The 66340-nt window shown below is 55.0% G+C and overlaps 5 protein-coding genes across 14 annotated transcripts in view; 1 reads left to right on the top strand and 4 right to left on the bottom strand.

The window, feature by feature from the left end:
• The window catches only part of LOC118881631 (collagen alpha-2(IV) chain-like), a 16003-nt gene extending 11649 nt beyond the window's left edge, over nt 1-4354 (bottom strand). Inside the window, exons 1-11 of the mRNA XM_036826757.1 lie at nt 4268-4354; nt 3801-3853; nt 3213-3338; nt 2743-2775; nt 2493-2629; nt 2003-2032; nt 1857-1886; nt 1201-1236; nt 862-894; nt 716-787; nt 234-287 (exon numbers count right to left, since the gene is read on the bottom strand). Coding sequence (XP_036682652.1) covers nt 234-287; nt 716-787; nt 862-894; nt 1201-1236; nt 1857-1886; nt 2003-2032; nt 2493-2629; nt 2743-2775; nt 3213-3338; nt 3801-3853; nt 4268-4354 — 691 coding nt within the window. The remainder of the gene's footprint in view (nt 1-233; nt 288-715; nt 788-861; nt 895-1200; nt 1237-1856; nt 1887-2002; nt 2033-2492; nt 2630-2742; nt 2776-3212; nt 3339-3800; nt 3854-4267) is intronic.
• A 5718-nt stretch (nt 4355-10072) lies between these two features.
• PKMYT1 (protein kinase, membrane associated tyrosine/threonine 1) lies at nt 10073-19843 on the top strand. Of its 2 annotated transcripts, none has more exons than XM_036826557.1 (8): nt 10073-10339; nt 15376-15870; nt 16740-17233; nt 17951-18057; nt 18198-18370; nt 18456-18613; nt 19515-19613; nt 19700-19843. In XM_036826557.1, the coding sequence occupies exons 2-8, from the start codon at nt 15520-15522 to the stop codon at nt 19809-19811; spliced, it is 1494 nt and encodes a 497-aa protein (XP_036682452.1). In that variant the 5' UTR covers nt 10073-10339; nt 15376-15519; the 3' UTR covers nt 19812-19843. The 2 variants fall into 2 exon arrangements, with proteins under 2 accessions (XP_036682452.1, XP_036682453.1); XM_036826558.1 differs by having other exon boundaries at nt 10075-10200.
• An 867-nt stretch (nt 19844-20710) lies between these two features.
• Nucleotides 20711-24126, bottom strand: PAQR4 (progestin and adipoQ receptor family member 4). Of its 2 annotated transcripts, XM_036826559.1 has the most exons (3): nt 22967-24126; nt 21357-21578; nt 20711-21172 (listed from the first exon to the last, which is right to left on the bottom strand). In XM_036826559.1, the coding sequence occupies exons 1-3, from the start codon at nt 23130-23132 to the stop codon at nt 20739-20741; spliced, it is 822 nt and encodes a 273-aa protein (XP_036682454.1). In that variant the 5' UTR covers nt 23133-24126; the 3' UTR covers nt 20711-20738. The 2 variants fall into 2 exon arrangements, with proteins under 2 accessions (XP_036682454.1, XP_036682455.1); XM_036826560.1 differs by lacking the exon at nt 21357-21578 and having other exon boundaries at nt 22967-24124.
• Nucleotides 24127-24264: 138 nt separating this feature from the next.
• On the bottom strand, nt 24265-28579 carry KREMEN2 (kringle containing transmembrane protein 2). Its single transcript, XM_036826346.1, has 9 exons — nt 28165-28579; nt 27751-27925; nt 26921-27012; nt 26698-26822; nt 26343-26496; nt 25571-25903; nt 25381-25503; nt 25219-25297; nt 24265-24973 (listed from the first exon to the last, which is right to left on the bottom strand). Exons 1-9 carry the CDS (start codon nt 28256-28258, stop codon nt 24763-24765), a joined length of 1386 nt encoding a protein of 461 aa, XP_036682241.1. The 5' UTR covers nt 28259-28579; the 3' UTR covers nt 24265-24762.
• A 6408-nt stretch (nt 28580-34987) lies between these two features.
• On the bottom strand, nt 34988-64515 carry FLYWCH1 (FLYWCH-type zinc finger 1). Of its 8 annotated transcripts, none has more exons than XM_036826287.1 (9): nt 64280-64514; nt 62046-62160; nt 51416-51850; nt 50691-51149; nt 49216-49659; nt 48779-49042; nt 44892-45155; nt 43675-43947; nt 34988-36127 (listed from the first exon to the last, which is right to left on the bottom strand). In XM_036826287.1, exons 3-9 carry the CDS (start codon nt 51747-51749, stop codon nt 35988-35990), a joined length of 2178 nt encoding a protein of 725 aa, XP_036682182.1. In that variant the 5' UTR covers nt 51750-51850; nt 62046-62160; nt 64280-64514; the 3' UTR covers nt 34988-35987. The 8 variants fall into 8 exon arrangements, with proteins under 8 accessions (XP_036682182.1, XP_036682178.1, XP_036682183.1 ...); XM_036826283.1 differs by having other exon boundaries at nt 50691-51152; nt 64280-64513; XM_036826288.1 differs by lacking the exon at nt 64280-64514 and adding an exon at nt 42814-42886 and having other exon boundaries at nt 50691-51152.
• Nucleotides 64516-66340: the final 1825 nt, after the last annotated feature.

The raw sequence follows: 66340 nt of genomic DNA, 5'->3' as shown, positions 1-66340 counted from the left end.
TGGCTGTGGGCTGGCAGATTGGGGCAGGCAGAAGGGGCCAGGATAGAAATGGGTGGGGAGAGTGCCAAGATGGGCAGGGCAGGGCTCACCTGGCTTCGGAGGTTTCATGCCCCCTCCCAGGCTGAGCCCCTGCCCTCCCCCCGGAACGCAACTCTCTCCCGGTTCCCTGATTCCAGCTCTGTTCACTCCTTCCCCCTCCCTGGACCACATGGTGGTGCCCCAGGTGCCCTCACCTGCCTGGGTTCCCGGCCCTGGGAAGGCACCAGCTCCCAGCCCATTTCCATATCCTGGGGAGACAGAGCCAGAGGGAAGGATGGGGGGGAGGGGCTGGGGCTTCAAAGGGCAGGTAGAGGGAGAGGTGGGCAGAGGGGCGGTCATGGAGCAGGTCTCACCTGGCTTCTGGGGTTTCACCCCCCTTCCAAAGGCTGGGGAGAGAGATGCAGTAGATGAGGGCACCCCAGGGATCCAGCCTCTTCCTGGGGCTCCATGAGCTGAGGGCTAAGGTGGGGGGCATTTGTGGTCCCAGCTGAGGTAGGGGTGGAGCAGGGGTGCCCTTGTTCTCCATTCCCCAAACCAGGCAACTGGAACCATTTTGGTCCTTCCCTTTGCCTCCAGTGAGTCACCAGTTGTGCCCTGAGGGAGCCTGGGGGAAGACCCAGCGGTACCCTCCCCACCCCTCATATCCAAACCCACCTTTTTCCCAGAACCTCCTCACCTGGCTGGGTGGCAGTACCTGGGAAGGCCCCGACTCCCAGCCCATTCCTGTTCCTAAACCCTGGGGAGACACCTGGGGAGACAGGGCAGGAGGGGGTAAGGGGGAGGGGCAGAGAGATGGGGAGAGACAGGTAGGGCGAGGCTCACCCAACTTCTGTGGTTTCACGACCCCTCCAATGCCTGAGAGGGGGATGGGGGTCAACTGAGGGTCTCAGGAGACCCCATGTCAGGGGTGCCCCTAGAATCCTGGCCCCACCTCCACCTGTTCCCTAGCCATTGGGAGCTGGAGGGCCTGTGGGGAGAGGAAGCCATGATCTGGTTGGGTTTGGGGTGAGGGTGCAGGACCCTTGGACCCCACCAGAAACAGCAAACCTGAAGGCTCTCTGTCTGTCCCTTCACCCCCTGGAATCATTCACCAATCCTGCCCTCTGCTCCGAGGCCTGGGAGGGAGCAGGGGGAGGGGCGATGCCCAGCCCCACCACTCACCTGGCTGGGCTCCCAGCCCACACCCAGTATCAAATCCTGGGAGAAGACATAGAGGTGAGGGGTGTGAGAGAAGGGTGGGGAGACAGAGAGAGAGCCGGGGCCAGGCAGGGCCCACACGGCTTCTGAGGTTTAACACCCTCTCAGAAGCCTGGGGGAGACCCAGTGAGCCTGTGAGAGACCCAGGACGCCCTCCACCCCATAGCCATTCTGAGCCAGGGCCTGTGGGAACTCAGCTCCAGTCCGTTCTTCCCAAGAAGGGTGGGGGGCGCAAGAGGGGCCCTGGCTTCTGGGAGCCCACTCCCCTTCCTTCCGTCTTTTGGCTCTGAGCTGGCCCAGGGCCTCACAGTGAGCTGGGCTTGCCCGCCCTGGAGCTGGGTTCTGTGGGCAACCGGGGAACAAGCAGGGACAGGAAAGTGTTGTACCCCCGGGGCGTGTACATGGTGAGACGACAACCAACCGCCTTGATGGATTCCTGGGGCAGGGGAGCGGAGTGTAGGAGGCGTGTAGGAGGGAAAGGACAAGGCCTTCAGGAAGGGTGGTGGGCAGGCTTCTCCAGCCGGGGCTGGAGTGGGGGGGAAAGTGCAGCAGTGTGGTCCCCAAGTGTTTCTGAGATGGCTGCCTCCCCCAGACCCAAATCCCATTTGCCCATGCCTTACCTGCTCCTAGACCACTGCGGGGGCCGTAGCCTGTGGGGGAAACGGGAAGTTGAGCCTGGGGGGCAGGAGGGGCCAGGAGCTGGGAGCTCTGCTCTCATTCCGAGGACACAGAGCTGCCCCGCCCGCCACCCCTCAGCCAGCTTTACCTGATGGATAGCCATTCAAGCCTCCTAAGCCTGTGGGGTCAGGAAGAGAGGGTGACTTAGGAGGCAGAAAAGAGCTGAATCTGGATGCTCCCTGCAAAGCGAGAGAGCACACCCCCCTCTCTGGGCCTCAGGTACCTTGGGGTCACCGCAGGGTGAGCAGACTGGTGGCAGGGGCAGGAGAAGCAGAAGAGTCCCTGGCATGGAGGGACGCGTCTGGGCCATACCCCTGGGAGCAGATCCCCCTGCACCCTCTTCCACGGGCAGCTGCACCTCTGGCCTCCATTCTTACTTGAACCCCTCCCTTCCTGGAAATCCCATCCTCGTCCCCCAGCCCCGCAGTCTCTCTCCTGCAGCTTAGGTGTGTCAGGTCTCAGTAGGAAGCCCCTCTCCCACCTGTAGGGCCCCACAGGTCCCTGGAGGGAAGACCCTTCCAGACACCCCGCCCCTGGCCCCGCCCCAACTTGCCTTGTCTCTTCCCTTCCTGTCCCACCTCCACGCCTTTGCCTCATGTCACTGCCATCGATGTCCTTCCCCTTTCCTGTCGCAATCTGCCCCCCCACCTCCCGCAAAACCAACTCCAGGTCTTCCTCCAGCCCTGATGACCCTGTGTTCTCCTGGGCCCCAGATCTGGATCCCAGAGCAGGGAACATCTGGGGTGCTCCCCCAGAGAGCTCCCAGACCCCTGCGAGGGGAAGACCAGGCCCTCTTCCTTGACCCCAGAGCCTGGAGGATCCACTTACCTTTCCCCAGGCCAGGAGACAATGGAGGTAGCCCTAGGGGAGGAAGGGGGGTTCCTGACTCAGGGCAGGGACCCCAGGCATCTATCCCCCAGTCTCCCAAAGCCCTGCCCAGCCCCAGATTCACAGACCCTCCCCTCCTTCTCTCTGGAGCCCCAGCATCTGGCCCAATGCTCTACCTACACCCCAAGCCCCAACTTCAGCTGCCCAGACCCGCCAGCAGCCCTACTGCCTGCTCTCACCGCCTTGCACGCTTTCAGAAGTCAAGCAGAGCAAGAAAAGGGTGGAGGGGAAGGCCCAGGTGCTCATGATGCGGGCAGAGTGGGAGGGCACCCACCCTTTGGGCCTTTAATCACCCCTGCTATGTGGGGGCCCACACCCAATTCCCCCCACTGTGAATAGCAGAGGCTCCGCTGGGCTGGCAGACCCCAGGGGGCAGCCACCCCGCCCCCAACAACCTCTTCCCTGCTCACCCCTCATCCATCATGGGTGGTGACAGCCGGGACAGGCCCCCACCTAGCCCCCCAGGCTCCTCCACCCCTGTCAGGGACTGGGGCCCTGGCGCCAGGCCTGGAGGGCTCAGCTGCTCCCCCCAGCAGCTGGCGAGGGCAGGCAGGCACCCCAGGCCCAGCCTAAACACAGCTGGGGGTGGGGGTGGTGGGGAGCCAGGCCCAGAAATGTGGGCGTGGCTGGCAGGGGAGGCTCTGAATGAGTTACTATGTTACAGGAAGGAGACAGAGTATTACAGAGGCAAGTGGCCAGGGAACAGTGTAGCAGACTGTATCAGGATTGTATCACTGTATCACACAGGCAGGTGTGTCCAGGAGAGGAGCCGGGCTATTAACCCATCTAACCCTGGAGACCGCAGTGACCACACCAGGAGACGGCCCTTTGCCCCCAGCTGAGTCTGGGCTTGCAAAAGTGGGCCTGAGCCTCCCTTCCATGAAGGATGGTGACACACAGGGATGGGTCACCCCATGCTCAGCCTGTCCAAGAGTCCCTGCTGTTTCTCCAAGGCTCAACCAAGGCCCACCTGCTGCACAAGTCCCTCCCAGCTTCACCTCCATCTCCTGCTCTGCTCCATCTGCACTGACTCTAACTTTAGGGACAGAATCTGGGGGAGGGGGAGCTGCTCAGGGTGCGGTGGGGGCAGGAGTGCAAAAAGGGTACCTGGGGGTTAGTAAGCACTCTCCATTCCTCAGGTGGGCGGATGAGCCTGGAGCTGGGGCCTGGGCGCATGGGGCTTGGTGGGGAGCCGAGTACGGGAGACCCAGAGAGGTAGGCCTGGGAAATGCCAGGAGTTGGGGCCTGGACCCCAGCCCAGGTAGAGGGCTGAGGGGGTGGCTTGAGGGGCCCTTAGCACAGCTGCATGTTCAGAAGATGTCTGACCCGCGGGCGCCTGGCCTCCTCTTCAACTGGCCTCCCCCAAATTCCCAACCTGGCAGGTGGTGCTGTTGTGAGCAGCTGGCAGGGAGCCTACTGACACGGGCTGTGCCATTTTAGGCGATGCACTCCTTGGGCCTCCAACCTGCACTTCCGACACCCCAGCTGTCACCTTGCGCTGGGCTCCCAGCTCTGGCCCCTCAAAGTTGCTCCTCTTCGGAGGCTGAGCCATGTCCCCTCACACCGAGGGGCAAAAGGTAGCCCAGGGCCTAGCTCCATCAGGGGCTCTCTCAACCCCTCTAAGTGGTCCATGTGCTCTCAGGCTGTCCTGCCAGGGTGGGACTGGGGGGTGAGCTGAGGGGACTGGCCTTGCTGGGGGCTGGGGTGGTGGCATTGCAGGGGCCGGGGGTGCCCAACTGGGCCAGGCCCTGGTCCTGAGCAGAGTCAGCTGGCTCAAAGCCCCAGACTGGTTGGCATTTTCCACAGGCCCATGCCAGCACCCAGGCAGCCTGGCAGTGGTGGTGGGCACTGGCTTTCCCTCTGGCAGTGACCAAGCAGGCGCCCAGCCTGTACCTCCTGCGAGGCCTCTAATGGTCTCCCCGCCTGCCTCCTCCTGGGCCAAGCTTCTCTGTCGCCCTGCAGGGTGGGCGATATGTCTGTGTGTCTGGGTCTGTGCAGGGGGCCCTCAGCTATCCCAGGTCTGAAGCAGACACCTTGGGCCTAGACTGGCACGAGGTGGGCAGACAGCAAAGTGGCATCTGAGGTAACAGGGGCTGCTGCTGCCCAGAAGTGTGTGGATGAGCAGAGGGCGGAGGCCTGTGGACTGCCCGGCCTCAAACCCCAGCCCCGCTGCTTAGCTGTAAAATCTGGGCCAAGTCCCTTCTCTCTGCCTCTGTTTCCCCATCTGTAAAATGGGGTAAGAAGTAGCTCCCCCATTTTAGAGGAGAGTGAACAGACTCAGGAAAGTGGGATTTCCGCTCAAGCTCCCCAGCCAGATGGAGCTGGTATGTGAACCTGATCTGCATCTGAACCCAGCGCCCAGTCTGCTAATCATAGGCCACTTGGTCACTGTCCATGAGTGGGCCAGGGAGCCGGTTCCTGTGGCCATGGGGCAGAGCAGGTGGCCTGGCAGGAAAGCCCTCCCCACGGAGCCTGAGTGGACCATCCCAGCTGCCCCTGGCTCTCAGGAGTGGTTGAGGCCAGGGGCCACCCCTGAGCCCTTCCCAGCAGCCAGTAAAGGTCCAGCCTCCAGGACTCCAGGTCTTGGCTACCTGCCGGGTGAGGCAGGAGGTGGGCCTGTGGGGTGCTGTGCCGGGGCGCCTGGCTGAGGGGACCCAGCTCAAACAGAGGGTTCTTGTTCACAGGTGGGTCTGTGAGGGGGAGGTGGGTGCCCCAGGCATAGTCACATCACATGTGCTCTCATGTGAGTATGCTCCCGGGGTGCAGGCCCTCCTGTGGGGAGCGAGCAGCAATGGTGCAGCCCAGGGTGTGTGTGTGGGGGGGGGGCAGAGGGGGAGGTGCTGGTGGCTTCAGCCCAGATCCCTGCATCGGCCACCTCTGGGACACCTCTGTCACCCCCAAGCACGTGCACTGTGCAAAGCTGACTTCTATTAACTCCCTCTCCTACCTGTCAGATTATTTTTTTAAAAAACCTTATGCCAGGGACTTCCCTGGTGGTCCAGTTGTTAAAACTCAGCGCTTTCACTGCCTGTGGGCCCGGGTTCAATCCCTGGTTGGGGAACTAAGATCCTACAAGCCGTGCAGCGTGGCCAAAACCAACAAACAAAACTTATGCCATTGCAAAGTGTGCACAAAACAGAAACGTACAATATAATAAATACCTATAAAGCACCTATGCAGCCAGCACAGAGGTGAAGAAATAGAACACAGCCAACTCCCCAGAAGCGTCCATCACAATCGCCTTTTTCCTGTTAGGGTAGCCATGTTTGCACGTGTGGCGGTCTTTTCCTTGTCTTTCTTTTTTGTTAATAAATTTACTTATTTATTTATTTATTTTTGGCTGCATTGGGTCTTCGTTGTTGCTTGTGGGCTTTCTCTAGTTGTGGAGAGCAGGGGCTACTCTTTGTTGCGGTCCGCGGGCTTCTCATTGCGGTGGCTTCTCTTGTTGCGGAGCACGGGCTTTAGGAGCGTGGGCTTCAGTAGTTGTGGCACGTGGGCTCAGTAGTTGTGGCTCGCATGTTCTAGAGCGCAGGCTCAGTAGTTGTGGTGCACGGGCTTAGTTGCTCCACAGCACGTGGGATCTTCCTGGACCAGGGCTCGAACCTATATCCCCAGCATTGGCAGGAGGATTCTTAACCACTGCGCCACCAGGGAAGTCCCTTGCCTTTCTAAAGTCACATTATTCCAATTTTGTGGCCCCATCCCTGGTGAGTGGTGAATGCGGTCTCGGCGGGCCCGCGGTGCTATTTCCGTGACAGGTCACACGGGGGCGCGCGGTTCAAGCTGGCTATCACCTGGACGTGTGGCCAGGACCCGGGGAGTCCAGAGCCTGGGCAGGGGTTGGGGGGCTTCCTCCTGGACCGAGCCTCTGCCAAGCGCTCTGGTCTCAAACCTTGTGACCCCCTAGGTGGGTGCAGAGGTCCTGGGTCCGAGTCTCCTCCAGGGGCCTCCTTTAGGTCCAGGCAGGTGCTTTAAAAACTGCAAAACACTATATGCACGAGGGAGTGTTACTATTATTATTAAACAGTGAGTAAGTTCCTACTGTGTGCTTGACTCTGTCTTTTTTTCACATGCACTTTCTCATTTAGTGCTCATACACCCCAAGGAGGTAGGAACTATTATTATCCTCATTTTACAAATGTGGAAACAGGCCCAGAGACATAAAGCAACTTGCCCATGATTGCACAGCTTCTGTGTGGCAGAGCTGGGTTGGAGCCTTAAATTCCCTGACTCCATGGCCCATGTTCTTACCTGCTATCTGTACTTAACTTTATATTAAGGCAGGTTTGTGAATTAAAAAATTATTATTATTATTTTTTTAAATTTATTTATTTTATTTATTATTTGTTTTTGGCTGTGTTGGGTCTTTGTTGCTGCACACAGGCTTTCTCTAGTTGCAGTGAGCGGGGGCTACTCTTCGTTGCGGTGCACGGGCTTCTCTTGTTGCAGAGCACGGGCTCTAGGCCCGCGGGCTTCAGTAGTTGTGGCACACAGGCTCAGTAGTTGTGGCGCACAGGCTTAGCTGCTCCGCGGCATGTGGGATCTTCCCAGACCAGGGCTCGAACCCGTGTCCCCTGCATTGGCAGGCAGATTCTCAACCACTGCGCCACCAGGGAAGCCCAAAAAATAATTTTTTAGGGACTTCCCTGGTGGCGCAGTGGTTGAGAATCTGCCTGCCAATGCAGGGGACACGGGTTCGAGCCCTGGTCTGGGAAGATCCCACATGCCGCGGAGCAGCTAAGCCTGTGCGCCACAACTACTGAGCCTGCGCGTCTGGAGCCTGTGCGCCGCAACAAGAGAGGCCGCGACAGTGAGAGGCCCGCGCACCGCGATGAAGAGTGGCCCCCGCTTGCCGCAACTAGAGAAAGCCCTCGCACAGAAACAGAAACGAAGACCCAACACAGCCAAAAATTAAAATAAATAAATAAATAAATAAATAATTTTTTTAAAAATATATTTTTTAAGTCATTGTGAATTAGACGTTCGGACCTGAGCCCAGGACTCCCAGAGATGGGGCTGGCAGAGGGGCTGGCAGCTGGAGAGGGGCCTGCGTGCTCCCGGGGTCTCCTGGGGACAAGCCTGGGGTCTTTAACAGGATTCAGCCTGAGTGACAGGGGCTGGCCCGTGGCTGCCAGATATGCTAATGCAAAGAAGGGCACGTGGAGGGGGTGCTGCAGCCCCCAGAGAAGCTCTGGGTCTTGGGCCTAACCCAGGATTCCAGGCCCTCCAGCGCTGGTCCATGCAGTGGAGAGTGTTCCCTGAAGGTATAAGCACCACAGTGAACTGGGAGCCCTGCAGTCCATGACCTTTCAGAGACTTGGGGAGACAGGTGATCAAGAAATAAACTGATAGAGGATAGAATTTCAGATAGAGATAAATGCTATATGAAAATAAGGTGGGGGACTGTCCTGGTGACGCAGCGGTTAAGAATCCGCCTGCCAATGTAGGGAACACGGGTTCCAGCCCTGGTCCGGGAAGATCCCCCATGCTGTGGAGCAACTAAGCCCATGCGCCACAACTACTGAGCCTGCGTGCCACAACTACTGAAGCCCACGCACCTAGAGCCTGTGCTGCTCCGCAACAAGAGAAGCCATGGCAGTGAGAAGCCCGAGCAAGGAAGAGTAGCCCCCGCTCGCTGCAACTAGAGAAAGCTCACGCGCAGCAACAAAGGCCCAGTGCAGCCAAAAATACATAAATAAATAAATTTATTTTAAAAAAAGAAGAAGAAAAGAAGGTGGGAAAGGAGATCTGAGGAGATGGGGAGCTTTCTAGGGAGGGTGGCCTGGAAGAGTGACTCCCCTTGATCCTGTTAAACAGATAAAAAGTCCCCTCCGATGGAGGAAGAAGCAACACCCCTGCTAAGAACTTTAAGGGGATCATCCTATTTGAATCTCCAGCTCGGTGAAGGAAGCGTAATCAGCTCCATTTTTACAGGAGAGGAGACTAGTCGGAAGCTCAGAAAGGCCCAGGGCCTTCCCAAGGTCGTTCAGCCAGGAAGGGGCTGAGGGAGGTTTGAGCTGTGCTTAAGTCTCAAATCCAAAGAATGGGAATGGCTGCCTCGAAGGTGGCCGAGGCCTGGAGGCAGGGAGGCTTCCTGGAAGAGGCAGAATTTTCTGGTTCACGAAGCCGCGCGTTCCGCAGGTGGAGGGTGTGTGTATGGGTGTGTGTGTGTGTGTGTGTGTGTGTGTGTGATCCCCACCGCATCGGTGCAGGCATGAGGAGGGAGCACTGAGCCCAGGGCACTCCACCTCGCCGGGACCCCGGAGGCGGCAGCGACTTCCTGTGCAGCCCCAAGTGACCGCCTCTTGGGGCTACACCTCCGGGGCGAAACGCAGTGACCATTCCCTTTATAGATGAGAAAACTAAGGCAGCCCAGCGAGGGCCGTGGGTGCCGGCACCGGGGTCTGGAGGTTGGTCGGCGTCCGGAGGTCGGTCGGGGTCCTGGGAACCAGGCGGGAGTACCCAAGAGCAGGCTCAGACCCCGCCTGGCGCCTCAGCCTCCAGGTGGCACCACGTAGCCACCCCCGCCCGGGGCCAGCACAGAGAAGGTTTCGCGCCTGCGCAGTGAGAGCGCTGGGCCGCGGAGCCGGCGGGGCGGGGTCGGAGACGCGCACGCAGGGGCGTTGGGGCGGAGCCACAGCAGGCTGTGAGCCTCTGATACGCTGCATCGGGGGTAAGAGGCGTTCCTGGGCGGGGCCTCGAGGCCGGTTTGGAATTTTTGGCGCGAGCCGTGTCCGCGCGCGTTCACGGGCCGTTCCCTCTCCGGAGAGTCCTCCCGCCCTGGCTTGGGGAGCGGTGGGCCGAAGACCCCGGACCGCTCCGAGGGCTCCTGTGCCCTCCGCCGACCCGGAATCTGGGACCTTGCTGAGCTGCGCCCCGCCCACCCGCCCCAGGTGAGCCCATACCCGGCCCTGAGGGTTCTCGGGCGGGATCGCCCTCTCCTCCCTTCTACCTCCCTCGCTAGCAACTCCTTGCCCCCTGACAGTCCTTCCCCGGATCTGCCTCACCCCCAACCCCCTCCCGCCTCCTTCCTCACCTCTCCGACAGCCCCACCCCTCCCTGGGCCAGCCCTGCCGCGGGCGGCTCCGCCCACTTCCCCTCTAGCGGCTCCTGCCCCTAGACGGTCCTTGCCCTCCTCCTTCCCCGGCCTCCCAATTCTTCTTCTTCTGGGAGGCCCCTTCCACAGCGACTGCTCCCCCTTTACTCGTCCCTCCCCAGGAAAAGCCCCACCGACCTTCCATCTACAGCCCCTCCCCCGTGACAGCTGGTCTGCTCAACTCTATTCGCCAGGGTTTCCCCACGCCCACGGAGGTGAATCAGCTGTGGCCCTGACCAGGAGGAACTCACAGTCTAGTGCGATAGACCGTGGTCAGCAGATGTGTCCTGCCCAGTGAGAGGGTGAGGCCCCTGAAAGCTGCAGAGCTCATCCCGGCCTGGCTTCTGCTCAGGGCCACCCTGGATTCACCGGGAGCCCCTGCTTCTCCTCCCTCCCCATCCCACCCCCAAAGCTGTTTGGCCATGCCAGTGGTGCTAGAACGTAAGTGACATTGGGATGATCTGAGAATTGGTTTAAGATGCAGGTGCCCAATGTCCCTGAATGTGATATGGCTGGGCCCAGAGGCTGTACTTCTAACCAGCACCCTAGGGGTTCCTGACACCCTGGTCCCTCACTTTGAGAAACTCTGGGATGGGATTCCTGAGATGCATAGAGGCAGAGGGAGGGTACCCACAGGCTGTAGGGTAAGTCTCCCATGCAGGCCCCTGTGGGGTCCCTCCCCTCATGCCTCACTCTCCTAGGCACTGGAGAGTACCCTTCAGATGACTGCTCCCTCCAGTTTCAGTCACTGACTCACCCCCTGCTGAGTATGGAATCTTTTGATACACTGTGGCTCCTCTCAAAATTGGACTTCTCTCCTTTTTTCCTTTTGTTATTCTTTCAATTATAACATTATAGCAACACAGTAGCCCTCTTTGCTCCAATACAAAAGTCACTTACACCCGTGGGACCACTGTATTTTGTGTGTTCTTTCAATTACTACTCAGAGCATTATTTATTATATATTATTTATTATATAACAGTGACTGAGGGATCTGCATGCCAGACACTAGACTAAGGCTTCCATGAAGTTAGCATTATAGGTCCACAAACCCCTGAGGCCAGATGTGTTTCAGAATTCAAAATGTCTCCCATTTTAGAAAGCTAACAGGGTGCGTGTAACATGTAACACCATTCATTCATGGGTCTGGGACATCATTTCATAATCAAACACATTAATATTTCTGTCAAGAAATATATGATTATTTTACACTTAGAGGGAAGAATAGGCCAGGTCAGATTTTTCTGCTAAATGAGGTTTGCTTGTGGATATCCAGTTGTCCCAGCACCATTTGTTGAGAAGACTGTTTTATTTCTGCTGAATTGTTTTGGCACCCTTGTCAAAATCAATTGACTATAAGTGTGAGGGTTTATTTCTGAACTCTCAATTCTATTCCATTGATCTTCATGTCTATCCTTATGTGAGTACCACACTGTTTTGATTACTGTAGCTTTGTAGTAAGTTTTTAAAAATTAATTAATTTATTTTTATTCATTTATTTTTGGCTGCATTGGGTCTTCATTGCTGTGTGCGGGCTTTCTCTAGTTGAGACATGGGGGCTACTCTTCATTGTGCACAGGCTTCTCACTGCAGTGGATTCTCTTGTTGCGGAGCATGGGCTCTAGGCACATGGGCGTCAGTAGTTGTGGCATGCGGGCTCCAGAGCACAGGATCAGTAGTTGTGGTGCACGGGCTTAGTTGCTTCACAGCATGTGGGATCTTCCCGGACCAGGGCTTGAACCCGTGTCCCCTGCATTGGTAGGCAGATTCTTAACCACTGTGCCACCAGGGGAGTCCCGCTTTGTAGTAAGTTTTAAAATGGGAAAGTGTGAGTCCTCCAACTTTGTTTTGATTGTTTTGACTCTTTTGGGTCCTGTGAATTTCCATATGATTTTTAGGATCAGTTTGCCAATTTCTGTAAAGAAGCTACCTGGGATTCTGATAGTGATTGTGCTGAGTCTGTAGATCAATTTGGAGAGTATTACCATTTTACTTATATTAAGTCTTTGGATCTATGAACATATAATGCCTTTCCATTTATTTAGGTCATCTTTAATTTCTTAAAGAAGTTGGGGGAAGAAAGAAAAGCAAGTGTATGTGTATCATTTTTTTACATTGACCTTCTTTTTTACCATTTCTGGTTCTCTTCATTTGTTCCTGTGGGTTTGAGTTACCATCTGGTGTCATTTTCTAGTCCAATATAATTTTGTTCCCACACACTTAAATCTTTGTGCTGTTATTTGCAAGTATATTACATTTCTATATATTATATGCCCACCAATACAGTTACATACATAGTTTTATACAGTTGCTTTTTAAATCAGTTAAAAGAAGAAAGGAGAAAAATATGCATTTATACTGTCTTTTATATTACATAATTACCTTTACTGGTGCTCTTTCTTTTTTTCATGTACGTTTGAATTACTGTTTGGGATCACATGCTTTCAGCTTGAAGAACTTCCTTTAGTTTTCCTTGTAAAGCAGGTCTGCTAGCAATGCATTCTTTCTGTTTTTGTTTATCTGGGAATACCTCTTTTTTGCCTTTATTTTTGAAAGATAGTTTCATTGGATATAGGATTCTTGGTTGACAAATTTTCCCCCTAGTGCTTGAATATGTCATCCCACTTCCTTCTGGCCTCCACTGTTTCTTTTGAGAAGTTAACAGTTATTCTTATGGGGGGGGCAGTTGTCAGTGATGAGTCATTTTCTCTCGCTCCCCTCAAGATTTTCCCCTTGTTTTTGGTTTTCAGCAGTTTTAATATGGTGTGTCTGTGTGTGGATCTCTGTATTTATCCTACTTGAAGTTCATTGAGCTTCTTGGCTATGTTAATATTTTTAAAATCACATTTGGGAAGTTTTAATCCATACTTTTCCAGCTCCTTCTCTTCTCTCCTCTGGTGTACCCATCATGCATATGTTGATTCACTTAATGCTGTCCTAACATTTCTCTGAGGTTTGGTTCCCTTTTCTTTGTCTGTTTTTCAGATTGCATAATTTCTATCAAACTATCTTCAAGTTCACTGATTATTTCTTCTGCCAGTTCAAATCTATTGTTGAACCCCTCCAGTGAATTTTTTCATTTCAGTGACGTACTTTTCAACTACGCATTTGGTTCTTTTATAATTTCTATCTCATTATTGATATTCTCTGTTTAATGAGATGTTGTCATTGTGTTTCCTTTACTTCTTCAAGTGTGGTTTCCTTTAGTTCTTTGTACATATTTGTAGTGGCTACTGTGAAGTCTGTCTGTTAAATCTGACATCTGGTCTCTCTTACAGGGAGTTTTTGCTGTATGTTTTTTTTCCTGTGTATGGGTCACACTCTCCTGTGTCTTTGCATATTTTGTAATTTTTCTTTGACATTTTAGATAATATGTTGTAGCAACTGTGAATATTGGTTCCTCACCCTGCCCCTGGGGGCTTGGGATTGCTTTTGCTTGTTTAGTGACTGGCTGGACCACTGTAGTGATGTCTCTTTCCTAAGCAATGTGAAGCCTTTGACTTTGCTCCTCAGAGGGCCCAGCCTTGGGCATGTGCACAGTCCCTCTGGGACACTAGTTGTTTTAGGGGGGCTCTGTTTGTCTTTTCCCTGATCATACCCAGCTGTCAGGCCCCACCAATTGCTGTATGATTACTCTGTTGTTTTTGACAATGCCCTGGAACTGCTCCATAGACTGATCCAGTCAAATTTGGGCTTTAAAGGGGTAGCTTTTTTTTTTTTTTTTTTTTTGTTGGGTCTTCATTGCTGCGTGTGGGCTTTCTCTAGCTGCGGTGAGCGGGGGCTACACTTCGTTGCGGTGCTTGGGCTTCTAATTGCCGTGGCTTCTCTCGTTGTGGAGCACAGGCTCTAGGTGCATGGGCTTCAGTAGTTGTGGTGCATGTGGGATCTTCCCGGACTAGGGCTCGAACCCATGTCCCCTGTATTGGCAGGCAGATTCTTAACCACTGTGTTACCAGGGAAGTCCCTAAAGGGGTAGCTTTGGAGTTCAGTGTTTAAGGTTTGTTCTGACCCCAGGAAGCCTCTTCTTAGCTGTCTCTTTCCCCAGTTCTCTCTGGTAAACTAGTTGTCCTGTGGTTCACTTGTAGTGCTAATGGAGGTACCGGCCTCCTCCTAATTTCTTAGTACCAAAACCTTCACTGATTTTGAGAGGGCCTTTAGGCTTGAACTTCTCACACTCTGCTTCTAATCAAGTCAGTTTTTTGCAGGGAGAGCTTTGGAGCTCTCTGTTTCATGACCTGCCTCTCCCTGGGCAGAATCTCCTGAGCCACAGCTCTGGAGCTGGGGACAGGGACAGTGGTGCCTGTTTCTCTGAGTAGGGGCTGGTGAAAGGAGGAAGCCCCCAGACTCTCTGCTACACTCAGCGGAAATTTAGCCTCTGCTACTTGGAGCTGGAAGTGAAACCCCACTAACTGAGTTTTAGCACCTCAACTACGAAAAAGGAAGCAAGAAAGAAATTTGAAATTCAGACTTTTTTTTTTTAATATATAAATTTATTTATGGCTGCGTTGGGTCTTCGTTGCTGCACGTGGGCTTACTTTAGTTGTGTCGATCGGGGGCTACTCTTCATTGCAGTGCACGGGCTTCTCATTGAGGTGGCTTCTCTTGTGGAGCATGAGCTCTAGGTGCGCGGGCTTCAGTAGTTGTGGCATGGGGGCTCAGTAGTTGTGGCACATGGGCTTAGTTGCTCCGCAGCATGTGGGATCTTCCCGGACCAGGGATCGAACCCATGTCCCTTGCATTAGCAGGTGGATTTTTAACCACTGTGCCACCAGGGAAGCCCTAGACTTTCTTTTTTCCTTTGGAATTGGAGATAAGGGATAGCAGACCTGTGTTAATATTTCTACCTTACAGTCTTGGAAGAGGTTGGATTTTTTTTTTTTTTTTTTTTTTTTTCTGGTTGCACCAGGTCTTAGTTGCGGCCAGCAGGCTCCTTAGTTGTGGCATGCAAACTCTTAGTTGCGGCATGCATGTGGGATCTAGTTCCCTGACCAGGGATCGAACCCGGGCCCCCTGCATTGGGAGTGCGGAATCTTAACCACTGTGCCACCAGGGAAGTCCCTGGATTTTTTATTTTTAAGTTTTAATTTTTATTTATTTAGTTTTTTGGCCATGTTTTATTTATTTATTTATTTATTTATTTATTTATTTATTTATTTATTTATTGGCCATGCCACCCTGCTTGTGGGATGTTAGTTCCCCAACCAGGGATTGAATCCTGGGTCATGGCAGTGAAAGCGCCAAGTCCTAACCACAGGACCGCCAGGGAATTCCCCGAGGTGGGATATTTTAGGGCCAAACAAGGCAGGGATGTGCACACAGGTGGTCTGGCTCCAGAACATGCCTTGGTTTAACCTCTGCTGGACTGTGGGAACCTCCAGGACATGACCCCGTGGTTTTCAGTCTATGTGTCTCTAACCCCCAAGGTGCAGGTGACCACCTGCAGGCGTGCATACATTTGTATACCTTTTCCCACCAGGTGCGTGTTGTGCCTAAGGCAGAGTGTGTGTGTGTGGCATAGACTCGGCTCTCTTCTGCAGCCTCTTTGGGGCCATAGGACCAGGTGCTGTTTTGAGTGACACACTGTTCTGAACTCTGCCCCAAGGGGGCTCCTCTGCTGGACATGCCTGTGCCCGAAGAGGGCACCCCGCCACCGCTGAGTGGCACCCCCGTCCCGGTTCCAGCCTACTTCCGCCATGCAGAACCTGGCTTCTCCCTCAAGAGGCCTCGGGGGCTCAGTCGGAGCCTCCCGCCCCAGCCCCCTGCCAAGGGCAGCATCCCCATCAGCCGCCTCTTCCCTCCTCGGACCCCAGGCTGGCACCAGCCCCAGCCCCAGCGGGTGTCGTTCCGAGGCCGAGCCTCCGAGCCCCTGCAGAGCCCCGGGTATGACCCGAGCCGGCCGGAGTCCTTCTTCCAGCAGAGTTTCCACAGGCTCGGCCGCCTGGGCCACGGCTCTTATGGAGAGGTCTTCAAGGTGAGTCAGTGACAGCTCCCCAGGCCTGTCTGGGGTAACCCCCCTGCCGCCTCGCCACCCCGGCTGGGATGGGACAGTGTCCTGGGAAGCCTGTTCCCCTCCTTTCCCCTGACGGCCCACCTCCTGGGACTGACAGGCTCCCCTCAGTGCTGGACTTGGCCACTTTCTCATAACCCCCCACGCAGGCCCCTCTGAGGCCCCCTCAGAGCCTGGCACACCTCGCGATGGCTCCCGCCTGCCACCTCCTCTTGCCTGGTGCCAGCCATGTGGGGGTCTTGGCAAGCTCCACAAGGCCCCGGAGCCAGGCCACCCCCCCGTCCCCAGTGCAGTGCCCACCCCACCTCCCTCCGGCTGCAAGCGCTCAGGCGACACCTCCATGCCACCTTTTGTTTCTTAAAATATATTTTCCAATCATGTATATCTCCTCTAAAATGGTAGTTTTCCTTACACAAGTACTACATGAAGACAATTTTGTTAAAAAGTACAGAGGCCCCTAGGTCAGGGGAAACCACGGTGATTCTCAGGTGGGCGTTCTTCCTTCCAGACTTCTCTGTACTTCTCTGGAGTTGACCAGATAGAAACAAACCCATCTCATATGCCGCACGGCAGACCACACTGCCCGTGCTGTTCTGTAGGCAGCTTTTTTACTTAACGCATCCTCCTGGGCCTGTACTTAGAGGTCTGCCCTGTCTCTTCTGTCGCTGGGTCTCCAGCAAACCAGCACCTGGGGTGGAGGTTTGTCCAGCTTTGCTCTTGCACACGTGGGGGTCACTCTAAGGTAGCTGCCGTGCCATACCTTCTGCACATGTGAAATCTTAACAGAATCTTCTGGGTTGTCCTCCTGAGTGGTTGTGCCCCCTCGCTTCCAGGTGCGCTCCAAAGAAGACGGCCGGCTCTATGCCGTGAAGCGCTGCATGTCGCCTTTCCGGGGCCCCAAGGACCGGGCCCGCAAGCTGGCCGAGGTCGGCGGCCATGAGAAGGTGGGGCATCACCCGTGCTGTGTGCGGCTGGAGCAAGCCTGGGAGGAGGGCGGCATCCTATACCTGCAGACAGAGCTGTGTGGGCCCAGCCTACAGCAGCACTGTGAGGCCTGGGGCACCAGCCTGCCCGAGGCCCAGGTCTGGGGCTACCTGCGGGACACCCTGCTGGCCCTGGCCCACCTGCACAGCCAAGGCCTGGTCCACCTTGACGTCAAGCCCGCCAATATCTTCCTGGGGCCCCGGGACCGCTGCAAGCTGGGTGACTTTGGGCTGCTGGTGGAGCTGGGTGCATCCGGAGCTAGCGAGGCCCAGGAGGGAGACCCTCGCTACATGGCCCCCGAGCTGCTTCAAGGCTTTTATGGGACAGCGGCAGATGTGTTCAGGTAGGGCTCGACATGGGAGGCTCTTCTGGTGGGCGGGGGAGTGGTCAGCAGAGGGTCACCATCCTAGCCCAAAGTCAGGAAGACTTGCTGGGAGACGCTGCCCCAAGGGGATGGGGGTCCCGCCCTCTAGTTGAGAGGGGTCTGGAGAGTTAAGCTGTCTAATCAGAGAACCCTCTGGAGCCACTTTACCTGATTCACTTGTCTCTTCACTCATCTCCTCACGACACCTCCAAGGGAGGGACTATTATTACTCCATTTACAGGGGAATCGGGCACAGCAGGTTAAGGGACTTTTCCCCAAGTCCACAGTGAGCAGGTGGTGAGGCTGGGCCTGGACCAGGCGCTGGGTTCCAAGGTCCATGCTGGTCACCACTGCTCTGCTTCTGACAGTAGCATCCAGTCACATCAACAGGATGATGAGAACATCACTGTTAACAACAGCGACCAGAGTGCCAGTCCTGTGGGGGCGGGGGGCGGGGGGCGGGGGGTAGGTGGTGTGTGGCCTACGCTGGGCCCGGGGTCTGTGCTCCATGATGTCGTCCCCATCATCAGCCCTGCCGAGACCTTCTCAGGGCCCCCAGCCCCTCCTTCCCCGCCTCCCTGGCTCATGGTGGAAGATAGCATCCCTTTCCTACCCCTCTTCTTGGGGGTAGCCTGGGGCTCTGGGTTCTGTGTCTCGAGGTCAACCCTGCCCCTCTTCTGTCCCTGTCCCTCCCAGTCTGGGTCTCACCATCCTGGAGGTGGCGTGCAACATGGAGCTGCCCCATGGTGGGGAGGGCTGGCAGCAGCTGCGCCAGGGCTACCTGCCCGCTGAGTTCACTGCTGGTGAGTGGGGAGAGAGGATTGGAGGGGATGGACTGCCACAGGGAGAGCAGGCTCTCACGGTGGCGGGGGGGTGGCTGGTGGCAAGGGACTGCCAAGCTCAAGGCCCCATCACCCCTGATGTGGCCCTGCCCCGGGGACAGGCCTGTCTTCTGAGCTGCGTTCTGTCCTCACCATGATGCTGGAACCTGACCCCAAGCTGCGGGCCACAGCTGAGGCCCTGCTGGCCCTGCCCATGCTCAGGCAGCCGCGGCCCTGGACCGTCCTGTGGTACATGGCTGCCGAGGCCCTCAGTCGAGGGTGGGCCCTGTGGCAGGTAAGCCAGGGAAGGTGATGGGTGGCCCTGCTCTGTTCCCTGGCCCAGGGTCTACCTAGCCTCCCTCGGCCCCCTGTCCCCACAGGCCCTGCTTTCCCTGCTGTGCTGGCTCTGGCACGGGTTGGCACACCCTGCCAGCTGGCTGCAGCCCCTGGGTCCGCCGGCCACCCCGCCTGGCTCGCCGCCCTGCAGCCTCCTCCTGGACAGCAGCCTCGCCAGCAACTGGGATGACGACAGCATAGGGTGGGTGAGGGCTCCGGGCAGGCGGCTGGGGGTGCGGGGAGACGGGCCATCAGCGTGGCCAAACCCCACGCCCGAGGCCCAGGCCCCAGCCCCATGGGAATTAGTAGTGAACCGGCATCTCTCCCACAAACCTGGCCCCCATCAAACCCCGGGAAGGAAACCAAGGCTGGTGGGGGTGCGGCCTGGCCTAGTTTGAATGCAGTTGTTTCTTCTAATCTCAGTGTGTGGACCAGGGGCCGTACGGAGCAGGGCGAACTGGCAACCTCACAGTGAGGGTGCTGCCATGCTGGGGAGGAGCACAGGGGCCACAGCACCTGCTGGGAAAGGCAGGCGGTGCAGCCCCCACCCCCCAGAGGCTGCCAGTACCCAAGGGCAAGGCGTTATCCTTCCTCTCAGGGCGCAAAACCCCCAGAGCCTGGTGAGCTCCTGCCCTGGGAGGAATTCCTTAGTCCCACGTGCCTGGTGGCCAAGTGAGAGGCTGTAATTAAGAAACTACTGCAAAGGAAACCACAAGCTCAGGGCAGACAGTTCTCAGAAGGAATCACGCCATTAACCCCTTCCTTACGAGAATGTCACCCCATTGCCATGGGGGCGCTTTATAGCAGACAAAGTGCCAGATGAGCTTCAGTTACCACAAGGTCATTTCAAAGTCAGCTCAGTCAGAGCCCATGTGTTCTGAAAAGGGACAGAGGTGGCCTTTGAGTGTGGTCAGGTAGGCTTTAGAAGTTGTCAGAGTGCTCTTTCAACGTCCACCAGTGCCCGTTGTCCGAGAATGGCCCCTGCCTGTGCCAGGCAGCAGCCCGGAGCCCGCACAGGGTCAGGATCGGTGTTGCTGCTCCCACCCAGCCGTGGCCTCCTCCCCGCCCCTCGACACCCTGCTTGTCTTGCCCACCCCCCGCAGGCCCTCGCTCTCTCCAGAGGCCATCCTGGCCAGGGCTGCCGGGAGCACCTCCACCCCCTGCAGTGGCTCCCCTGCCCCCCGGGGCAGGTACACGCTGAGGTGAGCAGGCCCAGGGTCCCAGGGGGTGGGAGGGGGCAGCTTTCGGACCCTGAGAGTCATTTCTCTCTTTCCTTCTCTCCCCCTAGGGATTCTCTGGACCTAAGTGACATTGACTCAGAGCCCCCACAGGGCACCTTCCCCTCCTTTGAGCCCCGGAACCTCCTCAGCCTGTTTGAGGACTCACTGGGCCCAACCTGAGCCCACGGGCCCGGGCTCGGCACTTTTAACCTCTTAGCCCCTTCCCTCCCTCCTCCTGGAGGCTGGGGTCCCTCTGGAAACTCCAGGGGTCCCTTCTGCCTGGCCGTGTCTAATAAAAGGTATTTGAATCTTGGGAGTACCCATGCTTGCTTGCGCAGCAACACGGCACTTATTGACGTTGCCCAGGGTCTGAGGCCCCTGGGATGGGCCAAGGCTGAGCTCTGCTGCAAGGCCCCAAGCCCCAGGCTGGCAGACTGGAGCTGGGAGCCACCCACTGTGTGGAGCAAAGATTTCCTGAGCAGGCACGTCCCTGCTGGGCAGGTCGAGCTGTCAGAGCACTCAAGGTGGAGGGTGCCCTCAGCCCAGTGGGGCCTGGGTCCAGGGCCATTCAGCTCTTTACATCTCTGTGCCAGTTGCCTGGAAAAAGCAGCAGCCACCACCCTCCTGCCCCTAGGTCCTGGGATAAGAGGCTAGTCCTGTTGTTCAGACCCCTCATTCCACAGTCTCTGGACAGCAGGGAGAACAGGCTGCTGGGAGGGCCGGCATGCAGGGTGGACAGACAGAGGGCAGGAGGCTGGGCTAGGCAGCTGTGAGGTGCCTTATGTGAGGGTCAGGGTGGGTGATGGCTCTGGGCTGGCAGGATCCCAACTGTCCCTTTGGCCCAAACCTCACAGGTCCCAGAGGGTAAAAACAGGCCCAGAGAAGGGAAGGTTTCCTTTCAGCCTATAAGTCCCGTGGAAGAAGGCAGGAAGGGGAAGTGGAGCTCCAACGTGTGAGTAAAAGAGGGTAGTCCACAGGGAAGAATGGATGAACAGACGAGGGCTCCCCGCTAGGAGGTCCCATTTGCTGGAAGTATCCAGGGAGCCAGCATGGTGCTGTTGGCCCTAGAAGACTGTGAGCAGGCTGGCATGGCGGGCGGGAGGTGGCTCAGTCCGGGGGACAGATGTGCCGGGCAGCCCAGAGCAGGTCAGGCACGACGCCAGCGTGCAGCTGGAGGATGGAGCCCACGCTGAGCAGGTGCATGATCTGGTGTGAGTTACCCCAGTAGTCGAAGCGGCCCGGTCCCCAGCGCTCCGGCAGGCGGGCCACGTTCACCAGCCCCCCAAGCAGTGCCAGTGCATCCATGCGCAGGTAGCAGCGCAGGGAGCCTGGAGCCCCAGAGCCCAGCCCCACTCCCCGGGCCCCAAATATGAGGAGGCGGGCGCCAGCCTGCCAGCCAAAAGCGCGGAGCCGGGTACTGGTGGAGGGGGCAGTGAGGGCCCGCCAGCCTGCCACACCCGACAACACGGTGTAGGCCACCAGGGCAGCTGGGCGCAGCCAGGGCCTGCAGGCCAGGGTGCAGTGGATGATGGGCAGGGCCCCTGCACAGAGGAGAGAGGCAGGAGAGGGCACATCAGTCTGGGGGTCCACCTGCCCTTGTCCCTTTTTTTTTTCCTTCCAGTTTCCCTGATACCTGCCCTTTCTATCTCAGGCTCATGTGAGTGTACCCGACCCCCAGCTCCCATCCTTCAAGCCCTCCGCCCCCCACCCTATCCCTTGGCTCACCGAGGGTGTTGACGAGGCAGACCCCACACATATCCAGGGCAAGGAGCCGAGTGTACACAGGGCTGCCCCCTTTGTGGCACATGAAGAGGTGATAGAGCACAGAGCCTGCAGGGGGTGCCAGGCAGGCTACACAGTGTGTGCCCCACAGCCAGCCATCCTTGCCCAGCTGACCCCAGGGCAAGGTCATGGGCAGCAGCACCAGGAAGCCCAGCAGGGCCAGCCCTGGGGGAGGGAGACAGTTTTCCATCAGACAGCTTCAGCATTGAGGACAAGTCATGTCCTCAATGAGGCCACAGGCTAGAGGGATGGAGCAAGACAGGTCCTGACAAGGCTGTTGGCCAACTCTTGGCCGGCCCTGGACAGAGGCAGGCTCTGGGCTTTCAGTAACTTTATTTAGCAGAGCTCACAATAGTTCTGGGAAGGGGAGACCATTATCCCCACTTTATAGGTGAGGAAACCGAGTAACCTGCCCCAGGGGACCCCAGCAAGTAAGCAATGAAGCAGCACAGAGCCCCGGGCAGTCTGACTCCCAAGCTGGTCTCACCCTTGCAGCCACCACACCACTTCCCAGGAAAGCAGGGGGCCCCCACTCCCCAGTCTGGCCTAGGTATATCAGCAAAAGCCAGAGGGGGCATGATCTCAAGGTGAGTTCTGAATCCGACATGTAGGCAATGACAACAGATCCCAGGGCCACTTAGCTTGCTCCTCCCAATCCCTATGTCCTCTCTCTCCAGAAGGGACCAGACAGATGGAGGCTGTGGGCCTTTTTGTCCACCAGAGCAGGTGAGGCCAGGCAGGGCAGGGGGCTGAAAGAACCCTGTTCCACCTTCTACCCAGGCACCTTTTCAGGGAGTTCCAGTCCTCCCAGTCCAGGCCTTCAGGACCATTCCTACCACTTCCTGCAGGCACTTTGGCATTGCCCTCACACGGGTCAAAGGTCGGCACTGGCAGGCTGTGGCCGCTGACTGCCCACTCTTGGCAGGGTCTAGCCAGGCCACAGTCCCCCAGGGGGCAGGTACTAAGGCTGGGCCCAGCGCACTCAGGGCCCCTCTCTCCACCTGGGTAGGCCAAGGACGGGCAGGGCTGTGTCAGCACAGCTCCGCGGGGCCGCGGAGGAGGGGCCCGGCTCCTGCGGCGGGGAGGGGGGGACGGGGGCGGGGGCGGGGGAGGAGACGCCACCAGGCGGAGCCCGGCGGCTGGGCTGCTCCGGGCGGGCGGGGACGGCAGGGCGGCCGGGGCCTAGCTTCTCCTCCTGGGCCCCTCCTCGCCAAAGTCAACACCCATCTCCGGGACGGGTGCTGGCGGTAGAGGGTGCCAGGGCGCAGGGATTACGAAACGGCCGGACACCAAGTTACTTATTCCCAGGGCTCAGAGGGATTAAGCGGACTCGGTCTCCGACTCTGCTTCCCTCGCCTGCCCCGGGGGCCCCGCCGGGGGAGCAGAAGCGGGCAGCGACGATCGGCACAATGGCAGCTTTGTCACCGCGGCTCCTGGCCGTGCCAGGGCCGGGGCAGCCCAGGACCTGGGCGCTGGGGCTCTCCTCGGCCTTCGGGCCCCCGGCCGGGCGCGGGCAGGGCTGCCGCGGATGGGGGATGCGGGGCGCGGCTCACCGTGCGTGTAGATGTTGCCCAGCTCGTTGTGCATGTAGAAGAGGCTACGCAGGCAGCCCGAGCCGCTGCTGGCCGGCCGGTAGCCGGTGAGCACGAACTTGTTGAACTGCAGGTGCGGCGGCGAGCTGGCCCAGTCCAGCAGGCGCGGCCCGGCCAGGAACGCCATGGCCCGGCCGGGCGAAGTCGGTCCGCGCTCCTCTTGCCCCCAGGTCTCCTCAGCGGGCCAACAGCACCCGGAGCCTCATCCCTGCGCCCGCCCACCTCCCAGTGCTCGGTCCGCGCACGCGCTGGCCCGGGGGGTCCCAGCCCGTGCCCCCTCCCGCGCTGCGCACGCGCGGGCCCCGCGACCCCACGCCTGGGCGGAGGCCGGGGACGCACAGGAATCCGGAGCGCAGTGCGGCTGGCAGGCGCTGTGCAGGGACAGCTCGCGGCGGCTCCTGTGGCGGCGGCTGCTGTGGCGGCGGCAGCGGCCAGTAGTCTCTCGGCTGCCGGGAGGACGGGCGCGGCCGGACGCGGGAGGGGACGCCAGGCTCCGCCCCAGCTGCTCGCCCCCGCCATCCCGCCAGGGTTTCGCGCTCTGGGCTCCTGACGTCGCGGCTGCGAGGGCCAATGGGCGCGGCCGGCTGGGAGGTTCCTCCCGGCAGCCGCCCAGGCCTCAGCGTCTTAGCATAATATATGCGGTCCCAGTCTCATTTGCATGGGGTGCCTGTTGGATTGGGACCCGACGTTCTGGGTCCCGGTGGCTCGCGTTCCCTTGCAGTTCGCGCGACCCCCAGGTCGACTCACCCTTGGGCATTCACCCTCCCGGGCACAGCCCCTCCACCCTGCAGCACCCCACAACCCGGGCTCTGTCCAAGGTGCTGCCGACCCGGGATTTTCGGACGGGTCAGGTCTAGAGCCGGCGCGCCCCTACTCCACCGGTGATATCTCCACTCTCCCGACTTCCCCGGAGTGCAGCAAGGCGTGCCGAGATGCCCAGGCCTCTAGGGGTGTGCCTGACGTGCCCGGAGCCCTCCAGTGAGGCCCTGCCCTTCGGGCCAGGCTTCTTCGAGCTTGGGCTGGGCCAAAGTCGCTCACTGTTCAAGCCAAAGGCGCATCTTCGGCCCCGCCCAGGACGGGCAGGAAACGGAGAGGGAGAGAGGGCAGGAGGCCAGGGAAGAAAGTTCAGTCCCCACCAGGGTTCATCCTAAATCAGGTCCACGAAGGCATCCCTTCTTCTGCTTAACCCTGCTGACAACCGGCCTCCACCTCCTCCCCTTCTCCAGGACCCCGCCCACTCATCCTTCCGCCTCCGCGGTTCCTCTGCATTCCAGGCTGCTACACGAAACTCTTTGCGATGAACGCCTTTAACTTGCATGCACACAACCAGTCTTGGCACTGTACCCTCATAGCTCTTCCCACACGTAAGAAATTCCGGAGCCCTGTACCAAAATAGGTCCTTTATTCAAAGTCTATGATTGGTCTTTTGACCACTTTTGTTGACCTCTCACATTTCACTTTGGGCAGCAGTCCAGAACCACCCCAGGAGGGGCTCAAAGACCCAGGTATCGAGGTCTATGAGAGAAGTCGGATTCCTCTTGCCCTTTGGCCTTGACCATCTGGACCCCAAGGGTCAGGTGAAGTTCCCAATAATAGCACCAGATGCTTCCTGTCCGACGTCTGGCCTCCTTGAGATGACTAGAGGCCGAGCTGCCAAGCTTCAAAAGGGCAGAAGGCCAAGGTAGACAGTGTGTGGCAAAGGGTCTCAGGAGTCTATCCCGCTGCAGGAGGGTCCAGTGGACCCTGGGGGTCCCGAGTCAGAGAGCAGAGATGAGTGAGCGCAGGGAACTCTGGCTGGAGGCGCTCAATGGCCGGTAACTTGCGGTTAGACTCTCAACCTGGGGGTCCCCGGGAGGACAGGGCAGGGCGACCCCTCGAGGCCGGCGGTACCAAACGGCCCAGCTTCTTGCGGGGTCCCGGGAAGGCCCCAACGCTGGGGGCCCTTTACCCGGAGCCAGCAGGCAGCTCCTAGAGAGGGAGCAGACGTCAGCCGAACCCCCAACCAACCTCACCTCCAGCACCTTGCTTCGCTTGTGATCCCACGCGTCCCTCGAACGCGTGATCCTCGTCCCTCGAACCCAGGAGTTCCTTCCAGCCCTGTTCCCGTCGTGGGCCCTAGCTTCCCACCAGGGCCCCCCACGCCCCGGGGCACCGGGGCGGGGCGTCAGGCTCCCGGCAAGGTCCGCCCTCAGGTCCTGCCCCAGAGCGCGCACCGTCCGCGCAGCAGGCGCAGCAGCGACAGCAGCAGCAGCAGCAGCACTGAGACGGTCGTCACCGTCAAGAAGACCTGGGCTGCGGGCACACGAGTGTGGTAAGGACAGGGCTTGGAAGGGGCTGTTCCCCAAACTCTCTCCCGCCTCCCACGCCCGTCTCACCCCCCATCGCGGCCTCTGGAGCCCCAGGCCGGGGGCTGCAGCTCACGTTGGCCCCGTCGGGGGGCTCTGCAGGGGTCTGGGCCGAGCCCTTGGGGGGCGCAGGGTCGTCGGCGTCCTGCAGCCCTGCGGAGAGGGGTGTGAGGCAGGCTGGCGGGGGAGCGGGCTGAGGGGGGACGCGGCGGGGCCTCACCGCGATAGGTGAGCGCGAAGCCCTGCGCATGGCCGCGAGCGTCGCTGCGGAAGGTGAGCAGCAGTGCGGCGGAGCGCAGGCGCAACGGCCCCGGCGGCGGCGGGCGGGCGCCGTCGAAGGCGCGGAGCAGGCTGCCCGAGGCGGCGTCGCGCAGCTCCAGCTGGTCGCGCGGGTCCGCCAGCTCGAAGAGGCGGAAGGTGAGCTCCAGCGCGGCGCCCGGAGGGCCCAGCGCCCAGCTACAGTTCCGGTCCGGCCCGTACTCGTCCGGGAAGTCCGGGGAGTAGATGACACCTTGAGGTGCGGTCCAGTTCCCCTGGCAGGAGCCCACGGACACTGTGGGCGGGGCCGGCGGTCAGAACCCGGAGACCGGCGGGCTCCTCCTTCTACATAGAACCCCGCCCCTTCCTAGCTAGGCCCCGCCCCAGACAGACTAACATCTTCGGACCCCGTCTCCACCCCAGGTTCAGCCCAACTCCCTCCTCCGACCCCGTCCAACCCCTTCCATAGGCCCCGCTGTCAAACTATTAATCCCCTCCTCAAGTCTCGCCCTGAAACAATTCCTTTCTCAGGTCCCGTCCTCAGACCCAGATCCCTGGCCCCAGGGTCAGCCCAGCCCCCTCTTCGGGCCCAGTCCTCAACCCAATCCCTTTATTAGGCCCCGCCCCCAACCTACCGCCTTCCCTTCCCAGATCCCGCCCCCTGTCACGGCATCGCTGAGTCTCACTCAGACTCTTCCCCTCATCCGAGCCCCTCATCCCTGCCCACTCCTCGCCTTCGTAGATGCCCAGGCGCCCATCGCCGCCGCACAGCTGGCCCGGGTGGCCAAAGCAGATCTGGTCACAGTCGGTGGCCGGAGCCGGGCGTCCCCGGGCCAGGTCGCTTTCAGAGCCACAGAAACAGGCGTAGCCAGCCTCCACGCCGGCCAACTGGGAGCACAGACTGGGTGACCCCCGAGACAGGGGCTGGGGTGGGGGTGGGGTGGTGGGAGCCAGGGGTCGGGGTCGGAAGTGGGGATCGGGCTGGGGGTTCAGAAATCAGTGTCAAGGTTTGGCCTCAGAGTTGGAAGTTGATTTGGGTCCTGAGGTCAAGGTCAGGGGTCACCACTGGTCTGGGCAGGTGGGCAATACCTGGTAGCCCTTCATGCGGCAGAAGCGAAGGCACACCTGGACCGTGAGCTTTGTTGAGGTGCCGCTGGGGCCGCTGAGGGCCGGGGGTGCCCCAGAGTCCACGAAGCAGCCCAGGTACCCAGGCACTGAGGGGGCAGCAGAGTCAGGCTCAGTGAGGTGCCTCCAAAAGCGAACTCTGCCCAGGCAGCCCGGCCTCCACCATTGTCCAGCCCGGCCCACTCACTATGACACGTGGGGATATCGCAGTAGCGCCAGTAGATGCCCTCCTCCGTCTCGGCCACGTAGCACCATGGCTGCACATCACCATCTGGGTTACTGTAGGTACAGGAGAAATAGTTGGGATCCTACCGTCCCAAGAACGGCAAATTCCAGCCCTGACCCACGGCTTATTCTCAAAATGGCCACCGTGTGTGTTAGAGCAAATTCTGGTTTGCCCACCAGAATGGATGTCGATTTCCGAGTGGACGGTGTGAAATCATTAAAGGGCCCTGGGGGCTGATTTTAGGTCTTCAGCTGTTGCTAGGCTATGAGGACTTTGAGGCCATTGGTAGTATTCGCCCTCCACCCAGCCATGGGCCTCAGCCAAGTCCCTTATCTTGGAATCCTGCTTTAAAGCAGAAGTGATGAGCCCTAAGCTTTGCGGTTCAGCAGGGAAGTGTCCTCTCGCTCAGCTCGGTCCCTGCCGCTTCAGACCGAAACTGTGGCTCTGAACCCCCAATCCCTCCGTCACCACCAGTAGATGTGTCTCAAAAGAAGCTGTGAGCCAAGGGCCCGGCCCCTCACTCCAGGGCTTGCCCTCTGACTACGCCACGCCCTTATGGGCGCCTTGAATGCCCAGGCCTGACCTGAGGCTCTGCAGAAGTTATGCGCCTAAGGCCCGACCCAGGTCAGAAAAGGTTCTACCTCACGCTTAAGCCCCGCCCCTAGGCCCTCGAGACGGCCCCTGTGCCCGCCCAGCAGAGACCTCCGCTCCGCCCATACCGAGGTCCAGCCCCAGGCCAACGCCTGTAATAGTGCACCCAGCCCCGCCCCAGCGAAGGCCCCGCCCCTCACCGGCAGAAGTTGTGCGCGCCCAGCCCCCAGCGGCCGTGGGGGTCGCTGGCGCTGCTGTAGCTGTGCTGCTGCGTCTGGTCCCAGTAGAGGCACGGGCGGCCAGCCCCGCGCGGGCCCGTGCGGTTCTGGTGGCCGCGGTAGTCTGCGCCATTCACCTGGAAGCACTCGGACAGGCCTGCACGGCGACGGCGGGGCCTGGGGAGGTCCTGACCCTTGCCGGGCATCCTCACCCCACACTCCGACGCCAACTCCCGCCCGGCTCCCCAGCCAGCGCCCCCGGCGCCCACGGGGCCCTCGGGCTGCTCAGCTGCTGCCACCACCTGCTCTGCCCCCTCGCCAGTGGGACTCGGGTTCTAGGCGCGGAGGCCGAGGAGGGAAGGGTGACCTCGGCCCAGTCGCCGGGCCGCGACTCACCTGGGCTATGCAGGCTCCCAGCTGAGGCCCCGCGTGGCAGCAGCAGCCGGAGCAAGAGAAGGAGGAGGAGGCCCTGCGGGGCCCGTGTCCCCATCTCCCCCAACCAAGAAGAGGTCGCCCTGGCCCGCACAAGGCCCTTGTCGCCCCTGGGGTCGCTCCGGGGTCTCCCAGGCGGCCTGGGGGGCGTTGTCCTCTGACAGTCTGTCCTCGTCCCCGCTCTGCGAGGCGCTCTCTGTCTGGGGCGGGGAGGGGGGGCGGTAATATCTCCCAGGGGTATTTGCCTCCTAGGGTTTCTGGCCCTGAAGGCGTCTCTCTGTCCCGGGCCCTACTGGGAGTCTCCCTGGGGGGACGATCTCTGGCCAGGGACGTTCTCTGTCTCTGCCTCTCCGGGCTCAGGGTCCTGCCTCGGCTTCCACACCCGCCCCCTCCCTCTGCCTCTTGCTCTCTGAGTCTCCCTCGCCCAGGTCTCCAACGCGCTGGCTCCTGCCCCCCTCGCGTCCCTCCGCGCGTCCCTCCCCCCGGGTCCCTCCCTCCCTCCCCACCCCCCACCGAGGCAGGGAAGCCCCGCCCGAGACTGGAGCGGAGGCAGCAGGTCCAGACGCCTCCCACGCCCGCCCCCCATCTCCAGGACCCTCTGTGTCCCGGAGCGCGCCTCCCCTCCCTTCCTCCTCTCAGGGTCGGTGAAGGTTCCTGCGGGCGCGTGTGGAGGAGGCCCGGCCAGGCTGGTGGACAGAACGACCCTAATGGGGGAGACACAGGACCCTCTCCCGAGGCCACACGTCCCCGGGGCACCCGGAGTCCCCAGCTCACAGACACCCTTGAATGAAGTGCAGGCACGCTCTCCCACTCAGTCACCCATTCATTGTGAGACGCTCACACGCACACCCTCTTTCGGATCTTCACGCCTCTCCCTTCCCAGGTCCTGACGCCTCTGGCCTGAGGAAGCGCCACTCCCTGCCCCCGCACCCGCCCGACGGGCTGGAATGGTGGCCGCTCAGTCTGGGACAGGCAGGGGCAGCTGGTGTCTGGGGAGGAAGGCAGCTGCGCCCCTGGTCCCAGCCTGTCCCCTCCTCTCCTCCTCCTCTCCCTAGGACCCCCAGCCCAGGCTCGCCGGAGCCCTCGCAGAGCGGTGGAATTCCCCCAGCGGTGCCCCCCCACCTGGCGGGGGAGGGGGAAGGGGAGCAGGTCCAGGCAGGCGTGGGGGGAAATTCCCCGCCCCCTCCCCCTGGGCCCGACTCCTCCGAGTCCTCTGATCTCCCAGCAGCGCCCGCCGGCTGCCCTCAGGGCTTGGGGAGAGGCCAGCGCAGGTGCGTGGGAGGGCGGGGGCGGGGGCCGGGAAGGAGATGGGTGGTGGCCTGGGGCCCAGAGCGGCCCGCCCGGCCCCGATGTCTTGCTCCCCAGTCCAGCCTGCCCACCCCTCACCAGTCCCCCAACAGGCTGTCCAGCCTGCAAGGACCTGTCTCCGCTCTGTCAGTACCCGCCGCACTCCTCCCCCGCCCCAGATCGGGGGCGCAGAGAAGATTCTAGGAAAGCCAAAGTGCTGGTGGTGGTGACTGGACCCGCGAAGACCTCGCTTCGAATGAGCCTGTGCCTCATACACAGGCTGGGGGGTGGTGTGTGTGTGGGGGGGCGTTATCCCAACGCAGCTGGCTGGCTGAGACTGGAGGCCAGCGCCCAGGTTGCCTCCTGGGGGGACCCTCTCAGCTGCCATGCTGGCCCGGGCTCACCTCCCAGTTTCCTGGCCCACTGAACAATGGACTGGGAGTCTCACCAGCGCAGGCTAGCCCAGCGCAGGGAACCCAGCTAAGGAGAGAGTAGTAAAACCCACGGACCTGGCCCCCTTCTCCCTTCTGCTTGTGAGCTTGGGGGCTGCTGTGGCTCCATGGCGTTGTCCTAGGCTCTGGCCCAGGGAGAGCATCCTGGGGCAGCAGGCCTGGGCGATGGGGGTGCATGGGGAGCCTCGCTCCCAGGAGTCACCTGAGAAAAGGGCGGGGTGGAGGACAAAGACAACCAGGACCCCTCGTGCAGAAGGAAGGCCAGTGGTGGAGTGGAGGAAGAACTGACCCCTTTTCTGGCGGGAGGGTTGACTAAAAAGGGCTGTCCGTCTGGTCCACTGTACTTTGGGCCCCCACTGCCAGGCTGATCTCCTGCAAAAGGCGTATTGGATGAAAAGAAGGGGGTGCTCAGTTCCGGGACTCAGGCACCAAGATGAGAGGCAGTATCCCCACTGCAAGCTCCAGTCCCAGGTGGCTCACAGAACCTTGAACTAAGGAAGGCCTGGGCTCTCGCCCCCACCACTTCCGGGGAGTTCAGAAAGGCTGCCTGCCGAGGGGCCCACGGTCCCAGTCAGGATCTCCTCCTGGTCTCCCCGCAGCAATGGTACCACTGTCGTGGGAGGGCTGGGTCCCTACTGCCTGGCCCCTACCTGCACCCTGCCTGTTTACTGACCCTGGCTCCTCCAGCTCCTGCACAAACAGCTGAACTTCATTTCCCTGCTTCCCTTGCATTAGGTATAGCCACAGGAGTGAGTTCTGGCTATGAGGCACGGGCAGGAGTGATGCCTCTCACTCCTCAATTCTCAAAGCAAGGGCCCGGATCAACAGCATTGACATCACCAGGGAGCTTGTTAGAAATGCAGATTCTCATACCCCACTCCATGCCTCCTTCATCAGAGCCTGCATTAACAAGATCCCCAGGTGTTAAAGTTTGAAAAGCACTGATGTAGACCCCTGCCAGGTCTGGTCTACAATAGCCTCAGTTTCTATCTCCTTCATTCACCAACTAGATGGAGGGGATACCTAGGGCCTAGGGCAGGGTGGAAGGAGCCAGATTCCCTAGCGACCTTGTAGAAGGAGCCTGCCAACTAGAAGTATCAGCGTGGGACTCTGCATGAGTGGAGAAATAAATATCTATGTGTTAAGCCACTGAGATCAGGGGCTTGCTTGTTACAGCAGCTGGCACAACTTACCTGGACTAATACATTCCCCCCACCCTCATACAGTTCTTGTCTCCAAGGCTGGTTCCTCTGAGAGCTGGGAGGGAGAATGTTCCATGCCTCTCATTTAGCTTCTGGTGCCTTGTTGGCCGTCATTGGCATTCCTTGGCTCGTAGAAGCCACTAATCACCCCAGTCTCTGCCTTCACCTTCGCATGGCATTCTCCCTGTGTGAATGTCTGTGTCCGAATTTCCCCTTTTTATAAGGACACCAGTCATGTTGGATTAGGGGCCCAACCTACTGCAGTAGGATCCCGTCTAAACTAATCACATCTGCAACGACCTATTTCCAAATAAGGTCACATTCTGAGGTACTAGGGGTTAGGATTTCAACATGTGAATTCTGGAGGGACACCATTCAACTCATAACATCTTACTTATTTCTTGTCACTTTTCCATCCTTGCTGCTATTTCCCTAGTCCGAGCCACCACCATCTCCTACTTGGACTAATAGCTCTCTCAGCTGAGGTCCAGCTCCCCATGGTTACCCTGAACAGCCCTTCCAGCAGCCAGAGTCTTGTTTTGATGGGAGAAGGCTGAGGGGCTGTTCTAGTGCCCTCGGAGCCCTCAGGGGAACAGTAGCGTGGCCAGCCAGGAGAGGCTGGGCTCTGCAGAGCTGTGATGAGGATGCAGCCTGAGGCTGGCAGCCGCCCTGCCCTTTGTCTCCAGAGACTCCCTTGGGTACCTCTGGCTTCTGGTCCTTGAACCAGGTAATCATACCTGATATGGACACCTGGGAGAGAACACCTGGGGCAGGTGTTGTATGATGGGGTTGCATTTTAGAAAAGCCCTTGGCTATCATGGGGACAGATTGCAGAGAGGGGACACTGGAGGCTGCAGTGGTCACAAAGGTGAAGGGTTGGGGCTCTAGGTGACTCAGGGGCCTAGGGATGGGGATGTTTATTAATACAAGGATTGACTAACAGTCTTCTTTACCATATGTGTGCCTTACTAGTGCTATGGACTGAATGTTTGTGTCCCCCCCAAATTCACACGTTGAAACCCTAATCCCAATGTGATAACATGAAGAGGTGGGACCTTTGGGAGGTGTTCTGGTCAGGGTGGAACCCTCATGATGTGTTAGTGCCTTATACGAAGAGGCCAGAAAGTTAGCTAGGCCTACCCCCCTTCCGCTCCCCACGTGAGGACACAGTAAGAAGGTGGCCAACTGTAAACCAGGAAGAGAGCTCTCACCAAAACTCAACCATGCCCGCACCCTGACCTCACAATTCCAGCCTCCAGAACTGTGAGAAATACATGTCTGTTGTTTAAGATCCCCCCTCCCTGCACCCCTCCCCTCTGGGGCCTATGGTATATTATGGCAACCTGAGTGGACTAAGGCACCTGGATTCCCCAAATTCTCCCAGCACCAGAGGAAGGAACCCCATCAGCCTTAACACATAGGGAAAGAAACCGCAGAGGCAGTGACTTCTAATGGGTCTGAGGTTTCTTTTCGGGGTGATGAAATGTTCTGGAATTACATAGAGGTGATGGAGGCCCTACTCTGTGAATGTACTAACAGTCATTGAATCGTACACTTGAGTTGGTGAACTCTATGGTGTGTGGATTGTATCTCAATAAAGCTGTTACTAAAGAAAGAAAGAAAGAAAGAACTAGGCAGGGTGGCACTGGTGGCACTGATAGCTGACGGGACCTAGGGACAGGCAGGGCGGTGTTGAGGACGGCTCTGGGTTTCTACGTATGTGGTGGAGCCATCAGAGGAGAGGGATGATGGAGACACTCCCCTTCTCCACCTTTGCTGCTGGTGACCACGGGATATCCAGGGCCAAGGTCCTGGGGGCAGCTGGACACACAGGTTTGGTTGCAGAAGGGAGGGCAGAGCTGGGGCTGCAGATTGACAAACCGTGAACCCTGAAAATGGCTGGGCAGAAAAGGGCTGAGGTCCAATCCCCAGAACACCAACCACCTTGCTTATCGGTTGGGTGGGGGCCAAGGAGCCCTCAAAGGAGGTGCAGAGAACCTGGGAGCCACCTTCAGGTCTGCAGGGATCAAGGAGGGGCGGTCAGTGCAGGAGATGAACTCTGAGATGCACCCGCTGAATTTAGTGACAAGGAAGTCCTTGGTGCCACCCTGCAGGATCCATCTCGACAGAGGACATGGGGACAGGAGGCTGGGCTGGGTGGGCAGAGGGAGCTGGGCCAGGAGAAGTGTTTCAGTGACGCTCATCTCACAACCCCAGGGACAGGACTGAGGGCTGGGGCCCCTAGAGCCAGCCGCTGGCCCATTTTTAAAATTTGAGTAACTTTTTGGCAGTCTCGCTGCTCCTTATGAACTTTTAATTTCAGATTTCATAATTGAGATGTTGTTGCGCCATCACCCAAAGGGACACAGAGATATATTAGCAGCTCCACGTGGTGCAGACATAATGAAACAGGGCTTATTGGGGGAACTAGCAGCGGAGTGGAAATAGGGAAGGGGGAGGGCAGGACCACGCCCAGCTGTCGCTGTCCACCAGGGGCCAGCTTACAAGAGGGACTTGCCCCTGTGCACTTTGCTCTGTGACAAGGATAGGGCAGGGGACATCTCTCTGGCTCTGGAACCGCGGAGGAAGTGGCTGTATGATGGGGAGCCTCTGGGGCTCGGTGGTGGGAGGTGAGTGGCCATGGGGCTACCCAAGGCGACAGCAGTATCCAAATTCATGTCCACTGGGGAGTCCTCGGTCCGAGCAACATGGACCATCCACCTACCCTCTAAGGTCAAAGCAGGTACAGAGATGAGGATGAGTGGCTGGGCCCTGGTCAATGTGAGCATGGGGGCAGAGGGACAAGCCTGAGTCCTTCCTCTGACCCTGGGCCTGGAGCCCAGCCAAGGTGACGGGCATGGGACTTGAGACTGGGAGTCGCCCGCCCTGCGCCCCGTGGAAGCCCTACTGTGGCGGGTGGGAAACCAGTGACCCTGCAGGCGTTCGGGTGACATTGGCTGCTGAGACTCGGTGCTTCTCGCCGGGCACTTCAGGCCTGTGTGACGTTCCTCTTTGTGTGGAACTGAGCAGAGACCCAGCTGGTGCTGGCACAGACTTGACTGTCCTCTTAAGTTCAGGTGCCTTTCTATAAGTGTGGTCACCTCCCGTGGATGTGCACATCTGTGGGTCTGGGATTGGGGTGCATCTGTTCCCACAGGGCTGTCTTTGGCCTTGGCCACGGGCAGTTCACTCTCTCTGGGCAGCGTGCTCCATGGCCAAGAGCACTGCCCGAAACATAGCCCCTGTGTTGCGTGTCCATTGCAGGCGGCCAGCAGCATGATGGGTCTCTTGGCAGGTGCCTGCCTCCTACTTGGGAGGTGGGGCTATCACGTTGCTGGACCATCTTCATGACTGCTGGCCAGGCTGGTGGGTGAGGGCCCCATGGAGCTGGCAGTCGGGTCAAGAGATGGGACAGTTACCTGCCTGGGAAGGTAGCCAGGGTCTTGGGGGTCAAGGTTGCCCTGGCTTGGGGGTGCCAGTTCCACTTCAAGCTTGTCCCAGCTTATGAAAACAAGTCAGGGAGGACTTGGGATGAATCAGCAGAGGATCAAGGCCTCTCTTTCAGCTCCACGGGGGCTGGGGAATGGCCAGCAGAAGCTGCACTGTCCCCCCGTGGGCTGGGAGCAGACCCCTCAGTAACCTTTCCGAGGACTCCCACCCACTCCTAGTCCAGCGGGCACCTGGGCCAGGTGACCAGAGACGCTGCCCCAGGTGTGGAGGCTTCCCTCTGCCCAGCCAAACTCCATCACTTCCCACCACGTGGCACTGAGACATGTGGAGTGTATGCCTTTCTGGTGGCCATCTGTTGCTGCAAAGGGCATGTGGACACACAGCAGCTCTACACAGTAAGATATAAAATCAGGTTTATTGCGGGAAATGTATAGGCAGAGGGACAGTGGGGGGGTGTCTGAGCTGTCACTGTCCCATGGCTGGACGGCAGGCTGCGTGGCCAGCTTGGCGGGAGGGAGCCTGCACCGTGTGCTCCCCCTGCAATTCAAGGAGCCCGCTGGGGAGGATGCGGCCCTGTTAGCAAGCAGCAGCCTCTGGAGTTCGTGGGGGACATGGGCCCACTGCTCCCTGCAGGCCGGCTCCCTGCCGTGCCATCAGACGGGAGAAGGGCTTGCGCCCGCTGTCATTGGGATCTGCCTCTCCTCCTGCATCAGGCGAACGTGGGCGACCCCGGTGGAGTTTGCCCAGCGCTGGCTTCCTGCAGCCGTCAGGCTGGCTTCCAGGGCCCGAACAACACCTGCCCAGGGGATCGTGGACACTGGGTTTAATTTAAGTTGGAAAACAGCAAAGGGAACTCTAACAGAGGGTGTAGCAAGGCCTCTGGTTTCGGCCTGCTCTGTTAATGGGACAGCCACACCCCGGCAGCAGATGGCCAAGGAGCACGAAGGCCCACCTGGCACCTGCCCGGAAAACACCTGGGGCGGCTGGAACCGCACGGGGCAGCTCAGCCTGAAGAAGCAGGAACTTCCCCAAACGTGCCCCACCTTCGTCTTGAAGTGGCCTCCACGATGATTTTCCACTTTGTGGAGCCGAAGCAGGGCCACACCCAACAGGAAAGCCCTTGGCAAAGCCGTGGGCTCTGAAAACGGATGGGAATTTGCACCAGGGCAGGGGCAGGTGTCTTTGTGAATGATGCTTCCTTCCTCAGAGCTTTTGGTGGCCGTGGCCCTCCCCACGTCACTCCACGTCATACACAGCTGCGGGCCACCAGCTCCTGGGGCTCTTCTTTGTCGGCAGGGATACACCATCGAAGCGTTCCTCCTGGGAGGCCTCTTGAGGAAATGTGAAGGCCGTGGATGCTTTGGAAGAGTGAAAGAGAGGTTTTGTCGAGCAAAATCTAACCGGGTGGGAAATGCCGGGGTTCTGTGTGGACCTGGAGCATCCTTGACGCAGGCGGCACGTGAGGTTCCTCTGCTGAGTCCGGGAGGAGGCTGGCCTCATTGGGACTCGCTGTCCAGATGTGTACCTTCCACCTTCCTGATGACAAAGAAACACACATTCATGATATCCATGAAATCCAAACGTGGTGGAAAGAGATAATCAAGAAAGTTAAGGATTCCTGTAATCCCTTTCCCCTAGAGATCACCATCAACCAGATCATTTTTATACACACTCATATACATGCATCACAGCAGTTCCTTCAAAACGTGAGATTGGGAATTCCCTGGTGGTCCAGTGGTTAGGACTCCGAGCTTTCACTGCCAAGGGCGCGGGTTCAATCCCTGGTCGAGGAACTAAGATCCTACAGGCCATGCGGTGTGGCCAAAAAAAAAACATAAATAAATAACTTCATACCCTTTACCTACAGCCCCCCCAACATTCCTCACCCTAGGCAACCACTAATTTAATTTTTTTTAAAAATATTTATTTATTTATTTACTTTTGGCTGTGTCAGGTCTTAGTTGAGGCACGTGGGAGCTTTCGTTGTGGAGTGTGGGATCTTTCGTTGTGGAGTGTGGGCTCCTCGTTGCAGCGTGTGGGCTTCTCTCTAGTTGTGACACGCAGACTCCAGAGTGCGTGGGCTCTGCAGTTGCAGAGCGCGGGCTTAGTTGCGCCTCCGCATGCGGGATCTTAGTTCCCTGACAAGGGATCAATCCTGCGTCCCCTGCATTGGAAGGTGGATTCTTAACCACTGGACCGCCAGGGAAGTCCCTAATCTACTTTTTATCTCCATAGATTTGCCTACTCTGGACATTTCATAGAAATGGAATCATACAAGTTGTGGTCTTTTGTGTCTGGCTTCTTTCACTTATCATCACGTTTTTGAGGTTCATCCGTGTTGTAGTATATGTCAGTTCTTCATTCCTTTTTATGGCCAAATAATATTTCATTGTATGAATGAACCAAGTTTTATTTACTCATTCAACCATTGATGGATATTTTGGGTTTTCACTTTTTGGCTATTATGTTTAATGTTGATATGAACATTGGTATACAGTTTTTATGGACACATGTTTTCAATTCTCTTGGGTGTACAACTAGAAGTGGAATTACTGGGTGAACAAACACTCTATGTTTAACTTTTTTTTTTTTTTGGCTGCATCACGCAGCATGCAGTTTCCCCGACCAGGGATTGAACCCTCACCTCCCGCACTGGAAGTGCGGAGTCCCAACCACTGGACTGCCATGGAAATCCCTATGTTTAACATTCTGAGGAACTGCCAGACTGTTTTCCAAAGTAGGTGTGCCATTTTACATTCCCACCAAGAAAGTATGAAGGTTCCAATTTCTCCACATCCTTGTAAACACTTGTTATTGTCTGTCTTTTTGATTTAGCCATCCTAGTGGGTGTGAAATGCTAGCTCATTGTAGTTTTTTGGTTTTTTTTTTTTTTTTTGGCTGCATTGGGTCTTCATTGCTGTGCACGGGCTTTCTCTAGTTGCGGTGAGCAGGGGCTACTCTTCGTTGCGGTGCGTGGGCTTCTCATTGTGGTGGCTTCTCTTGTTGCGGAGCATGGGCTTTAGGAGCGTGGGCTTCAGTAGTTGTGGCGCACGGGCTTAGTTGCTCCGAAGCATGTGGGATCCTCCCAGACCAGGGCTCGAATCCATGTCCCCTGCATTGGCAGGCGGATTCTTAACCACTGCACCACCAGGGAAGCCCCTCATTGTAGTTTTTTGTTTTTTTTTTAAATTTTTTTTTTTTTTTAATGCTATTCTTGTCTGCTTACATTCTTTTTATGTATGTATGTATGTATGTATGTATGTATGGCTGTGTTGGGTCTTCGTTTCTGTGCGAGGGCTTTCTCTAGTTGTGGCAAGCGGGGGCCACTCTTCATCGCGGTGCGCGGGCCTCTCACTATCGCAGCCTCTCGTTGCCGAGCACAGGCTCCAGACACGCAGGCTCAGTAATTGTGGCTCACGGGCCGAGTTGCTCCGCGGCATGTGGGATCTTCCCAGACCAGGGCTCGAACCCGCGTCCCCTGCATCGGCAGGCAGATTCTCAACCACTGCGCCACCAGGGAAGCCCCCTCATTGTAGTTTTGATTTGCATTTCCTAAGGCTAATGACGTTGAACATCTTTAATTGTGCTTATTGGCCATTAGTATATCTTGAACTTCATAAAAGAAATAAAATCTTTGAAATAAAAACTGTCTATTCACATCCTTTGCCCACGTGTTAATTGGGTTATTTGTCTTTTTATTGTTGCGGTTTGCGAGATCTTAGTTCCCCGACCTGGCATTGAACTGGGCCCTGGCAGTGAAAGCTCTGAGTCCTAACTGCTGGACTCCCAGGGAATTCCCTAAGAATTCTTTATATATTCTGGATACAAGTCCTCTATCAGATATGATTTGCAAATATTTTCTCTCATTATGTGGATTGTCTTTTCACTTTCTTGATGGTATCATTTGAAGCACTAAAGTTTGTTTTTTTTTAAATTTTTTAATTTTTGGCTGTGTTGGGTCCTCATTGTTGCGCGCGGGCTTTCTCTAGTTGCGGCAAGTGGGGGCTTCTCTTCATTGTGGTGCACAGGCTTGTCCTTGCAGTGGTTTCTCTTGTTGTGGAGCATGGGCTCTAGGAGCGTGGGCTTCAGTAGTTGTGGCACGTGGGCTTCAGTAGTTGTAGCTGGCAGGCTCTGGAGAGCAGGCTCAGTAGTTGTGGCGCACGGGCTTAGTTGTTCCGTGGCATGTGGGATCTTCCCGGACCAGGGCTCGAACCCATGTCCCCTACATTAGCAGGCGGATTCTTAACCACTGTGCCACCAGGGAAGTCCTGAAGCACTAAAGTTTCTTAACTTTGATGAAATCCAATTTATCTATTCTTTGGTTGTTATGACATGTGGAAGTGTTGTCTACCAGGGAAGCTTGCCTGAGACTAGGGATCCAGGGTTTTTATTGGGCGTCAGTCCTGTAGGCAGGGGGTACCTGGGTGAAGAACTACAGTCACTGAAATTCCAAAATCTCAAAGAAAAGCGAGTGTTCAGCAAAAAAATAGCTTTTTTTTGTACAAACAGGTAAGAGTGAGTAATTGTTATCACTTAGGGACAGTATCGGGGTCAAGTCCTGGAAGCATCCTTGACCTTGACCCTGGAAGCTAAGGGTCAGCCTTGCAAGCAGGTTGTTCTAAGGACGGAAGTTGCAGGCCTGCTGTGTTAAATCTGTTCTGTACACAAGCTGTATGATATTGATTTACAGCTGGGAAAGCAATCTTGCATTCCTGGCATAAGTCCCATTTGGTCATGGTGTATGGTCCTTTTTTATGTTGCTGGATTCAGTTTGCTGGCATTTTGTTGAGAATTTTTGCTTCTATGTTCCTAAGAGATATTGCTCTATAGTTCTCTTTTTTAAATTAATTAACTAATTAATTTATGTATTTTGGCTGTGCCAGGTCTCAGTTGCGGCACGTGGGCTCTTCACTGTGGCATGCATGCAGGATCTAGTTCCCCAACCAGGGATCGAACCCAGGGCCCCTGCACTAGGAGCATGGGGTCTTACCCACTGGACTACCAGGGAAGTCCCTAGTTTTCTTTTCTTGTGATGTCTTTGCTTGTTTTTTTTTTTTAAATTTATTTATTTATTATTTATTTATTATTTTTTTTTAGCTGTGTTGGGTCTTCGTTTCTGTGCGAGGGCTTTCTCTAGTTGCAGCGAGCGGGGGCCACTCTTCATCGCGGTGCACGGGTCTCTCACTGTCGTGGCCTCTCTTATTGCGGAGCACAAGCTCCAGACGCGCAGGCTCAGTAGTTGTGGCTCACGGGCTTAGTTGCTCCCCGGCATGTGGGATCTTCCCAGACCAGGGCTCGAACCTGTGTCCCCTGCATTGGCAGGCAGATTCTCAACCACTGCGCCACCAGGGAAGCCCCTTTGCTTGGTTTTGATAACAGGGTATTGCCGGCCTCACAGGATGAGTTGGGAAGTGTTCCCTCTTTTCTATTTTTGGGAAGAGTATCTGAAGGATCTTCTTTAAATATATGGTAGAACTTGGGACTTCCCTGTTGGTCCAGTGGTTAAGACTCCATGCCTCCAATGCAGGGGGCCCGGGTTCGATCCCTGGTCAGGGAACTAGATCCCACATGCCGCGTGGCCAAAAAAAAAAAAGAATATATATATATTATGTATATAAGTATGTAAATATATATTTATATATATATCTATAAATATATATTTTATATATATATATAACATATATATATGGTAGAACTCATCAATTAAGTCATCTAGGCCTAAGTGGGAATCTTTTTTTTTTTTTTTTATTTTATAGCTACTTTTTTTTATTTTTATTTATTTATTTATTTTTGGCTGTGCTGGGTCTTCGGTTCGTGCGAGGGCTTTCTCTAGTTGCGGCAAGTGGGGGCCACTCTTCGTCGCGGTGCGGGGACCGCTCTTCATCGCGGTGCGCGGGCCTTTCACTATCGCGGCCCCTCCCGTTGCGGGGCACAGGCTCCAGACGCGCAGGCTCAGTAGTTGTGGCTCACGGGCCCAGCCACTCCATGGCATGTGGGATCTTCCCAGACCAGGGCTCGAACCCGTGTCCCCTGCATTAGCAGGCAGATTCTCAACCACTGCGCCACCAGGGAAGCCCCCTAAGTGGGAATCTTAGTTCCCTGACCAGGGATCGAACTTGTGCACCCTGCAGCGGAAGCACAGAGTCTTAACTTGTGGGGAGTTTTAAAATGACTAATTCAATCTCTGTACTTGGTTTAAGTCTATTCAGATTTTCTATTTCTTCGTGAATCAGGTTTGGTAGCTTTCTAGGAATTTTTTCATTTCACCTAAGTTATCTAATTTGTTGGCATGCCATTGTTCACAGTATTTCCTTATAATTGGTTTTTCTGGTCTAGCTAAAGGTTTGTCAATTTTGTTGATCCTTTCAAAGAAACAACTTTTGATTTTGTTAGTTTTCTCTATTTTCTTTTTTTTTTAACATTAAAAAAAAAATTTATTTATTTATTGTATTCTTGCCTGCGTTGGGTCTTAGTTGTGGCACACAGGATCTTTGTTGTAGCACGTGGGATCTTTCGTTGCTGCACATGGGCTCTCCGTTGCCGCACACGGGCATCTCTCTAGTTGTGGTGCGCGGGCTCCAGAGTGCATGGGCTCAGTAGTTTGCGGCATGTGGGCTGACTAGTTGAGGCGCGTGGGTTCAGTAGTTGTGGCACGCGGGCTTAGTTGCCCCGTGGCATGTGGGATCTTAGTTCCCCGACCAGGTATCGAACCCGTGTCCCCTGCATTAGAAGGCGGATTCTTTACCACGGGACCACCAGGGAAGTCCCTACTTTTCTATTCTCTATTCCATTAATTTCTATTCTAATAGCTATTATTTCCTTCCTTCTGCTTGCTTTAGGTTTACATTGCTCTTCTTTTTCTAGCATTCTTTTTCTAACATGTAAGTTTGAGTTATTGACTTGAGATCTTTATTTTTTTATTATTATTTTTTAAAATTTATTTATTTTATTTATTTATTTTTGGCTGCGTTGGGTCTTCGTTGCTGCGTGCAGGCTTTCTCTAGTTGCGGCGAGCGGGGGCTACTCTTCCTTGCGGTGCGCGGGCTTCTCATTGCAGTGGCTTCTCTTGTTGCAGAGCACGGGCTCCAGGTGCGCGGTCTTCAGTAGTTGTGGCTCGCGGGCTCTACAGTGCAGGTTCAGTAGTTGTGGCGCACAGGCTTAGTTGCTCTGCAGCTTGTGGGATCTTCCTGGACCAGGGCTCGAACCCGTGTCCCCTGCATTGGCAGGCAGATTCATAACCACTGTGCCACCAGGGAAGCCCGAGATCTTTATTTTTAATTTTTATTAAAAAAAAATTTTTTTTGGCTGCGCTACGCACCATGTGGGATCTTAGTTCCCTGACCAGGGATTGAACCTGTGCCCCCTGCAATGGAAGCACAGAGTCTTAACCACTGGACCACCAGGGAAGCCCCTCAAAGTATTTTCTAATTTCCCTTGTAATTTCTTTGAGTCACTGGTAATACTTATAAGTATGCTGTTTAACTTTCATGTATTTGTGAGTTTCCCCAATTTTTTGTTATTGACTTCTAATTTCTTTCCACTGTGGTCAGACAACATACTTTGTATGATTTCAATCCTTTTAAATTTGTGGGGTCTGGGGACCTCCCTGGTGGTCCAGCTGTTAAGACTCTGCGCTCCCAATGCAGGGGGCCTGGGTTTGGTACACGGTCAGGGAACTAGATCCTGCATGCTGCAACAAAGATCCTCCATGCCGCAACTAAAGACCCAGTGCAACCAAATAAATAAATAAATAATTTAAAATAAATAAATAAATTTGTGAGGTCTGGTTTTATGGCCTAGATATGATCCATCCTGGGGACTGTCCCACATGTGCTTGAGAAGGACGTGAATTCTGCTTTAGGTGGTGGTCTCCTTCATGCTCTGCCTTCTCCCTTGGATTCCTTGGATCACTTGTTTTGGGGGGAGATAGCTGTCATGTTTGAGGGCACTCAAGCAGCCCTAAGGAAATGTCTACATGGTGAGGAACTGAGGCCTCCAGCCCACAGCCATGTGAGTGAACAGGCCATTTAGAAGCACTTCCTCCAGCCCCACTCAAGTTTTCAGATGGGTGTACCCCCACTGACATCTTTCCTTCAACCCTAGAACCACCCCGCCCAACCACTCCTGAAATCTTGACCCACAGACACTGTGACAGACAGTAAATATTTGTTGTTCTTAGTCACTAAGTTTTGTGTAATTTGTGATTCTGGTAATACAGTTACCCATAGCTCTGTTGGCTTTCAGGAGCACAAGTCTCGAAGCACAGTTGAACTTCAGGCAGAAGTTTTGTCTTTTCTGAGGGAAAAACATTGAAAACATGGATTAATAATTCTTTTCTTGTTGAAGCTGCCAGAGGCAAAGGCACACCTCCCGGAACGATGACCTCAAGGCCTTGAGGATGAAGAAAACCAGGTGGAATGACTCTGATTGGGGGAGTCACTGGGGGAATTCTGGTTTTCTGATGCCCAAAACTGCCTATGCCTGGTAAAATAAGCTGCTGGAGATCCTGAGTCAGTCTTCACCTTGTCACCAAAAAGACTGGGAGGCAACAATCTCAAAGATGGCACGCCCTTCACCCCGACAAAGGCAAACCACAGTGCCTCCTCCTTGGTTAAGCTGAACAGTGGCTTTCTCATGGAAAAAAATTTTTTTTTAAAACAGAAATCAAGTTTCTTTTGTTTGTTTGATACAACTTGGATTCATTCCCGTATTTTATAAGATGTGGCCTTTAATATTTCCATGAATTAATATGAGACATTAGTATATTCTTCTAGGGCGGTCTATATTTTTTCATCAGATTTTCAAAAGATACTACCATCCATAAAAAGTTAAGACCTCTTAGTATAAAAGAGAGGACAAAAATGGCAGTTAGAAGGGGAGTTGGTTTTAAGGATGGGACCGATTTAGGTGTGTTTCTAGGTTCAGGAGAAGGAGCCAGTAGAGAGGAGGGGTAGAAGACTGGAAAGGCAGGAAGGCCAGGGAACAAAGGTCCCCAGACAGTGCCTGTTCCCTGAGGTGTCTGAACCTCGGGCTGGCAGAGACCAAGATACCCACAGCTCTCTCGTCCCCACTCCTGTCTGTACCTGGGTCCTCCTGCTGGGCTGTGCTGGGGAGCCGCTCCCGCTGCCTCAGGGCCTCCAGGCCCGCCAGGTCAGGCAGGTGGCAGTGGCTGCGCATGACGGTCACCCGCTGGCCCTGGGTGATGGCCCGGCTGCGGCAGCCCATGCGGGCCTGGTCCCGGCACATCCAGTACACCTTCTCCCCGGCCGCCTTCTCCTTCCTGTAGAGGAAGGACTCGTACACCAGGAACCTGCCCCCGAGAGAGGTCCTCAGGAACTCCAGGGGCTGGAGGGTTTCTGGAAGGAACATGACGTGTGAGTGGGGTGCCTGGGCCGGGCCTTGGAAGCAGGGGACAGACACTGGGTGCCAGGGACGGAGACTGCTTCCTTTGTCCCACCAGCCAGCTCCAGCCAGGAAACTGCAGACCCCCCAGCCCCCACAGGTCCCACTTTGGTCCCTGCCCCCCACCCCAGCCTGTGCTGCAGGGCCCTGGGGACTGAAGCTCAGGCCACCACGGCCCTGATGCCCTGGAGTGCAGACTGGCTGTCTGATGGCTGTAGTGTTATCGGGGAGGCTGGCCCTGCAGCCGCCCAAACACTGAGCTTTCCTGCAGGCCTCTCCTGACCCTGCTCGGCCTCCATGCTGGCTGGCAAGCAAGCACCCCAGGGCAGGGGCTGGGCTGAACTGGAATACTCTGGAAGGGCCATGGTTGGTCTGGACAGTGCACTAGGGGCCTCCCGGCTCCCTGCCCACCCTCCCCTCGGCCAGCTGGCAACCAATCAAATTCTCCCTTTTGAGACTTTTAAGAATCTGAACTGAAAGCTCCTGACATGTTGGGGTTGGGGTGGCCCGAAGGCACTGGCAGGGGTAGGGAGGGAGAGGGGAGACAGAGGGTCCCCCAGGTCCAGGAGCACTGCCCCACAAATGGGTGCCGAGCACTTCCTGCAGCTGCCAGTAATGCCACTGCAGCCCCTGGCCCCGTTTTCTCCAGCGGTCTGAGTGGGTTTCTCGAATGACAGCCCATCCCAGATGAGGACCAGTGCCATTAGTGCGGAGTCCAGATGTGGCCCCTGCCCTAAGGGAGCCCACAGCCCGGGAGGACAGACACCACTGGACATGGGCCACAGGAGGAATGTCCCAGCAGGCAGCCTCCAGCCTGTGTTCTGAGCTGTCCCCAGGGGCTGCTGGGCCAGCAGGAAGACCAGGGCCCGGCCCCTGCCCGCCCGCCTCTCACCCACACCTGAGCCTTCCCTCTGGGCCGGGCTGGGGAGCTGCTCCCGCTGCCGCAGGGCCTCCAGGCCCCCCAGGTCGGGCGGGTGGCAGTGTCTGCGCATCACCATGACCCGCTGGCCCTGGGTGATGGCTCGGCTGCGGCAGCCCATGCGGGCCTGGTCCCGGCACGTCCAGTACACCTTCTCCCCGGCCGCCTTCTCCCGCCTGTAGAGGAAGGACTCGTACACCAGGAAGCTGCCCCCCAGAGGGGTCCTCAGGAACTCAGGGCCTCCTGGGGAGAAATGGGAGAGGGGGTCGGGGGAGGGAGAGCCTGGAGCCAGGCCTGGAGCCGAGGAACGAGGGGGGCCGGGGCCCCGTTCTCAGAGCCTAGAGCAGCATGGCTCCTGGCATGAGACCCACGGACCCCACCCCACGCTGCATCTACCTCCTCAAGCCCAGGACACAGGCCCCCCCATCCCCCAGACTCAGCCTAGCCTGAGCTCCCAGGACTCCTTTCCCAAGCCTGGGAGAGAAGGGAGGTGGGACACTGGTGAGGTGGAGGTTGCTGAAGGCAGAGCCCGTCTCCCCTACCTCGCGGCGCCTGCAGGAAGGCGGCGTCTTATCTGAGGTGTCGGCAATGGGATGGCACAAGGGCCTCTCGCCCCTGCTAAGTTGGAGGAATTAGTGGACAGGCCCTATGGGGGATAGGCAACCAGGAGCGAAATGGGAGTTGTGTGCAGCCCCTTGTGCGTGGTGGGCGGTGGGGCTGTAGAAGGGTCCACTCCCCCAGGGAGCCAGGCTGGGTGGGCTTTGACCTGAGGGCAGGAGGGGAGGCAGGGAGTGGCCCGGGCCACTGTCCTGACATGTTGAGAGGGGGGACCTGGAAGGTGGCCACACCCTTCTGCTCCGAGGACTCCCTTCCCGCCGTCCAGGCACCAGGACCACACAGGAGGGGTGGAGGGGGACTCGGGGGGTCCGTCAGCACAGCAGCGGGGACGGCAGCTGTAGTGGGGGGTTGGTGAGAATGCCCTGAAGGGGGGTCCGGGGTGGGGGGTGAGTGGCCGGAGGGGAGGTATATGATGTGGGGCATGTTTCTGCTCCCCCCACACCCGATGAAAATGTCCACTGAGGGATGAAAAAGGCACAGGGCACGAGGCCAGATATTCAGAGAGGAGAGGAGACGGCAGAGATGCTGACCCAGGTTAGACTCTGGGCAGAGGGGGTCACCTGGTCACAGACCTGGCAAAGCAAGAGCTCGCCCAGCCTCGGGGGGAGACTATCAGAACAAGCAGAGTCCAGTGGCCAAGCCTAGGGAGGCCCGAGGTCCCCCCGAAGGAGGGGTCCAGGGCAGGCCCCAAACCGGGGGACTGTCGAGGACTGTCTGCGTGAAGAGCAATGAGACGGTGCCCGCCCTGGGGGAGGAAGAGTCTGGGGTGTGGGGGAGGAGGAGGAGGTCTGCACTGACATGAAACTCCCTGTTTCCCTGCCCAAGTCCCTGGAGCCGGCAGCCAGGCTGAAACCGCTGCAGGAGGTTGGTCCTGGGGTGCTGAGGCCTGGGGTCTCGAGGGTCGCCTGGTCAGCACCCACATACAGAGCGTGTGGGTCTCTCCTTAAACCTGGCTAAGGACCACTGGCCACGTGGGTCAAAGATTCTCACGCCATCTTACATGATGAAAAAGTCGAGACTCTTACACCAAGTATCACAAATGAGACCATGCAAAGCAATTTAAAGTGTATACAACAATCATTCCCCCTTTAGTTTTGCTGCTTTATACAACTGTGTGATCAACAGAAAATTGAATGGGCATGTACCTGGCTGGAAAATTTCACCAGTTGACAAAAAAAAACCCAAAAAAACAGAGAAGCTTCACCCTGAACGGCAGAGACTAAAGAAACTCATAGAGAAAAGGTACTTGGAGAAAACAAGGCCACAGCCAGAGGCTGGACGGCAGGGCCGCGGCACTCCTCGGAGGATGGAATGCAAAGGAGTTCAAATACAAGAGTGAAAGTTAAAAATTAAATAGAAGGACTGGAAAGCAAAATCAAGGAAATATCAGAAAAACGGGGACTGGAAAGTCATTGAACACGAGGAAATTTTCATGAGTGAAGGACACCGTTTCCGGCCTGAAAAGGCCCCAAGTGCCCCCAGCACAGCCATGTACCACAGGGATGGAGACACGACCCTATACCTTCAAGCAAAGACCCCCTGCATGCACCTCGGAAAGATGCAGTCATTCGAGCACAGACACCAGACAACCATGGAAAAGGAGCCACAAACAGCCACACCTCCACTGCAGTGTTCCCACTCAGCTGTGGACAGATTTATAGAACAAAAGTGCAACAGTGTGGCTTCCCTGATGGCGCAATGGTTAAGAATCCGCCTGCCAATGCAGGGGACAAGGTTCGAGTCCTGGTCCGGTAAGATCCCACATGCTGCGGAGCAACTAAGCCCGCGAGCCACAACTACTGAGCCTGTGTTCTAGAGCTGCGAGCCACAACTACTGAGCCCACGTTCCACAACTACGGAAGCCCGCGTGTCTAGAGCCCATGCTACACAACAAGAGAAGCCACCACAATGAGAAGCCCGCACACCGCCACGAAGAGTAGCCCCTGCTCACCGCAACTAGAGAAAGCCTGCGCACAGCAACAAAGACCCAAAGCAGCCAAAATAAATAAATAAATTTATTTAAAAAAAAAAAAGTGCAACAGCTGCCTCAAGAGGAGGGGGCAGTGGGTAACTGCTGAGTCCTTGCTGTCTCTGGTCGGAAGTCAACAGGAGATAAAAAAACCAGTTGACAGCAGTGGAAGGAAGCACGCTTTAGGGAAGAGGGCAGCAGATGCCCTAAGGAACAACGGAAAGGGGACTTCCCTGGTGGTCCAGTGGTTAAGACTCCACGCTTCCACTGCAGGGGGCGCAGGTTCAATCCCTGGTTGGGGAACTAAGGTCCTGCATGCCGTTCTGCACAGCCAAAAAATTAAAAAAGGAAGCAAGGAAGGAAGGAGGGAAGAAAGAAAACAAAAAAAGGAACAATGGCTGAGTGGTTATTCGGGGTGGGAGTTGGGGGAAGGATAGGGCGAGGCCAGATCATTCCTAGATACATAAAAGTTATAAAGAAATGGGATAAAAAGAGAGTCAGAAAAAAAAAAAATCAGAGATCTCGAGTTTGAGAGAATTTTAGGGCCAAAAAGGCTCTAAAGGCGACTCAGATGACTCAGAAAAGTATGGGACTGGGAACCCCCGAGGGAGAGCAGGGACAGCAGAGAAGGCTGGGCCGAGGCTGCTCTTAGCAAGATGAGTCGGAATATGCACGTTATTGTGGCCACGAGAGTCAAACATAAGCACTGTGGGGCCGACAAAGGTGGGAGGAGGGGGGCTGTGACCCTCATCATAGAGCCCAGAGGAACGATGGTAGATGCTCAGGCAGAACAGCTGGAGGAGAACAGAAGCCAATGACAGCAACGGGCACCTTCAGCCCTTAAGCCACATCTGTAGGATGTGCTTGTTACTGGGCACGGTGTCAGCCACCCACACTGGAAAAATGAGAAACCAGCTTGTGCAATTAGCTTTCTCTATAAATCCTATACATTCCTAAGAAAAAAGAAAGGATGAGAAGGAGGAAAGGGAGCCTGGGTTGATCAAGTGCTGCAGAGATTCTGGGCTGGTCTGAGCAGGAGAGTGAGGCCCACTGCCCAAGAGAAAGGGTGACGCCCCAAGTCACCTAATCGACTTGGGGATAAGGTGAGGTGGACCAGGAGGGAGTGTGGGGGTAGGGAGAGGAGACAGGAGGGAGCTGTAACCTTCCAGAGGGTCCCCAGTAAGGACGGGGAGGATGCTTGCTGGAGGTCAAGAGGGAACGGGGCGGGCAGTCTGCGTCTTCTGACTGTCCCCCGAGGCCGCTCCCCGGTCTGGCCTACCAGAGCTCCCACGCTGGGCCGTGCCAGGGCGTTTCTCTCGTTGCCGCAGGGCCTCCAAGCCCCCCAGGTCGGGCGGGTGGCAGTGGCCTCGCATCACTGTCACCCGCTGGCCCTGGGTGATGGCTCGGCTGCGGCAGCCCATGCGGGCCTGGTCCCGGCACGTCCAGTACACCTTCTCCCCGGCCGCCTTCTCCCGCCTGTAGAGGAAGGACTCGTACACCAGGAAGCTGCCCCCCAGAGGGGTCCTCAGGAACTCAGGGCCTCCTGGGGAGAAATGGGAGAGGGGGTCAGGGGAGGGCGGTTGGAAGCTGGGGTGTGAGCCGGAGCAGGGCCTGGGGCTGGGCCAGGCCTGGCGTCGCCCCCCTCCCACCTCCTGGGACCTTGGGGAGCAAGATTGGAGTGCAGGCAGAGCGCCAGGCCAGCGGGTGTGGACTCACCCAGGTCCTCGTCCTGGTCCTCCTCGCCTTGGGGCTGGGCCAGGAGGTCCTGATCTTTGGCTTTTGACCGCTTTCTGGGCCGGGGCCTAGTGAGAGTCAGGGGGCCCGGCCCCCTGCGGTAGAACAGGCTGTCCACACCTTGGAGCAGCTTGTCCGCTTGGCCCCCAGGGCCCCCCGGCCTGGCCCGCAGTGACTCCACGGCTTTCTCCTGCTGCCGCCGGGCCTCCAGGCCCTCCACGTCAGGCGGGTGGCAGTGGCCACGCATGACAGTCACCCGCTGGCCCTGTGTGATGGCCCGGCTGCGGCAGCCATGCAGTGCGTGGTCCCGGCACGTCCAGTACACCTTGTCCCCCACAGCCTTCTCCCGCTTGTAGAGGAAGGACTCGTGCACCAGGAAGCTGCCCCCGTAGCAGGTCCTCAGGAACTCCAGGGGCGGGGGCCCTCCTGGAGGAGAAAGTGGGGAGGGGGCTGGGCAGGTGCAGGCTGGCGGAGCTCTGCTCCTTTAGTTTACCGTGCAAGGCAGGGCCCTGGGTGCATCCCCACTGATCGCCCACCCAGTGCCCCAAGGAGGCCGTGCGGCTCCTCTCCTGGTGGCTGGTGAGCAGGCCACGGCTCCGGGTGGTCAAGCACCGCGTCCCAGGTCACACACTGGGGAGGGCCAAGCTGGCTCTGACGCCACACCCTGCCTGCTCAGTCACTCCCGGCCATACCTTTTCTTAGGGTTTGTTTGAAAATTATATCTAATTTTCGAATAACACATGCACAGGCCATAAAATGAAATGGAACCAAAAGATACACAGTGAAAGACAAGTCCTTCTCGCCCAGCCCCCGGCACCCAGCACAGCAGCCGCCTTAAATCCCTAAATCCTTCAATCCTTTCCAGGTCTGGAGGAGCACCCAGCCTTTGGGACCAAGCTACCTCCCAGTTACTGGTAATAAAAACTGCCGCAAACAACAAAACAAAACCCAACAAACAAAGAATAAGAACCTCTGCAAAGACTCCATCTATCAGTTACTCAGTGACAACACACGCTGGACCAGGGCTGGCACTTCAGCACGAGAGCCCCTAACGGCGAGGCTATCACACATCTTAGGAGCGACCTCCTGACCTGCAGAGCTTCAACAAGGCTGCCCAGCTACATGAGGCAGGGCTGGATCTTGAACCTGGGGCACAAAGCTCAAGTCTCCCACCAGGCCGACCTTCCCAAACTTCAAAGGTTACCAGAATCACGTGGGGTCCATAAACCTCAGGTTTTTGCATCAGGAAGCTCCAGAAGGACCTGGGCCGCCTGGTTCACGAGCACTAGTTCTACCCCTTGGGCTTAATGATTACTTGGACGCATTCATATTTTAAAAATCGTTTTGACTTTGAGCACATTAAGAAGCCACGTGGGACCCACATTTATCTTTGGGCAGAGGAAAGGGCTGTGGTTCCCACCTGCCTGAGAGTAGAGCTGGGGTGGGGGGGCACTCACCGGTCCCCAGCGTCGGGCGTTTCTTGGGAGGCAAGCTCAGCAGCGACAGGGCTCGGAGCCCCTCATCCTCCTCAGGAGCTGGCTTGCTCAGCACTGGCCCCGGGGCCGGCTCTGGCTCCTCGGGGCACAGCCACGGGCCCACCCCCTCCAGGGGCTCCTCCACTCGGCTGCCGGAGCCCTGGGGATCCCCCAAGCCTTCGGGCAGGGCTGGGCTGGGCAGCTTCTGTCTCTGGCGCCGGGCCTCCAGGCCCTCCTCGTCGGGCGGGTGGCAGTGGCCCCGCATCACTGTGGCCCTTAGGCCACGGGTGATGGCCCGGCCCCGGCAGCCCAGCTCGGTGTGCTCGCGGCACTTCCAGTATACCTTGTCCCCCACAGCCTTCTCCTGCTTGTACAGGAAGGACTCCAGCACCAGCAGGCGGCCCCCAAATGGGGTCCTCAGGAACTCCAGGGGCTGGGGGGCTGCTGAAGGCAAGGGGAGGGCCAGGTCAGCTGACACAGAGCAAGGCTTGAGCCAGGGGCACGGATGGGAACACAGGGATTGGGGTGCCCTGGGATGACGTCCTGCGATCGTCACACCAGCCTGGGTCAAGGTCCAGGAGGCCCTGCTCAGAGCAGGGAAGGGATGGCCAAGGTCACCTCACTGGAAAGGGGGGTATGCGAAGCCCAAGTCTGAGCATGCAGGGTCACAAAAGTGGCCAGACAGGGGCAGCTGGCCCGGAACTCACCTGTGTCTGGCTTGCTGTGTTTCAGTTCCTGGGCCTGGGGGCTTGGTTGGACTGCCCCCTGCTGTTCCTCTACTGGCAGGATCTGGGGGGACCCAGCCAGGGTGTCAGGGCCAGACATCTCCAAGGACAGGACACAGTGCACTGCTTTGGGCTGGGAGTCCACTCCATCCCCATTCTCAGTGGAGGCCGTCAGTAGGACCAGTTCGGAGAACTCCGTGGGCTTCGTGGGGGCTGCGGGGACGACATCTGTGCCCGGTTCAGGGGACTCAGGGGAGGGTTCCTGGCCGGCCTTCACGCTCTCGCCCTCCTGCTCACTGGGCTCAGGCAGGGGCATTCCGGGAACGATGGCCTGGCCCCCAGGCCACGCTCAGGCCCCAGCAGATGGATTTCTCCTCCACCTCCCTGGAAGGAACCCAGCAGTCCAAGGGCTCCGTCCTAAGGCAGGAGGCAAAATCCCATCAGTGGAGGTGCCCTTAGGCCTGGGTTCAGGAAGAATCTGGGCTGGAGGTTGGGGCAGATGGGGCTGCCTCGGTGCCCCCGGGGAAGGACCTGAATGGAGCCAGAGAACGCTGGGCTGGTGCTTCTACTCTCCTGGTAGCCTTGAGTCCGTCACCTCCCCCAGCCAAACCTCACTTTCCCATCTACAAAATGTGCCCAAAACAGGGCTCTCAAGGGGCTACTGGGGTGACCAAGGTGCTGACAGCTGTGAGTTACTAGGAATCCAGGCCCACAGGTGCTGAGCACGGGGTGAAGTGCTTCCACAGGTTTTTCCATTTAACCTTCAGCCCCACGTTATGAAAGTTGATCTTTCTCATTGACCCAGGTTACAGATGAGGACACTGAGGCATGCAGCCATGAAGGCAGAGCTGGGAGTCCAGTCGAGGTGGGTCCAGAGCCCGCTCCGCACAGCACCTGGGGTACCTCGTCCAGGATAACAGGAACCGGTCTTCCTGAGCACCAGGCGTTGGGGAAAAGCACTTTGGGGACATGAGTTCAGGTCACCAACCCTCCCAGAATGCCTGGTGCCCTTCACCCTGACACTGTGTCACTGGGAGCATGGGCTGGGGCCCTGCTGGCACACTGCAGACCCCAAAGGAGGAGCCTGGCCCTGGGAGGAGGGACTCTCTGGATTCACAACTAGATCCATCCCCCATCCCAGGCAAGAGGCCCCGGGGCACCCAGTGCTAGGGGATGCCAGGGCCCCACGAGGGCAGCGACCTTGTGTCTGAGCTGGTGCTGGCTCTGCCTCAGCTGAGTGGGGACAGGGCTGTGGAGGTGTCCAGAGAATCCGTGGTCATTGAGGGCTCCCTGGCTTCTGGTCTGGAGAAGCAGAAAGGATGGATGACAGGCAGGGCTGGCCTGGAGACCGGAGCCCTGGGGCATCAGTGGCCATTTTGTCTTCCTGGGGGACTGGGTGGTGGGTGCATGTCAGGGTCTTTCCCATCTATCAGTACTAGCCCAGAAACAGGATGCGGCCTCCCAGCACGTTTCAGCTTCCCCACCTGTGAGCTGTCATCCCCATCCCAAGCTCTACGGTTCTAATACCTGGGTCCCCCATTCCTGCTCCGACATTTCCTGGTCTGGGGCCCACATTCAGCTCCCCAAGGCCTGTCAGCCCAAGCGCGGGGCTCCTGGGTCCCCGTGGAGACGGAGCCAAGGCCGACGGTGCAGGGGGCGCCGTGTCCCCTACAACCTCTCCCAAACCCCCTGCACTGCACGCCTGCACGCCCAGCCCCGGGCAGCAGCAAAGCCCTGTCCGGAGGGGCGAGACTCAAGGAAATCCAGATAACAGGTAACGGGACACAGGACTGGGAGTCCCAGGCCAGGTCTGTCCTCCAGCGTCATCCTCCTCCGGCCCCCGGACAAGCCAACCCCTTCTCCTCCTGTGCAGTCCTTCCCGGCTCTGCCCATCCCGCCCCACAGGGCGATGTAGCGGTACTGCGGACTTGGGGGCACATGGGAACCGGCCGCAGCAAGACAGAGCTGGCGCCTCCGCGGGCAGAGCCGCTCGGGCGGGAAAGGGTTACGCGGGAAGCCACGCCCCCTGGCCGCCCCCACCCCCGCTCTCTGATTGGTCTCGGCCCACGTCCCTCCGCCGGCAGCCCGCCTCCGGGGCTTGCGCGCTCCGGGTTGCCGGGCGAATGAACTTGGTCTCCTCCAGCCGGCGTCCTCTCCTCAACGAGGCGAGAGGGCGCAGAGAAACCGGCCCTCCCTTCCACAGGCCTTCCAGACAACTCAGGCCCCCAAAACGTTGCGGTCACTGTCCACCCAGTATGCATGTTCCTACAGGACCAGGCGGTTGGTCCCCGCCGTGCAGAGGGACAGGAGTTGAGGCTGCAGGGACCCCGACACACCAATGGCCTCAGTCTCAGGCGATCAGACGCCGAAGCCCGGCCTCCTTCAGGCCACTGGGGGTTGGCATGACAGAGAACCCCCACATTCCCGTGAAACTGTACCCAGAGTCATGTGTATCCCGAATCAGTGTAATTCTCTCAACTAAAATCTCTGTACCTCAAAGGATATGGAACAAGTTCCAGCGCAACAAAAGACCTTGAACTGTGGCTGACTACAGACTGTGGAAAGGCTTGGCTCCTTGCCAGTGGGCTTGAATTTAGATTCGATTGACGGCTCCCATTCTCAGCCATTAAAGGGCCTTAAAGTGTAGACTGTTTAATGACCACAGATCCTCCCATAAAGTATGCAGGCCCCTTTGCCACGTGGTCTTGAATCTGGACTGGTCTCCAGCCCACATTGCTCACTTGCTGTAGCCAATAGAGTGTGGCAGAAGCTCGCTGTGGGGGTCTGGACGCCCTCACCCTCATGGACAGGGGCCCTGAGGCTGCCAGAGAAGGAAGCTGTATGAAGGGCCACATGCAAGGGATGGAGGCACTGCCAGGCGTGGAGGGAGGCCATTTCCAGTGTGCAGTCCAGCAGACCCTCTAGCTGTGTGTAGCCACAAGAAGGAGGCTGGGGAAACAAGCCCAGGCACCCCATGCAACCCTGATCAATAATAAACTACTGTTATTTTAAGCCAGTAAGATCAGGGCTCATTTGTTATGCAGCAGTAACTGATATTCTTGGCAAGTGACTGAACCTAGTCGGTTTTGGCTTTTTGACAGATGAAATAATACTAATAGTTGTGAAATATCCAATATCAAAGTGCTTTTGAACTCTTGAACTCTAGGGGCCATGCTACGCAAATTTTAAATCCCTCAGATGATCACATTTAAAGGGTTGGTAACCCAGTGAAAGGAATAAAAATATTAAGTATAAAGGATAGCAAATGAGAATTACTTATTTAAAAAGTCTATAACATGAAATAAGCCAGACATAAAAGGACAAATGCTGTATGATTCCACGTATATGTTGTACCTAGAGTAGTCAAATTCATAGAAACAGAAAGTCAAATGGTAGTTGCCAGGGGCTGGGGGGAGGGGAAATGGGGAGTTAGTGTTTAATGGGGAGCGTTTCAGTTTGGGAAGATGAAAAAGTTCTGGAGATGGATGGTGGTGATGGTTGCACAACAATGCAAATGTATTTAATGCCACTGAACTGTACACTTAAAAATGATTAAAGTGGGGGGGGGGCGGGATGAATTGGGGGATTGGGATTGACATATATACACTATTGATACTATGTATAAAATAGATAACTAATGAGCACCTACTGTATAGCTCAGGGAACTCTACTCAATGCTCTGTGGTGACCTAAATGGGAAGGAAATCCAAAGAAGAGGGGATATATGTATACGTATAGTTGATTCACCTTGTTGTACAGTAGAAACTAACACGATATTGTAAAGCAACTATACTCAAAAAATTTTTTTAAAAATGATCAAAGTAGTACATTTTTGTTAGGTATATTTTAACACACATGCAAAAAAAACAAAAACAAAACAAAACAAAAACCCAACTATAACAAACCATACATAGTAATGCTCCACCTACCATACTGGTGAATGAGGTTCTCAATACAACGCAGATTTCTGATTAACTAAAGTTATCCCTCCATGATTCTGAATTTTACAATTTCTCTCTTTCACAATTTATCCACTGAGGATGGATGCTGCCTAAGCTCTAATGACTCATCACTGTCTGGATAAAGACAGCGTACAATTTTTATCCTGATTTGGAAAATGAAGTGTCCCGTCCAGTTCCCTTGGCACTCCACCCCCTGGGGGCCCTTTCTCCATCATTCATATCCTGCTCTCTCTGGTCTCCAAACCTCTCTGCCTTCTCTGGGTCTTTGCATTTAGAGTTCTCAGGTCCTAATCTTCTTAGGTCTCCTATATACTAAAACAAAACCTCACAAGACCCTCTCCTTCCCTCAACAGTTAGACTTTGCAGGAACAGTCCATACCCCTTCCTTCTCACCCAGGCCGCCTGGCAGCTGCCCCCCAACTCTGCAGACACCACTCTCCTGTTGGGCCACCGTGCAGGATCAGCACCTGCTGGGTCAATCCATAATCCATGTTTCCCTCTGAAATACCTGCTCTGGCCTGTATGTGGTCTATCCATGCAGTGGAATTTATTCAGCCATAAAAATGAATGAAGTTCTGATACATGTTACCATGTGGATGAACCTTGAAGACAGTATGGCTCGGTGAAAGGTGCCAGACACTAAAGTCAGCATGTCGTATAATTCCATTTATGTGAGATGTCCAGTAGAGGCAAATCCATAGGGACAGAAAGTAGGTTAGTGGTTGTCAGGGGCTGGAGGGGAGGGAGGGGGAGATTAGGGAGTGATGCTAAGCGGTGTGGGGTTTCTTCTTGGGGTAATGAAAATGTTATAAAATTGGCTGTGAATACAATAAAACATTGAATTATACACTTTAGTTGGGGGAACTGTATGCTATGTGAATCATATCTTAATAAGGTTGTTTAAAAAAAACCTTATAGGGAATCCCCCGGTGGTCCAGTGGTTAAGACTTGGTGCTTTCACTGCCAGGGCCCGGGCTCAATCCCTGGTCAGGGAACTAAGATCTCAAACAGACAAACAAACAAAAAATCCTTATAGGTATGACTCATGTCCCCAGGGTCACTTGGATAAAAAACAGTTTTCTCCATCAGAAACAGGCTTCTCACTCCTGGGCCTGGTTTCCTCACCAAAGGAGAGGGGTGGCATGGACTATATACTGAGATATTTTGTAAGTTGCTATGATCATATTGTAAAAACTACATAGAAAACATTTTAAAATGTTGAGAACTGATACTCATAAATCACCCACGAGCCTGACACTCAAATGCACAGCTGTTTCCATTCTTGTATTAGTGCCCTTAATATACACGTAATTTTCTGTTGCACACACATGTGTTCAACATGTTTGCTATTTTATTCTTCTTTAGAGTGGGAAGCCCGCACCTGCAGACCAGATGGAGCCCTTGTGAAGGACCAAAGCATTATGTAACGCAGGCCCCTAACATGAACACAAATCTAAATCCTCAGCAGCAATACCAAAAGATGACCACAAGATGGCAATGTTGCTCCTTGAAATGCACGTATAGCATCCTTGGTAGAATTAGATGTATCACAACGTTTAAAAACTAGAATTTGGGAGTTTTTCCATATCAGACAAATAATTCAGGAAGACTTCTGAAAACGTTTGTATTTACAAAATATACTAGGTAGAAAGCAAAATCCAGTTAACAAATCGGCAAAGACTATGTTTTCTAAGCTAAGGTTTCAAAAAAAAAAAAAGACCAAAATATTCCTTGGACCATGACACTGCCTCTAGACCTCAATCCACTTCATTTCTTCTGTCTCATCTCAAGTCTCAAGTCTGGTCACATTTGTTATTTATTGACTAATTTTATTGTATGTATTTGTGACTTTAAAAAAACCTTAAGAGTTAGAGTCTGTCATACAGAGTGAAGTAAGTCAGAAAGAGAAGAACAAATACAGTGTGCTAACACATATACATGGAATCTAAGGAAAAAAAAAAAAAAAAGGGCATGAAGAACCTAGTGGCAAGACGGGAATAAAGACACAGACCTACTAGAGAATGGACTTGAGGATATGGGGAGGGGGAAGGGTAAGCTGGGACAAAGTGAGAGAGTGGCATGGACATATATACACTACCAAACGTAAAATAGATGGCTAGTGGGAAGCAACCGCATAGCACAGGGAGATCAGCTTGGTGCTTTGTGACCACCTGGAGGGGTGGGATAGGGAGGGTGGGAGGGAGAGAGATGCAAGAGGGAAGAGATATGGGAACATATGTATATGTATAACTGATTCACTTTGTTATAAAGCAGAAACTAACACACCATTGTAAAGCAATTATACTCCAATAAAGATGTTAAAAAAAAATAACCTTAAATAACTGGGAGGAAATATCTCAAAATGTTAAAACTAGTAAGGAAAGCAATTTATTTTTTCCCTTAAATTTCTTTTGTTTTCTCAAAATTGTTTACAATGTGCATGAACTCTTTACAATGGGAAAATAGTAAACACTTTAAAGATAAGCTGCATCTCCTTGCTTGGTAATTTTTTTCTTTAACTCCGTAACTCTTAGGAAAAGTAGGGATTCCATTCCTATGCAAGATGTGTCATACAGGAAAATAAAGAGTAATATAGACAGGGGACTTCCCTGGTGGTCCAGTGGTTAAGACTCCACACTTCCAATGCAGGGGGGCATGGGTTTGATCCCTGGTTAGGGAACTCAGATCCCACATGCTGCACGGTGCAGCCAAAAAATAAAATAAAATAATAAAATAAAATCCAAAGAAAATTTTTAAAAAAAAAGTAATATAGACAATGGGACAGAAAAACAAGTGAAAATCAAGTACCTTGCAGTCTGTGTTGTGGGCCTTGCATGGCCTCAAAGACATTTCCCCCAAGATATTTATTAACCACAAAGGGAAAGATAATGACTTGACAGGGGAGAAATCTCGCATACACAGCCTTAAGTGCGCAAGGTCAACTTCACCAGTAATAAGACACATCAACACCATGACCTCCTTGATAAGATGCACCAAGGAGGACACAGCATCACCTCTGTGATATTCCTGCCCAGAAAGCACACCCCCATGTGGCACCCTCAAGCCACATGGAGGGACGTTCTACAAAACAACTGACCAGGACACTTCCAAAATGTCACGATCATCTTGGACGAGGAAAGGCTGAGGGCCTGTCACAGACTGGAGGAGACTAAGGAGACACAAGGACAAAATGCAACATGGGATTTTGGAACAGAAAAAGGACATTAGGGGAAAAGCTGGTGAAATTTGCATACAGTCAATAGTTTAGGTTAATGGTTTTGTACCAACGTGGATTTCCCAGATTTGCTCACTGCACAATGTTAGGTAAGATGCTGACATTCAGGGAGACTGGGTGATGAGTATAGGAAAATTCTTTGTACTTTTTTTTGCAATTTTTAAAAAAGTCTAAAATTAACTCAAAACAAAAGGATTTTGAAAACCCAAGTTTCAAACTTACAGATACAATGGAAGTTGACAGAGAAAATAAATGACCCATAGGCCTCCTGGGTGGAAGGGTGGGGGAGGAGAGGAGGGGACACAAAAGGGATACTCTCTGATCCAGAGCCATGTGGTTGGTCCTTGAGCTGGCACCTGAGCCAGGAACAAAAATCCTGTAACATCACGTGTACCTCAAGTATGGGGACCCAACAATCTCCCTTCACCATCATCCCTGCTCTGCTTCTGGGGAAACTGAGGCTCGGGCCTGAAGCGAGTGGCCCAGGACCACACGGGTAGTGAGAGTCAGGCCTTCAGAGCTGCATTGATCAGCCCTACAAACCAGCTATGTTATGGCTTAGCACTGTGGCTTCCAGCTGATCTGGACAACCGGAGGCACCATGGGAGACTGGAGGGTGTCCCCAGAGCGACCTGCCTGGGGTGGCTGCTCCAGCTCTGCTGGGTCCCGCCTGCCACCCTGGCTGCTCTGCCGGGCCTCGCTGTGGGGGCGGCATCCCGCCACTGCTAATCCCTGGGCCGCTCACCATTTCCCATGTGGCTTCTCAGCTCTTCCACCACCAGGGAGAGCAATGAAATTCCCAGTGAAACCTTACGGTAGTTTCTGTTTTCCCAGATGGTTTCCAATCACACATGCTTCAAGAGTCCAAAGGACTGTGATCACACATTTCATGTTCACCAAATACCAACGAGGTGCCTGGCACTAGGCGAGGGCTTTGCATGCTTTATTCCATTTTATCTCCCAAACACCCTCATCCATTAGGCCCGCTGTTGTTTCATTCACAGAGGAGGAAACTAAGGCTCACTCTTAGATTCCTGTGACCGAGAGCCAGGCCGCTAAAGGACAGAGTCAGCATTCAAACCTCCTGTGTCTGTTTTCAGGGCCTAAACTCTTAATATAAGTTAAAATGGTTCTTTTCAATTTGAGGATTCCAACCCATAGGAATCAACGCAGTAGGTTAAGACTGGTGGTTCTCATTCACGGTGATCTGCCCACCAGGCGACATCCGGCCAGGTCAGGAGACATTTTTGGTTGTCATAACTAGGGGGTGGGGCAGGCTACTGGCATCTGGTAGGTGGGAGCCAAGGATGTTGTTCAACATCCCACAGTGCCTGGGGCAGCCCCCATCACCCTGCACAGGAAGGATCTGGTCTAAAACAGCATCAGGGTCAAGGTTGAGAAACCTGCTTAAAAGCAGCACTTGAAAAATAAAACAGAACAGAAAGAGTGCACCCATATACTGAGGTTAAGTACAGTTTTCATGAAGCTTTTATTTCAATTATTTGTATATGTAATTCTGGTCTCCATAAGAATTACTCGGGGCACTTGATAAAAATGCAGATGCTTAGAGCACAGGATTCCTGGAGCCCCTCCCTGTTACCTCCCCACCAACCAACCAGAAGAAAATCACATACCCTGCAGCCTTCACCCCAAATTTTGCCTATAAAAACTTTTCCCTAAAAATCATCGGGAGTTCGGGGTTTTTGAGCACGAGCCACCCATTCTCCTTGCTTGGCCCTGCAATAAACCTTTCTCTGATATTAAAAAAAAAAAAAAATCAGATGCCTGGATTTCCCATCCAAAATTCTGATGGTGAGTCTGGAGCAAAATTCAAGAATCTGGATTTTTAACAAGCACCCCCTGAGACTCTGATTCTGGTGGATCACGGACTTGGCTTTGAGAAACACTGGAATAGATGCCCTTGAGGTTAGGTGGCCAGAGGCTAAGTGACCAACTTAATAAGGATTTGAGGTTTTCTTTATGCAGGGCAACACATGAAGTGTTTCACATACATCACCTCATTTAATCTGTCACACTGTACAGGTTCCCTCATTAATGCATTAAACAGAATCATTAACATTTATTTATTTTATATCGGTGGGAGAGTCATGATTGCATCCTCTTAAAGGATCCTTTAATACCAAGTTAACAAGTTTCAGACACCTTAAGATATTTTGGGGACCTCAAGAAGAGTGGAATTTGTCCAAATTTTAAGTAGTACAGGTGAAATCTGGGGGAGAAAGCTCGTTGGGCACGGCTTTAGTACCTTGGGATAACAAATACCAGACTTTTAAAAATCCAGTCTGAGGTTCCTCACAGAGACTTCCAGCAAAACAAACTCAAGAAAGCCTACGAGGTGAATTAGCATGCCTGCTGCACCTATGTAAATAATCAGGCCCAATCTTACTGGACCAGCCTTATTTCATGCAAAAAATATCTTTCATTGAGATTATGAGGCCGTAGGGAAAATTTGTGTTTCGATGGAGAACTGGGTTTTGTCTAGAACACAGCCTTTCAGGTTATACGATTCTAGCCTGTTGTTGCCTTTGAGCTACTTCTGCAACTCGGCACAGATAACGGAACAAGGTAAAATAATTCTATTCTGTAGACATGTTCTCTTTTTCTTGCCATGTAAATAAATACAGATAAGTAAGTAATTTCTCCGGTTTTGCCTCCATTTGCACATTCATGTTAATATTCCTAATCTACAGTCTTTCAGAATCTTTTTTGGATTCTCCTGCAAACTGGTTGTAAGATCTTACCGGTTCCTCGATTGATGAGTTAAGTAAAAGCTTGCACACGTGTTCATTTAGTATCTGTATGAAAGAGTTTTATTTTCTTTGTTTTGGTCTAAGCCTCTGCTTTTCAAATCTCCCTGGTCATTGGTCTTATAATCTTTGGGTTCCAGGCAGCAATTTAAAAAATTACATAGGAAATAACCAATCTGCATTGTGTGTAACAGAAGTGAGCATTATTTTATGAAACTTCTATTTGCAATACATTTATATATTTGTTCTAGGTGGATTTAAATGTATTTTTTAATTTTTGGATGATCATTGTTTTGAGGTAAATATTTGGGCCCTAATGTGTTTTTTCATAATATTCCATTTTTACTCAGTAAAGATTTATTGAGTTGGCTAGAATATTTTTAAGTCAGGCAGATGTAAATGGAAAGTAGGAGAGCCTCACAGTTTACAGTTGGTCACTCTCTTATGCTGCTTCTCCTCCCCCCAAAATTGAGGTACAGAGCAATCTGAGTGCAATACTCAGACTGCCTGCTCTAATAAACCCAACACCCAAGACACACACAATATTACAAACTGTTAGGTGCCTCTCAGACACCAGTAGGTCCAAGCCCTAAGATCCTGAAAGGCAGAGCCTTGCTCAGCAGCTGATGGCAGATCAACAGAATTACCTTCGTACACAAGAGTGAGAACCACCATCACTGTCCGCCAACACCCGTCGTTAGCGCTGACTTGCTGGGTGGGAGAACTGGGGCAAATCCCATCACTTCTCTGGGCTGATTTCATCTGTGAAACAGGAAAAGTGACAAATGAGACACTGTATGTGAAATTCTTCCATAAACTGTGAATCATCATGTAAGAACAAGGAATACTTTGTCCAGGCCCAGCAGAGGTTCTGAATAGTGGAAGGGGGAGGAGCGAATATCCTGATGTTTGAAAAAGCTCCTGGATGATTCCAAAAGCTGCCCCGCCCCCCACCCCCAGCAAGCTATGAAAATTAGAGGTGCACACTGATTGGCTCATGGACCCTCCTACCATTATGTGCAAAGTCTCTGAGTGTGCATACAGGCATTAGTCCTGGGAGAGGTGAAGGTGGCAGTGATCTCCCTAAAGATTAAGAATTCTATTCCAGGGACTTTCCTGGTGGCGCAGTGGTTAGGAATCCGCCTGCCAGTGCAGGGGACAGGGTTTGAGCCCTGGTCCAGGAAGATCCCACATGCCGCGGAGCAACTAAGCCCGTGCGCCACAACTACTGAACCCACGCGCCTAGAGCCGGTGCTCCACAACAAGAGAAGCCACTGCAATGAGAAGCCGGCGCACCGCAACAAAGAGTAGCCCCTGCTCACCGCAACTAGAGAAAGCCCGCCCGCAGCAATGAAGACCCAAGGCAGCCAAAAATAAATAAATAAAATTAAATAAAATAAAATTTCTATTCCAAAGCAGGGCTTCTCAACCTCGGCACCACTGACATTTTGTACCAGATAATTCTTTGTTGTGGGGGGTTGTCCCGTGTAATGAAGGATGTTTAGCAGCATCCCTGGCCTCTGCCTGCGAGATGCCAGTAGCAGCCACCAAATCCTGACAACCAACATTGCTGCATGTCCCTTGAGAACCACTGCTCCAAAGCAACTTAGAGGCAGAGGACACAGAAAGGGAGATTCCAGCTAATAGTACTTGCAGCCCCAGATCCCCCAACCCCCCTAGAGCACAATCGTGGCTATTTCCACGCCTCCCATATCAGCCCTAATTCGTCCTCACATCTCTGGGCACCTGGTCACACCATCTTCCACGCCTTCCCACCCCACATTACCTCAGGGCTTCGATACCCACCACCTCCTAAATGGCTTTTCTGCCCGGCATCCGGCTGTTCCGATTCTCCCTACGCAGTGCTGAGTTCCTAAAGCTGAAACATTTCCCTCTCCAATAAAAGTAGTGTCCGTCTCCGTTATAAACGCTCTATAATCTAGCCTCCACATACAAACTTTTCCCCAAGTCCGACTAGGAGCTTTTGGGAAGAGGAACAAGGTAAACCTGCCTGAATCGCACCAAGTCCTGGAGATGATTTTGGCCCCGAAAAGCATTAATGTCAAAATAATAAAAATATACCCTTTCTTTGGAATTGAAGTTTACACGTGATTATCTGTTATTAGACCTCTGCATCCTCCAAAGGCAAGGGGTAACGGAAGTGAAAGACTGGTCGTTAAAGCAAGGGCTTCAAACTGTGGTCAGACTCATTAGGTCCTGAAATCAGTTTAATGGGTTAGCAACAGACTTTTGGAATGGAAAGAACAGAATAGAATAGGACAGGACAGGACAGGATAGGATAGGTTGGAATTAGAACCCACGTAGAGTAGATCTGGCTGCGTCATGTGAGGTTGGGCTAAAAATCTCCCTTTAAACTTATCGCTCAGTAATCTGCATCTACAGGCGTGTAAAATATATTTCTCACTGTAGGTTGAGTCAGAAAAGTTTGAAAGCCCCAACAGGTAATCTACATATTCAGCAGTGGAAGCAGGTGTAACAACAGCAAAAAGTGCAAGGTCACTGGGACCTCCAGAGGCACAAAGACTGGAAGGGGCTGGGGTGGATGCCAGGGCGGGGGCAGTACTGGGTGGAGCGGACACGGTCAAGGAAAGGCAAACCCATGTGGGGCTCTCTGACTTGGGGTGTCAGGGCTCAGTCCCAGGGTCGGGTGGGTGGAGGGGGGTGAGGAGAAGCGAGGGGAAAGGAGGCTGCGAATCGCAGGTGAAGGACAGGAGGCGGCCTGAGCGCCGGGACGCAGAGTCCGGGGACACCCCCCTCCTCAGCATCAGCAGTCCTGGGGACCCCCGGGAGAGCCCAGCTGGGGGCGCGGCCACGCCGAGTGACCCGAGACCCTCCCTGACCCGCTGGGGCCCGTCCTCACCGGGCACCGGCCGGGCGGCGACGGCAGCGGGGCCCTCCCTCTCCGGAGACCGAGCCGCGGCGGGTCCTCTGGCCTCGGGCCGCCGCAGCCACAGGCGCCGACCTCGCGGCCCAGGCCCCTCCGGCCACCGCAACCCGGGTGCCCAATCCCCGCCCCCACCTGCCCTCTCGGGAGCGAGCCCCGTGCCGCGCGCGCCGCCCCGCTGGCCGTAGGGAGCGCGCACCGCCCCGCGGGGAAGCCGGCCTCTAGGAGCGCACTAGAGGGTTCCTAGCAAGCATGCGCAGCGGGGCCGCGGGAAGCCCATTCTTTGGGCAAACTCCTCTTCTCCGGGTCTTCCGTGCGCGGTGCCTAGCTGGCGGCCGGACCAATCGGCCCTGGGAGGCGGGGCAAGCCCAGGATTGGGCGGCGGCAGCCGGGGACCGAGCTTTGATCTGACCTGAGGCTTGGACGGCGGGTTTGGGGGCGGGGAGGAGGGACTCCAGGGCGGTGGACCCTCAGAGAAGAGAGTTGGGGGGCTTGAGACCCCAAGACCTGATCCAGGATTTGACTCTGAGCTCACTGAGCGGAAGCGGTCATTTTTAAAAAATTTTTATTTTATTTATTTTTTATACAGCAGGTTCTTATTAGTTATCTGTTTTATACATATTAGTGTATATATGTCAATCCCAATCTCCCAATTCATTCCACCACCACCACCCCCCCACCCCTCTGCCACTTTCCCCCCTTGGTGTCCATACGTTTGTTCTCTACATCTGTGTCTATTTCTGCCAGGCAAACCGTTTCATCTGTGCCATTTTTCTAGGTTCCACGTATATGCGTTAATATACGATATTTGTTTTTCTCTTTCTGACTTACTACGGAAGCGATCATTTAAATGCATCATTAGGCCCGTCACTTTCGTTAGCCAGCGGAAGGAAATTTCCTATGGACTTCATAGAAACTTTAAAATGACCTACCCCAAAGCTGGGCCAATTTGATTCAAACTAAATAATGATAATAACAGATTATAACTGAGTAAAATAAGAAGCCATGATCGATAGTGATGTAAATAAGTAAATGGGGAGATGGGAAAGCTCTTACAGTAGAATGCCAACTAATAAATGCAGAAGGAAGGATGCGGAAAATCACCCTTTGGCGACCATCGTAAGTAGTAATTGATTCGGGCAAAAATTATCAGTGGCCGCTAAGACCGGAGGGTGAAAGTTTAACAAGGAACTAGTATTTACATATTCCCAAAGTACATATTTCCCCACAATACATTTATTAATTGCAAGAGGAAAAATATGAATTTTACAATAGACAAATGGTCCTCAAAGTGTAGTCTGGGGTTCCTGGAAGTCCCTGTGGGATATTCCAAAGTTTACACGACGTGTAACAGGTTGAATGCCAAAGCACAGATGAGAACCTGTAGTCCTCCATTAAGCCTACATTAAAGAGATTTGCAAAAAAAAAAAAAAAAGTAGAACTACGCCGTTCTCATAAAATTTCTTTGTTTTGGAAAATATAGTGATTTTCATAAAAATTTGTTATGCTAACACATAAAGGATTTATTATTGTATCTTTTGGTAACAGATTTATTGGATATAACTCACATACCATACAGTTCACCCATTTAAAGTGTACCAATTGAATGGTTTTTAATAGATTTACAGAGATGCGGACATCACCACACTCAGTTTTAGAACAATTTCATCACTCCAAAAGAAACCTTTAGCGATCACCCCCAAGTCCCCCATCCTCCCATGCTAAGCAACTATTAATCTTTCTGTCTCTATAGATTTGTATATTCTGGACATTTCATTTAAATGGAATCATACAATCATATATCTTCTGTGTCTGGCTTCTTTCACTTAGCATAGTGTTTTCAGAGTCCATCCATGTTGTAGCATGCCAGTAGTATTTCATTCTTTTTATCATCAAATAGTATTGCACTGTATGGATATACCCCAATTTGTTTATCCATTCATCTGTTGACTGACGTTTGCATTGTTTCCACTTTTTGGCTACTATGACTAATGCTGCTGTGAACATTATGTGCAAATTTGTGTGGACAGATGTTTT

This window comes from Balaenoptera musculus, chromosome 15, assembly GCF_009873245.2.
Source record: "Balaenoptera musculus isolate JJ_BM4_2016_0621 chromosome 15, mBalMus1.pri.v3, whole genome shotgun sequence".
NCBI lineage: Eukaryota > Metazoa > Chordata > Mammalia > Artiodactyla > Balaenopteridae > Balaenoptera > Balaenoptera musculus.
This window is presented reverse-complemented; position numbering and strand designations above follow the sequence as displayed.

Bases quoted from the DNA above. Each gene is read 5' to 3' on its own strand.
- PAQR4 (XM_036826559.1), bottom strand. From the start codon at position 23,132: ATGGCGTTCCTGGCCGGGCCGCGCCTGCTGGACTGGGCCAGCTCGCCG. The intron at 21,579-22,966 runs GTGAGCCGCGCC...TCCCTCCCCCAG, and splicing joins GGGCAACATCTACACGCACG to GGCTGGCCCTGCTGGGCTTC. The intron at 21,173-21,356 runs GTGAGCCAAGGG...TCCTCTGTGCAG, and splicing joins CTGCCTCGTCAACACCCTCG to GGGCCCTGCCCATCATCCAC.
- FLYWCH1 (XM_036826283.1), bottom strand. From the start codon at position 51,749: ATGCCCCTGCCTGAGCCCAGTGAGCAGGAGGGCGAGAGCGTGAAGGCC. The intron at 51,153-51,415 runs GTGAGTTCCGGG...CCTTGCCTTCAG, and splicing joins ACACAGCAAGCCAGACACAG to CAGCCCCCCAGCCCCTGGAG. The intron at 36,128-43,674 runs GTACAGACAGGA...CTTTGTCATCAG, and splicing joins AGCCCAGCAGGAGGACCCAG to GAAGGTGGAAGGTACACATC.
- KREMEN2 (XM_036826346.1), bottom strand. From the start codon at position 28,258: ATGGGGACACGGGCCCCGCAGGGCCTCCTCCTCCTTCTCTTGCTCCGG. The intron at 26,497-26,697 runs GTATTGCCCACC...CTGTGCTCCCAG, and splicing joins GCCGCATGAAGGGCTACCAG to TTGGCCGGCGTGGAGGCTGG. The intron at 25,298-25,380 runs GTGAGACGGGCG...GTGTGCCCGCAG, and splicing joins TCCAGAGGCCGCGATGGGGG to CCCAGGTCTTCTTGACGGTG.
- PKMYT1 (XM_036826557.1), top strand. From the start codon at position 15,520: ATGCCTGTGCCCGAAGAGGGCACCCCGCCACCGCTGAGTGGCACCCCC. The intron at 15,871-16,739 runs GTGAGTCAGTGA...CCTCGCTTCCAG, and splicing joins CTTATGGAGAGGTCTTCAAG to GTGCGCTCCAAAGAAGACGG. The intron at 18,614-19,514 runs GTGGGTGAGGGC...CACCCCCCGCAG, and splicing joins TGGGATGACGACAGCATAGG to GCCCTCGCTCTCTCCAGAGG.